A 71,872-nucleotide genomic window follows, 5' to 3' on the forward strand; every position below is an offset into this window, starting at 1 on the left:
GAGTCAGTGGCTGACCTGTTCTACTGATCTGGTCTGGCTCCCATCCCCTCTCCAAGGGTTGCAGCTGTCTGGGGGTGTTGCCTTCCACATTCACACCTCATTCATTCAAGAACATAATTGATTACAAAGTGGGGGGAAGATCTTATTCTACTTCTAGCAAAAAGAGAGTTTTCTTTTACCTTCATTATACTACCTTAGGGGCTTGCTATAAGTTATTACCAACATTCAATACTCCTGTTTTGGCGGGGTGGTGCTGGGGATGGAGGGTTTGTTTCACAGGGGACAGTGCTTGGGGTGTTTTGGGGGGCTGGGTGGCACTGGGGGGTTTCAGTGGAGCCAGTGGGGTTTTGGCCCTCAGCTGTTTTCTTTGGAGTACTATTGCCCTCGCCGCTTTACGAGTTGTGCAATCCTGGACTAAACCACAGACTCTGGACTCAGCATTCAAGTATCCTGCAGTCTGAACTTCGAATCCGATACATTCCCTCATTGGCTACCATTGTTTTCCCAGCATGGAAGTGCTTTTTGTCCAACAAGGCAGCCAGATTGGGATCTATAGGCATGGAATGGCTCTGAAGGAATCAGCTGTTTCTCTCTGCGCTTCATGAAACTTTGGATTGAAATGGTAAAGGACAGTTGTTCCCAATTTAATCATGGTGTCCTTTAGGAGTGTGACCAAGGCCACTTAACTAGGGAGCAGGGGTCTAAAAAGAATTTACCTGGGCCACAGGTCACCATAGCTTCCATCTCGGGGGTGAAAATCAACCACCAGTACCTGCAATTTCTACCCGAGTTCTTGTCAAATCTGTGACCTTACTTGAAGTAATTTTCTACTTCTCTGGCGTAGAATTCTTCACCAACTGCACAACAGATCAGTAGTGATAGTGAGGTACAACTCCCCCAACTATGCCCTTTTATTTCTTTAATCTGGAGGCACAGATTTAAATTAGGGACTAAATTCAGGTGCAGTTTAGAATCCCTGTAAGACACCAAATGTCAGGTCTCTATTAAAAACAGGCATCTTTCTGCAGCTATATCACATTCAACACAGATTCCATTTTCTACACATTTGCAGCACCTCCAGGGGTGAGCTGAAGACAAATGTCATTTCCATTTTTCCCATCCCTACCTCAATATGGATTGTATTTCCCAAATAATAGGCAAGAAGCAGCTGATTAGGAAGGAGATATCTTCAGGAGCGACTCCTGCAGGGCCTGGGCCACAACGACTTTGGTAGTGAAATCCATGGGTATTTTGCTTTGTTCCAAGTCATTTACTAGGGAATCCTCTTCTCAGCCCTTTAGAAAAAATAGTGACCTAACCAATTGAACAAATGGGGGATTGGAATGGTGATCGGGAATAAGGGAATCCCTCTGACTTACACTAACTTCTTCTGTTGTTACAAAGGGTGAAATGACATTTTCCCCTATCCCTGCCCTGTTCCTGCTCTTTGTTATAGTTCAATATATTTTAAGTGAGGAAAATGAGAATAAAAATATCTGCTCTCCAGCACAACCTGAAGCAACATCAGAGCAACTGGGAATGAAACAACTGGTTTCCAAAGGGGGAACTCGATGACTAACACTTGGTTTGAAATGGGGGAACAGTATAACCGTGATGCTCAGGGTTTGTTTAGACTAGGAAAAGTGATGGAGTTTAGGTCAGGACAAGGGGAAAGCTAATGGCAACCACTGCACCTGGGCTGCATCTGCACTACAACTATAATTGTCTTTTTACACCAAGATCACTAACTTGAGCAGCCAATGCCATGTACAGCCCTAGTGGATGGAAGGCACAGGTAGTTTTTGCCTCAGTGTAGCTTGTTGGGATCAAACCTCTCTCCCACCTGGAGCTGATGAACATTCCTGGCTGGAGGGACACACACTCCTACGACTCAAAAGGAAAGGAGTTGATAGAAAAGATCACAGGACTGACCCCAAAGAAGGGTGAGCTGCAAAATGCAGAAGCAGGTAACTCATGTGTGGGAGCTGAGAGACCACAGTGAAGATGGAGCAAAGACCACAATGCAGGAATGAGCAAATGCGATAAAAACAACAAAAAAACTCCCCCCCCCCAACCTTTGGCCAGCCCTAATCAAGGCATTTATTACAGTTCTCTCCCATGTGGATTTTCTGATGTTTAATAAGTTTTGTGCTCTGACTGAAGCTTTTCCTACACTCAGCTCATCTGTAGGGTCTCTCTCCACAGTGGATTCTCTGAGGTGCGATCAGGGGAGAGTTCTGAGTGAAGCTTTTCCCGCACGCAGAGCACATGTACGGCATCTCTCCTGTGTGGATTCTATGATGTGTGATAAGGTTTGAACGCTGACTGAAGTGTTTCCCACACTCAGAGCATGTGTAGGGCGTCTCTCCTGTGTGGTTTCTCTGATGTCTGATAAGGTGTGAGCTCTGATTGAAGCTTTTTCCACACTCAAAGCATGTGTAGGGCTTCTCCCCTGTGTGGATTCTCTGATGTGAGATGAGGGTTGAACTATGAGTGAAGCATTTCCCACACTCAGAGCATCCATAAGGTTTCTCTCCTGTGTGGATTCTACGATGTGTGATAAGGTGTGAGCTCCAATTGAAGTGTTTCCCACACTCATGGCATGTATAATGTGTGTCTTCCAAGTTGATTCTCTCACTTGTAATAAGGTCTGTGTGGCTACTGAAGTTTTCCTCTGGCCTCTGCTGAGTCTCACAGGCTTTTGCTTTTGCTTTTTCTGGGAGTGCACAACTCCAGGAAACATTCCCTTTCGATCTTCCTGATAATGTCCCATGTGGTTCTATTGGCTCAGCATCTTCCTGCTGGGGTTTCTCCTCCTTGTTATCACTCACCATCCCGTCACCTGATGGGAGACAGAGAGAATGAGACATAGGTCACTCTCTGTGCCTGAGAGAAAGGAAATCTCAGAGATAGGAATGGAAAAAGGGATGAACCAACCAAAATATATGTTGGAGATTTTCCCCAAACCCCTCCCCAGAGGAGAATGGAAGGGATCAGTTTTGGTCTGCATCTCACCAGAACTCTCAGGGGAAAGCGAGATTGGGGAGGGACCTGCTGCCAGTTGTCAGTCAGGATAGGTGGGATGCTGTAAGTGACAACTATCTAATGAGGCCACATCTGCAGGGAACAATCCTGAACTTGGAGAGCTCACAAGGTCTTTGTAGGGCATCCCAAATGTTTCCTGGACAGTTTTTGAGTTGGTTCAACCAATTGCCCACCTGTGCAGGCAGCTCTCAGGGGCACTTCTTTCTCAGAGCCCTGGAGACCTGGGACCCACGGCTCTTCCCCTCGTTCCAGCTGCGAGATCACATCAGGTTTGGAAACTGGAAACTCTACTCAAGGCAAAGAAATCAAGGGAGGTCAGTGGAATTTGTGGGATACTTTTCACAAATAATATTCCATGGTTTTAAGCCACTCTCCTTTTTAAGCAGTAACATCCCAGGGCCAGCTTCCTTGGCTCAATGTGGCAGGAGAGTTGGGAGCTTCTTGTATTTTCTCCTCATCTCTCACTACCTCCTACCTCCCTGCTGCTTCTTAGCTCTAACCCTGCACACACTCTCCCCATGTCCTGGCACCCCAGAATTATCTACTCCCCCCCTTCTCCGCCCCTCCCATGGCTCTCTTATCCCTTCACCCATGGGATCCTGAATGGCAACATTACACGCTCTCCTAAAAGAGCTCATCTCACTGTCACACAAACCATGCATGAGCCATACACATATTTATTCAATTTAGAATTCTACAGGAGGCATATTTTCCTCTTAAAATGAGGAAAAGGCATGAAAGCTACAGTGATTAATATAGCCAATAAGGATATATTAAATCCAATTTTAAAATGACTGACGGCACCAAAAAGGCACATGTCCAAAAATGATACTAGTGTGTGGGAGATAAGGCAAAAAAAGGCGGGCAAGAAAACCTGCAAAACTTGTATGATGAATAAAGGTATACAGTTATTACTACTCAGGTTCTTTAGAGATCCCACAGCTTCTAATAACCCAGGCAACAGGACTCCTTACCCAGCAAGACCACCGTCTCATAGTTCTCCTGCATGACATCTGTCATAGGTCTCACCCCCACTTAGAGCTGTTGGGTTCCAATGTGGGGACCTGCCCTGGTTTCCCTCTAAACTAAAATCCTAGTTTAGATCTAGTAAAAGCTGCCACCACCCAATCAGGAAACGTGGATTGGGACACAGTCCTTCCCCAAAATCCTAGGGGATTCCAAGAGCCCCAAATCCATGGAGTTCTTACACCCAGGAGAAATACACCATTCCCCCCTGCTTCCTCCCCCCTCCCTTTTCCTAGGAGAGACACCGGGATTTAACTACAGAGGGATACCTCCCCCTCCCCTTTCCCTGAGAATCCACCCAAAGAAAGATCAACCAAGTCCTTAATAGAAAAGAATTTAATAAAGAATAAAAGAAAAGTCACTGTCTCTGTAACCAAGATGGAACAATACAGGGTCTAAACTTATCAATCTCTGGAGAGAATTCCCCCTCCTTTCTTTCTCGGTAAAAGCAATCACAGTACAGACTTAAAGAAATTCTATAGCAAAACACAGAATTGCAAATACAGAAATAAAAGTATAAGAATACTAGTTCCTTGCTAATACTCACTAGCTTGAATAGAAGAATTTATTGCAGAAACCTGGGAGGACTTGATTAAGATGTCTGGACTCTCTTAATACCCAAGAGAGACTCTCTAAGAAAACAAAGAACAGGGGAAAAACTTCCTCCACACGGATTTGAAAATAATCTTGTCCCTCATTGGTCCTCTGGTCAGGTGTCCACAGGTACTGCTTGTTAACCCTTTACAGGTAGACAAAAACCTTAACCCTTAACTAACTGTTTATGACAACATCCCTGTAGAGGGCTCTCTGAGTGGGGTCCAGCAGAACCCACTCTTCCCTGGTGAAATACACAGCCACCTCCTCAAAGGTCACTGGCCCTGAAAGAGCAAGAGTCCAACACTCAGTACCTGCTGCCCCAGTCACAACCCCACTATTCACGGAACAGCAGCACCAGGTAAATGGAAGCTCCAGGAGGCACATGTTAACAGAGTCCCATCCCACCTTGCTTAGAGCAGCCAGGAGGCATCAGAGAGTGGAAAGAGAGAACCTTTGTGTCTCCCAGCTGACAGACAGAGGCAGAGTCATCACATTTATCACATAGCTACTAGCCAGGGCTTGATATAGGAGATGGGGCTGTCTCTGGACCCTGCTGGTGGCTCCCTGGTAGGAATCTCCAAATAAAATATATGGAAGAAAGGGGAAGTCAACAGTAAAGAATATAAGTTAGAAAGTCAGAATTGTAGAAAATTGGTAAGGGAAGCTATCAGAAATCAATGACCACTTAATGAAAATAAGAAGGAAGTTTTAAAAAAGTATAGTAAGTACAAAATTAATCCTAAAAATGGTAGTGGTAAATTACTAGATGGAAATGGCAGAATTATCAAAAATAATACAGAAGAGGTAAAAGTGTTCAATAAATATTTCACTCCTGGAGTTGGAGAAAAACAGATGATGTAATCATATAAGATGTTGACAACGACAGTCTTTCCATCCCAACAATAACTCACGAGGATGTTAAACAGCAGCTATTACAGTTAGACATGTTTAAATAAGCAGGTCCAGATAACTTGTATTAAGAGTTTTGAAAGACCTGGTGGAGGACTGTTAATGTTGATTTTAATTAGGACTTGGAACAATGGGGAAATTCCAGAAGACTGGAATAAAGCTAATGCTGTGCCAATATTTAAAAAGTGTAAAAGAGATGACCCAGCTAATTACAAGAGTGTTAGTCCAATACTGGGCAAGCTAATAGAGCAGCGAATATGGATTTAATTAATAAAGAGGTAAAGGAGGGTAATATAATTAGTACCAATTAACAAAGGTGCAGAGACAACAGATCCAATCAAACTAACTGGATATCCTTATTGGGTGAGATCAAAAGTTTGGTTGCAGCTAACAGTATTGATGAGCTAAGAGGTGAAAACATTACCTAGACTTCTGTAAGGCATATGACTTGGTTCAGCACAATATTTTGACTAGAAAACTAGAAAGATACAAAATAAACACAGCATACATTAAACAGATTAAAAACTATGATTGTAAATGGGGAACCATGCTTGAGTAGATTTCTTTCTAGGGGGTTCCCACAAGGATTGGTTCTTGGCATGTATGATTACCTGCCCTGTGGGCAGGTGGCGTATGTGTGCAGTCGGTGCAAGGAGCTCCTGGCCCTCAGAGACCATGTACGGACTTTGGAGGCCATGGTGGCGGAACTGGAGGAGCTGAGAGAGGCAGAGAGGTATGTTGATGAGGCTTTCCGGGACACTGTAGAATTGTCCCACCTCTGCTTAGACAGCTCCTGTGCTGTTGAGGAGGAAGAAGGGCCCAGGGAAGTAGAGCAGTCAATGGGAGCAGAGGGAAACCTTCCCGTAGTTGGGACCCTCCTTCCAGATGGTGCTGGGGTTGCCTCTCGCACTGAGGTTACCTCTCCGGGGGAGGGAACTCCAGTTTCTAGGAAAAGGCAGGTGTTAGTAATGGGAGATTCGATTATTAGAAATGTAGATAGCTGGGTCTGTGATGACCGGGAGAATCGTATGGTGACTTGCCTGCCTGGTGCGAAGGGTGCGGATCTCTCGAGGCATCTAGATAGACTTATGTGTAGTGCTGGGGAGGAGCAGGTGGTCGTGGTACATGTAGGTACCAATGACATAGGGAAGGGTAGGAGAGATGTCCTGGAAGCCAAATTTAGGCTGCTAGGGAAGAGACTGAAATCCAGGACCTCTATGGTGGCATTTTCAGAAATGCTCCCAGTTCCACGCGCAGGGCCAGGTAGGCAGGCAGAGCTTCAGAGTCTCAATGCGTGGATGAGACGATGGTGTAGAGAGGAGGGGTTCACGTTCATTAGGAACTGGGGAAACTTCTGGGATGGGAGGAGCCTATACAGGAGAGATGGGCTCCACCTAAACCAAAGTGGAACCAGACTGCTGGCACTAAACATTAAAAAGGTTGTAGAGCAGTTTTTAAACTAGGAGATGGGGGAAAGCCGACTGCTGCAGAGGAGCGTGTGGATCGGACACAGACTTCTCTTAGGGGAGAGTCTGATGATAGAGAATCTCCAGGTTATAGTCAGGAGCAGAGGAATGAGAAGTATAATGTAAGGGCCGGATCAGATGATAAACAGTCACATAAAAAAGAATCTGGCACATCAGAAAAAGGCAGGCTAATAAACAGGGACAAGTTTTTAAAGTGCTTGTACACAAATGCCAGAAGTCTAAATATTAAGATGGGTGAACTAGAGTGCCTTGTGATAAAGGAGGATATAGATATAATAGGCATCACAGAAACCTGGTGGACTGAGACCAATCAATGGGACACAATCATTCCGGGGTACAAAATATATCGGAAGGACAGAACAGGCCGTGCAGGGGGAGGAGTGGCACTATATGTTAAAGAAAGTGTAGATTCAAATGAAGTAAAAATCTTAAGCGAATCCACAGGTTCCATAGAGTCTCTCTGGATAGAAATTTCATGCTCTAGTAAAAATATAACAGTAGGGATCTATTATCGACCACCTGACCAGGACAGTAATAGTGATGATGAAATGCTAAGGGAAATTAGAGAGGCTATCAAAATTAAGAACCCAATAGTAGTGGGGGATTTCAATTATCCCCATATTGACTGGGAACATTTCACTTCAGGACGAAATGCAGAGATAAAATTTCTCGATACTTTAAATGACTGCTTCATGGAGCAGCTGGTACGGGAACCCACAAGGAGAGGCGACTCTAGATTTAATCCTGAGTGGAGCGCAGGAGCTGGTCCAAGAGGTAACTATAGCAGGACCGCTTGGAAATAGTGACCATAATACAATAGCATTCAACATCCCTGTGGTGGGAAGAACATCTCAACTGCCCAACACTGTGGCCTTTAATTTCAAAAGGGGGAACTATACAAAAATGAGGGGGTTATTTAGACAAAAGTTAAAAGGTACAGTGACTAAAGTGAAATCCCTGCAAGTTGCGTGGGCCCTTTTTAAAGACACCATAATAGAGGCCCAACTTCAATGTATACCCCAAATTAAGAAAAACAGTAAAAGAACTAAAAAAGAGCCACCGTGGCTTAACAACCATGTAAAAGAAGCAGTGAGAGATAAAAAGACTTCCTTTAAAAAGTGGAAGTCAAATCCCAGTGAGGCAAATAGAAAGGAGCACAAACACTGCCAACTTAAGTGCAAGAGTGTAATAAGAAAAGCCAAAGAGCAGTTTGAAGAACGGCTAGCCATAAACTCCAAAGGTAATAACAAAATGTTTTTTAAGTACATCAGAAGCAGGAAGCCTGCTAAACAACCAGTGGGGCCCCTTGACGATGAAAATACAAAAGGAGCGCTTAAAGATGATAAAGTCATTGCGGAGAAACTAAATGGATTCTTTGCTTCAGTCTTCACAGCTGAGGATGTTAGGGAGATTCCCAGACCTGAGCTGGCTTTTGTAGGTGACAAATCTTAGGAACTGTCACAGATTGAAGTGTCACTAGAGGAGGTTTTGGAATTAATTGATAAACTCAACATTAACAAGTCACCGGGACCAGATGGCATTCACCCAAGAGTTCTGAAAGAACTCAAATGTGAAGTTGCGGAACTATTAACTAAGGTTTGTAACCTGTCCTTTAAATCGGCTTCGGTACCCAATGACTGGAAGTTAGCTAATGTAACGCCAATATTTAAAAAGGGCTCTAGGGGTGATCCTGGCAATTACAGACCGGTAAGTCTAACGTCGGTACCGGCAAATTAGTTGAAACAATAGTAAAGAATAAAATTGTCAGACACATAGAAAAACATAAACTCTTGAGCAATAGTCAACATGGTTTCTGTAAAGGGAAATCGTGTCTTACTAATCTATTAGAGTTCTTTGAAGGGGTCAACAAACATGTGGACAAGGGGGATCCGGTGGACATAGTGTACTTAGATTTCCAGAAAGCCTTTGACAAGGTCCCTCACCAAAGGCTCTTACGTAAATTAAGCTGTCATGGGATAAAAGGAAAGGTCCTTTCATGGATTGAGAACTGGTTAAAGGACAGGGAACAAAGGGTAGGAATTAATGGTAAATTCTCAGAATGGAGAGGGGTAACTAGTGGTGTTCCCCAAGGGTCAGTCCTAGGACCAATCCTATTCAATTTATTCATAAATGATCTGGAGAAAGGGGTAAACAGTGAGGTGGCAAAGTTTGCAGATGACACCAAACTACTCAAGATAGTTAAGACCAAAGCAGATTGTGAAGAACTTCAAAAAGATCTCACAAAACTAAGTGATTGGGCAACAAAATGGCAAATGAAATTTAATGTGGATAAATGTAAAGTAATGCACATTGGAAAAATAACCCCAACTATACATACAACATGATGGGGGCTAATTTAGCTACAACGAGTCAGGAAAAAGATCTTGGCGTTATCGTGGATAGTTCTCTGAAGATGTCCACGCAGTGTGCAGAGGCGGTCAAAAAAGCAAACAGGATGTTGGGAATCATTAAAAAGGGGATAGAGAATAAGACTGAGAATATATTATTGCCCTTATATAAATCCATGGTACGCCCACATCTGGAATACTGTGTACAGATGTGGTCTCCTCACCTCAAAAAAGATATTCTAGCACTAGAAAAGGTTCAGAAAAGAGCAACTAAAATGATTAGGGGTTTAGAGAGGGTCCCATATGAGGAAAGATTAAAGAGGCTAGGACTCTTCAGTTTGGAAAAGAGGAGACTAAGGGGGGACATGATAGAGGTATAGAAAATCATGAGTGATGTTGAGAAAGTGGATAAGGAGAAGTTATTTACTTATTCCCATAATACAAGAACTAGGGGTCAGCAAATGAAATTAATAGGCAGCAGGTTTAAACCAAATAAAAGGAAGTTCTTCTTCACGCAGCGCACAGTCAACTTGTGGAACTCCTTACCTGAGGAGGTTGTGAAGGCTAGGACTATAACAATGTTTAAAAGGGGACTGGATAAATTCATGGTGGCTAAGTCCATAAATGGCTATTAGCCAGGATGGGTAAGAATGGTGTCCCCATCCTCTGTTCGTCAGAGGATGGAGATGGATGGCAGGAGAGAGATCACTTGATCATTGCCTGTTAGGTTCACTCCCTCAGGGGCACCTGGCATTGGCCACTGTCGGTAGACAGATACTGGGCTAGATGGACCTTTGGTCTGACCCGGTACGGCCTTTCTTATGTTCTTATGTTCTTATGTTGGCCCTGTGCTATTTAACATTCTTATCAATGACCTGGAAGAGAATATAAAATCATCATTGATAAAGTTTGCAGTTGCCACAAAGATTGGGGTTCGTGGTAACTAATGAAGTGTCAGAAGATTCAGGCTCCAGCACTGGGAGTCCGGGAAGTTTTCCCAGCCCTGGCTGGTGGGTTATTTCCTGTTCCACAAAGAGTGGAAGTTCCATTCCCAACTCCTGTGCCTTGAAATTAGGCCCTGACACTACACCACACATTCAGCATAGTGGTATGATTATAAAATGATTAGGACATTATTATGTCGCATTTTGTGCAAGATGCGTCATGTTCAGTGTCATTGGAAAAGTTATGATTTGCTGAATATGACTGTCCTATTTGTGTGCATGTATCCTGTTCGTAACTGAAGTTATGGATATTGACTCTGTATCTGTATTTCAAATGTGTTTACTCTGGGTAACACTGACAACAAGCCTTTCAGGTACAACAAAGAAGCCAGACAGTGTTCATGGCTCATCAACAAAGACAATGGACCGTGGAAGAGCTTAGCCCTCTTGTGAATTTTTCAGCTAGCCTATGAGTCATGACTACTATGACTCAGCAGGGCATGCTAGGGCATGTGACCAGACCACATGACAACGAACTCCATTTTGATACCTGTATTTTTCCACAAACTGGACTGGGAAACAAGTTTGGAACAAATGGTTCCCGCAATATGGAAAAGCTACGTAAGGTGGAGTGTGACATCATTTCTTGGCCTCATTCCCCACACAAGAGAACTCCTGGAAACACCTGAGGAAGAAAGACTGAAATGGGGGAACTGCTGGTCCCAGGGTAAAGGGATTTTTAGCTTGTGTATGGAAACTTGGTGGACTGCTTGTATCATCAGTCAGGGTGAGAAACTGCTAATTCAAATTCTATCCAGATAGTATGCTAAGCTTAGTTTGAGTTTTTGGTTATTTGTTAAGTAATCTGCTTTGATCTGTTTGCTACCACTTATGGCTGGGAAATTGGCTTTTGTCTTCTATCTGTCTTTGAGTGGCTTAGGTAAAGCACTCAGGTAGCTTAGTTGGATGCGTGGTGCCACCTGCTGTCCTGTTGGGTAATAACAGGGCCTGGAGAGGCTGGCAGTGTGAGAAGGGCCAACCCAGTTTGAGGGTTAGAGGGACAGTGTTTCCCAGAAGCCCCCCAGACTGCATCCCGGGGTGACAGCCCATCACACCCTAGAGTACACAAGTCTCAGCAGGTTTGTCACATCCTTTCCTCCCATTCCACACCCTAGACAGTTCCTGCCTCCCACTACCTCTAGCAGCTCCCACCCTCCTATACATTTACTTCTCCTCTCCCTCCAAGCAGAACCCACCACCAGCTCCCTGATAATCCCTTACCTGAGCCAGCTCCATTGCAGCCGTTTCCTTCCTGCTGGGAGGAGGGGATGATTTAGGGCGAAAGGTGGACATTATTCTGTAGCCTGCCAGGGCAAGAAGGGCAATGTGAGAAAATTCAGACAGGGTTTCTGTCCTTTCCACATGTCAATTCCCCCCAGCATTTTTCCCTGGTAATGGACATTCTAGGTTCTGCCACTCTGTGTAGCACACAATGACCTTATTCCAGTACAGGCCTAGCCCCTCCCACCAGGGTGTAACCCTCCTAGACATAGTGAAACCCTCCCAGTAGCAGAGTCTCTCTGTTACACTTATACAGTTTGTAGATGATACCAAGCTGGGAGGGGCTGCAAGTGCTTTGGAGGCTAGAATTACAATTCAAAATGATCTGGACAAACTGGAGAATATAGGATGAAATTCAATGAGGACAAATCCAAAGTACTCCACTTAGGAAGGAACAATCAGTTGCACACATACAAGACAGGAAATGACTGCCTAGGAAGGAGCACAGCAGAAATGGATCTGGGAGTCACAGTGGATCACAAGCTAAATATGAGTCAACAGTGTTACACTGTTGCAAAAAACCCAAGTATAATCCTGAGATGGATTAGCAGGAGTATTGTAAGCAAGACATGAGAAGTAATTCTTCCGCTCTACTCTGCACTGATTAGGCCTCAACTGGAGTAATGTGTCCAGTTCTGGGTGCCACATTTCAGGAAAGATGTGGAAAAATTGGAGAAAGTCCAGAGAAGAGCAATAAAAATGATTAAAGGTCTAGAAAACATCACCTATGAGGGAAGACTGAAAAAATTGTGTTTGTTTAGTCAGGAGAAGATATGATCAGCTTTCAAGTACATAAAAGTTCATTTCAAGGAGGAAGGAGAAACATTGTTCTTAACCTCTGAGGACAGGACAAGAAGCAATGGGCTTAAATTGCAGCAAGGAAGGTTTAGGTTGGACATTAGGGAAAACTCCATAACTGTCAGGGTGGTTAAGCACTGGAATAAATTGCCTAGGGAGGTTGTGGAATCTCCATCACTGGGGATTTTTAAGAGCAGCTGGACAAACACCTCTCAGGGATGGTCTAGATCAGGGGTGGCCAACATGTGGCTCTTTAGAATTTAATACGCGGCTCCTTGAACAGGCACCAACTCCGGGGCTGGTGCTACAGGCACCAACTTTCCAATGTGCTGGGTGTGCTCACTACTCAGCTACAGGCCCTGCCCCCACTCCACCCCTTCCCACCCCCTTCCCTGAGCCTGCAGGGCCCACGCTCCATCCCCCCGACCCCCCCGCCCCGAGTGTCTTGCATAGCATGAACAGCTGATCGGGAGTGCGAGGAGGGGGGTGTGCTGATTGTGTGGCTTCCCATGGGTGGGAGGCACTGGGAGCAGGGGGTGGGAGCTGATGATTCTTTAGCAATGTATATTGGTAAATTCTGGCTCTTTCTCAGGCTCAGGTTGGCCATTCCTGGTCTAGATAATACTTCATCCTGCCTTGAGTGCAGGGGACTGGACTAGCTACCTCTCAAGGTCCCTTCCAGTTCTCAGAGTAGCAGCCGTGTTAGTCTGTATCCGCAAAAAAAGACAAGAGTACTTGTGACACCTTAAAGACTAACAAATTTATTTTAGCATGAGCTTTCGTGAGCTAAAGCTCACTTCTTCAGATGCATAGAATGGAACACACAGACAGGAGATATTTATACATACAGAGAACATGAAAAGGTGGAAGTATGCATACCAACAGGCAGAGTCTAATCAATTGAGATGAGCTATCGTTAGCAGGAGGAAAAAAAACTTTTTGAAGTGATAATTAAGATGGCCCATAGAAGGTGTTAGGAGAACTTAACATAGGGAAATAGATTCAATTGGTGTAATGACCCAACCATTCCCAGTCTTTGTTTAGACCACAGTTAATAGTATCTAGTTTGCATATTAATTCAAGTTCAGCAGTTTCTCTTTGGAGTCTGTTTTTGAAGTTTTTTTGTTGCAAAATTGCCACCTTCAAGTCTGTCACTGAGTGGTTAGAGAGGTTGAAGTGTTCTCCCACTGGTTTTTGAATGTTATGATTCCTGATGTCAGATTTGTGTCCATTTATTCTTTTGCGTAGAGACTGTCCGGTTTGGCCAATGTACATGGCAGAGGGGCATTGCTGGCACATGATGGCATATATCACGTTGGTAGATGTGCAGGTGTACGAGCCCCTGATGGTGTGTCTGATGTGATTAGGTCCTGTGATGGTGTGACTTGAATGGATATGTGGACAGAGCTGGCATCAGGCTTTATTGCAAGGATAGGTTCCTGGGTTAGTGTTTATGTTGTATGGTGTGCGGTTGCTGGTGAGTATTTGCTTCAGGTTGGGAGGCTGTCTATAAGCGAGGACTGGCCTGTCTCCCAAGATCTGTGAGAGTGAGGGATCACCAGTTCTGTGATTCTATGAACCAAAGGCCAGAGATGAGCAGAATCAAAGAAGTCACTCTGGGGATTCTCCCTGTCATTGTCCCTGTGGGAACTTGGCAGATGGGTATGTGGGAAGCTGAAATGTTTAGGCTTCAAGGACGGGCTAATTAGGCTGTGAGCTGTGTGGTGAGATGCTGGCCTTGGGCTGGTTCTCATCTGCCAGTAGGCAGTAAACAGGATAATAAATCAGAAAGTTGTACAGGATAATAATTACCCTATGAAGTTACAGCTGTGCCTGTGTGTATCTTATTAACCAATTAGCAATTCCTTGATTGCTTGCCATAATTGTATATAAGAGCATGCTGGAGAGAAATAAATGACTTTGCTACCAATCACATTGATTGTTGGGCTCTGTCCGTGCCCGCCTGAGAGGCACCGAGACGCAACAAATGGTGACCCCGACGTGATTCGAATCGAATGATGATAGTGTCGGTGGCCTAGTGTCGGTGGCCTGTTCCAGGCGGAGGAGCTGCGGTGGGGAGTGCTGGAGAAGCCCCCGGGCGTCCGAAAAGAGAGGCGCACCTGAGCCCAGAGGAGAGCGGCTATAAGTCGCGGAGGAGAAGGGCGGCTATAAGTCGCGGAGAAAAGCGGCGGCTATAAGTCGCGGAGGAGAAGGGCGGCTATAAGTCGCGGAGAAAAGCGGCGGCTATAAGTCGCGGAGGAGAAGGGCGGCTATAAGTCGCGGAGAAAAGCGGCGGCTATAAGTCGCGGAGGAGAAGGGCGGCTATAAGTCGCGGCGGAGAAGGGCAGAGCGGCTAAGTTATGAGTACCGCTGTATCAGCTGAAGAAAAGATAACACAGAAGCCTTTATTGCACATTATGAACCGACAGGGGGAAAGAATCTCCCCTGCTGCACTACCTCACTTATTAAGGAAAGAGGGGGAGCTGGAGAGGCTCCTCCTAACCACCCTTCGGGCACAGGACGAGGAGGTGCTCCGCTGGAAGCGAGCCCTGGACGGGAAGACGTTGGAGTGCACGGCGCAGGCAGAGGCTCGTACCGTGGCCCCGGAGGTCGGTCGGACCTACAAGCAAGTAAGTTGTTTTGGCAGGAGCCTGGAGAAGGCGTCCTATGCTGGCTGGTCTAAGCCTGGGACAATGCTGAGAAAACCGTTATGCTTCTCTGGTATGAGCAGCAACAGCTGGGTGTTCTGACACAGGATTCACAGATTAAAAGAAGCCAAGGAGGGAAGGAAAAGGAACAGAATGAGTTAACCGAAGACAGCTCATTCTTTTCTGGCCCCAGTCAAGGACACATTGCTCACAGCTAAGACTTGGCGGACAGCCTAGACAAAGGGGGGCTTGACTGGGCCCAAAAAAGCTAATAAGAGCTGCAAAACCCTGCCAGGCACTAACGGAATGTGTTAGCTGTCTCTTCTTACAGGTATGGAAGAGCTGCCCAAAGATCCTAGCAGCCCTGGAACCAGGAGTCCTGGAGCCAGGAGACTGACTGGTTGGACCCATGATTCTTACTGCAAAAAGACCCCTCCACATTAGAAGAATTTGCTTACTGATGATTGGCCTATTTCCCTTTTTAGCTTTATTGTGCTTTTTGGATAGCAGGAAAAAAGGACAAGGTGACGTGCTGGTTAACCTCTCCCTTGTCCCTGGGCAGCCCCCATTGTGTCATTGAATTTTTTTTTTTGAAAGAAGCAAAACCACTACAGGGTGATGTGCTGGTGACCTTTCCCCCGTAGGAGCTGAACCACGACTGCTTCGGGAAAGAAGAAAAAACACTCACATCACTGACATTGCCAAAGTCCAGAAATTCCTGACTAAAAGGACATTGAGAACTGATCCTGGTGAAGAAACAAAGAATTGTACACTGGCAGGAAGAAATTTGGGACTCCTGCTGAGAAATGTGATATTAATTGGATTTTGGGGTTTATTTTACAGGCTGCGCCCTGTGTTCTGGAGAAAATTTTTGTTTAGCATGTATTGCCCTCCCTAATTGGATTGTAAATGATATTACTCCCCCCCATTACTAACCCCAGTTTTCTAGAGCTTAATAGTTTTTTGTTTTCAGAGTTTGAGAAAACTCAGCCAAAAGGTTTGTTGAGTATTCTCAAAGGGGGAGAGTTGATGGTGTTATTAGGCATAAATCTAGGTAATTTAGGAGGATGGCTTTGGGCCTATGTGACCCAAAGTATCTTTTGTAAAGTGCTTTTGTTAGCCTTATTAGATTTTTGTAAATTTTGTGTTATGTGCTGATATTGGCAGCTGTAAAACTGCTTGATATTTGATGTAGCCTATATTAAAATAGATAGGCTGAAAGTAGTTGTTGTAATTAAAGTTATATCTATGAGAATGTAGCCCCCACGGTGGGAAAGTACAGATGACTGTTCACAGAATAGAGAAGGGTAGGGGCTAGTTAAGAAGTATACCCTCCTAGCTGAATTGATAGTGAAATAAGTTGGTATCCATGAAAGGAACGGTTTAGCAAGAGGAAAAAAGGATCGGGCCCAGATGGGCAGGCAATAAATAAAGAGATTAGAAAGCAGGTTGGAAACCTTTGAGGGTGTAGTGGAGAGAAAAGGTAATTAAGCACAAGCTTGAGAATTTCAAATATTCTAGAGGATATTTAGAATGGTGATTTAGTTGAGAAAGGTGGTTGTTGGAGTACAAGCGAGTAATTTAAGGCAGAGTAAAAAGTTAACTCTGGTTGCTAGAGGGAATAGCAGTTGAATTTTGTAAAAATGCTAAAGAGAAAAGTTTTTGGTGTTTTTGAAATGTTTGTAAATAATTTAGGCAAAGAGATTAGTTTGTAATTGTTTGGCTATGTATAATTTTGTTAAATTAATTAAAGAATATATACAGTGCTATGTAAAGTTAAAAGTAAGAGTAAGCCAAAAAGCATTTGTATTAATGTTCCCCTGTTTTGCTTACAATTAACTAGAGTATTTGTATATTTTAAGTACCGATTGATTGCCCAGTAGGGGTAAATTTGTTTTTGTTTTTTAGATATTAACGAAAATTAATGTTAGCTGCACAGTATTTGATATACCATGCATTTATTAATAGAGTTAAAATTTATGTTTTGTGTTCTATGTTTTGTCTTGTGGTGTTTGTTTTCTGGCCAGAATTGTTGTTGTGTTGTTTTAGGGAAGATTTTTATGTGGTTTATGGTGTGTTTTCTCTAGGACCCCCCCCCCTCAGTGTCAGTTTGATCACCTGACATATGAGGGATGAATTGGTAATAGAAATTTGTCACACTTTGGTGAGCTATAGAGTATGGGGGAACCCTGCAGAATTTACACCATTTATTTATTTTACCCTTGTTAATTTATGTTTGTTTTGTTTGATGTTGTTGGTGTTGTATGTTATGAATTGCATGGTTATAGATGAGCCCTATAGATTAAGGAAGCATTATTTGGTTTTGGTTTTGTTTTGTTTAATTGGTTATTGGTATTATTTTTTTTTTTTTTGCTTTGTTTTGCATGCCCCTTTTTGTGTGTTTCGGAATAGAGGGGGAGATGTGGATGTGGGGTTGCATTTTCCCTATGCTGCTTTGGTGGAAAGTTACAGTAGTGTGGTCACAAGAACAGAGGGATGAGATAAAGTTGTTATGAGAAAGTAGGGAACTGCCAGAGCGAGGCAAATGCCAGGTGGCCTAACTGGGATCAGATAAGTTGCATGGGAAATGGGAAATCAGTAAGCAAGGTGGATTCCGGCGAAGTGGGTCCGGCCTTGGCTGCGTCCTCGGGCGCGACAGCAGGCAGATACGGAAGAGCCACACGAGACGCAGTGGAACCAGAGCCCCTGGAGAACAACTGCTCGGTGGCTGCGCCAGGATCTTTGGCTGCTTTGTTTGATTTTGTGTGATTGCATATTAAGTGTGTTGCCCCCCCCTTTTTGTTACCCATAGGTTTGGAGACGCGCGCTTCGGGCAGTGCAGCATGGCCAGTTCCCCAATGCGCTCCACAAGCCTCCATGACTTTGGGCTGGGCTCCTAGTCCGTTGGACACGGAGATTCATCCTTGCCTGGTTTTGCCTTTTTGCTTGCTGTGGCGCTCCTTGTGAGGGGAGGCGCCACGTATGATCTTATACCCCCAGTAAATGCTTGGCTGACTTTGGCGCAGAGTGCCATAAATACTACGGCCTTTTGCTTGCCCCATGTTACTGCAGTGGGAGCCCTTATGGAAACCTGCTTTGTGGGTGTTTGTACCGAATTGGAGGTGTTGCAGCGGCACACCTGGCTGTTTCGTATTTCCAAGGATATACCTTATGAAGAGTTGTATGCTTTGGGGCCTGGAGCCTTTTCATATAAGCTAGATGCCAATGCGGGTGCGGCTATTGAAGCTGATTTGGACCGTTTGCACCACCTAGCGGAGGGCATCCGTCAGCAACAGGGAGATTTCTGGCTGTGGTCATGGATGTCGTCGCTACGTGGCTGGGCTGCACATTTACTGCAAGGTTTTATGCTAGGGATGCTGTGTATTTTTGCTGCTTGCCTTTTGTATTTTTGCTATTTGCGTGGCCACCGTTGTTGTTGTGTGGCACGCACATTGGCAGGACCCTCCTGGCCCCTTGGGCCACTTGCGTTACCTGGAGGAGGGATGTAATAGGTAAAAGTAGGGCACTGCGGAAGATATTGTTATGGCTTAGTTAGGCAGCTGGTGTTTTTATTTGCCTTTTAATTTTGGTTTGTGATAGATTGTAGTGTTATGATGTTATGAGTTGGAAATGTTTTGCTAATGCCTTCTCTCCTTTTCTTTTTGATTTTGAGAAAAGGGGGGAGATGTGGGAACTTGGCAGATGGGTATGTGGGAAGCTGAAATGTTTAGGCTTCAAGGATGGGCTAATTAGGCTGTGAGCTGTGTGGTGAGATGCTGGTCTTGGGCTGGTTCTCATCTGCCAGTAGGCAGTAAACAGGATAATAAATCAGAAAGTTGTACAGGATAATAATTACCCTATGAAGTTACAGCTGTGCCTGTGTGTATCTTATTAACCAATTAGCAATTGCTTGATTGCTTGCCATAATTGTATATAAGAGCATGCTGGAGAGAAATAAATGACTTTGCTACCAATCACATTGATTGTTGGGCTCTGTCCGTGCCCGCCTGAGAGGCACCGAGACGCAACATGTCCCCAAGGCAGCTCTCTCAGATTAACTAAGTTATTTGATGCTCCAGCCTTTATACAGTCTCTCCTGGGAGTGCTGGGCCTAGTGTTAGCTTTTGGGAAGCGTGACCCTGGGGGCTCTGAGACTGGGCCTTCTTGCCTCAGCACACCTTGTTTCTCTCTGTGGCTCCCCAGTGAGTCCAAATGAGTAGATACTCCTCATACAGACTGTGAACATAAGAATGTGTTTTGTGTTTAGACTTTATTGAATGCTTGTAAGTTGCTGCCTGAGTTAACATCTGACTAGTTGCATTGTGAGCCTCTGTGGCTCTGTAAATCACCAGACAGGAGAGAGACTTTACCTATGTGAAGTGCTGATTGGCAACAGAATGCATTACACCCTGCCTGGCAGGAAAGGTCCATCAACCCCAGAGAGACTATTATGGGATGTTAACAAAGACACAAGACTGTTGTTGTGTTCTTCACTTCCCATTAGCTGAGTTTCCTGCTCAGAGCACATGGTAGGAAGGGGATGAAAAACCCCATAGAGAAGGAACTGATTGTCTGTATGCTGCCTGGACTCGGGGGGGGGGGGGAGGGCAAAGTTTCTAGGCATAATTAAGAGATCCCCAGCTGCTTAGCCTGGGTTAGTCCTAAAGAATATGTAGAGCTTGCTTATTACAGAAGCTTCTATTACCTTTGAAATTTAAGACTGTAACTCATCTGCATCTATAGGATTACCTGCTTTAACTTTGTTAACAACTCTCGTTTCCTTTTAAATAAGTCTTAATACAGGTTATGACAGGACTGGCTACAAGTGTCTTTGTTGGAAGATCTAAGATTGAATTGACCTAAGGAAGTGACGGGTCCTTTGGGACTGGCAGTAACTTGAACATTGCTGTGATTCGTGCTGTAAGGCAGTGGTTCTCAACCAGGGCCCCCCTGGGGGGCCGTGAGCAGCTTTCAGGGGGCTGCCAAGCAAAGCCGGCATTAGACTCACTGAGTCCCAGGGCAGAAAGCTGAAGTCCCAGCGCATGGGGCTGAAGTCCAGGCCCCTGAGCCCCATCACCATGGCTGAAGCCAAAGCCTAAGCAATGTAGCTTTGCGGGGGCCCCTGTGGCATGGGGCCGGAGGCAGTTGCCCTGCTTGCTACCCCTAACGCCAGCCCTGGATTTTATATGCAGAAAACCAGTTATTGTGGCCCTTAGAATCACTGAGGACATTAGGGTTTGTCCTTTTTGTTTCACCTTTTCCTCCATCCATGCCTCCTTTCTCTTCCTCTCCTGCTTCTTTTCTCCTTTCTCCTGTTCCCCTCCTAACACCAGGAGAGGGTGTGTGTGTGTTGCGGGGGAGTGCTCGGCAGCTCTCACTGTGGGAGGTCCACCAAAACTGTGGAGCTGCAGTAGTGCTGGGGCAGTGATCCCCGCCAGTGACCTGGGCCATCCTTTGAGCTCTCTGGTGAGACCCCTCAGCCTCCCATCCTCAGTCTCTACCCTGATTTTCTGAGCAGGGGCTTAATGACAGGGAGGAGACTCAAGGCCTTTTTGTTCTCTTTTAAGACCAAGTAAATAAGTCATAACCACTTACATGTTTGATGGATTTTGCTGCTTCTCTGCATTAATTTTCTCTGAGCAGTTCATGATTCTCTCTAACATTGCAGTTCTCCTAAAATACTGGCTGAATAATTACTGTGCATACTTGTGGGTCTGGAGCTCATCTGAGAGAACTTTATTGAGGTCATTCAATGTATGAAATTCAAGATCTGATGGTTAATATGAAAATCAGGGCTCTGTGGTCCTATTCCCAATTCTGCCATTGACTGGCTGTGTGACCTAAGACAAGTCAATTTTCCTTTCTCAGCCTGAGCGTCTCCCTCTTTCAAGTAGGGATAATAATGATCCGCTCCTACCTACCTCAACACACTCACTCTTCCCCAACACACACACACACACTGTCTCTCCCCACACACAAACAGTCTCCACACTGCAGCTGAAAAGCAGCTGGCAATCTAGGTTGACCCTGGAACAATGGGATAGAGAAACCTGCATCACTGAAAGTGCAGCCACAAAGACACCACACACCAGCTTCCCCTAGCTGGCAAGAATCAAACCTCCACAGAAAGATCCCTATGGTATTGTAGGCCAGCTTCCTAAAGCCTCAGCCTCAACCACTTAACACTGGGGCCTGTCTACACTCTGGTTCTGTTCTCACTGAAGGATCATTTCCAATTGTTCGCTCAGACCAGCTTGCCCAGCAGCCTCACTGCTGTGTAGCTCTGGATGTGTGGCCATGTCTGAACAGCAAGAATTCCTGCCCATTTCCCTTCTGGCTGGAGCATGGTTTGTGGTTAATGATGTTGCTGTAGATTGTTTGCTTCCTGCCTTGGCAATTCAGACACTCCCTTTTCCCAACATATCTCCAGCACATCAGTCCCTGGCTGGGTCTCCTGGGCAGTGGAAAACATCCCTTGTTTGGTGCTGCCAAGGGGATCGTGCATAGCTGAGATGTCTCTCGGCTTGGATCAAAGAGGAATGTTGGATGGAATTTATCACACAACCCTCCCTGCTCCCCAGAGCTCCATGGGGAGAATGTAGAGAAGGGGGAGTCATTCCTCCCCTGCACTCCCAGAAGAGTTGCTAGGACTCCTTCCTGCCAGCTACTCACCCCTGGATTCATCCTTAGCTCCTAGGATCTTTCTGCTCCAAAGGCTCCATAGTGCTGGGGTGGGGAGGGTGTCACTGCACAATCTGAAACACAAGGGAGGTTTCTGGAATTGAAGGAAGGAGCAGAAAATGGAGAGGAATGCCTTCCTCTCTTGCTTCTTTTGTCCTTTCTCCTGTTCCCCTCCTAACACCAGGAGAGGGTGTGTGCGTGTGTGTGTGTGTGTGTGTGTGTGTGTGTGTTGCGGGGGAGTGCTACAAACTGAAGCTCTGTACAAAGGACTGAATGGCCCATCCCAGTTGTGGATGTACTCCAGGGACTTGATTTGAACCTGCAGTTTATTCCATCACTGCTACAAGCCTGAACCAACAACTTTGCCAAAGTACAAGTTTTGCCCAGGGCACCGTTTCCCCTAACGCTGGTCCTTGGTAACATTTCTTGATGGGGGGCGGGGGGAGGGGAGAGAGACGAGGCGTTTTCTCTCTGTTTCTTTCCTCTCCATTTTCTGCTCCTTCCTTCAATTCCAGAAAGCTCCCTTGTGTTTCAGACTGTGCAGTGACACCCTCCCCACCCCAGGACTATGGAGTCTTTGGAGCAGAAAGATCCTAGGAGCTAAGGATGAATCCAGGGGTGAGTAGCTGGCAGGAAGGAGTCCTAGCAACTCTACAAGTCTGAACCAAGAACTTTGCCATTACTGGATAGAACTGATTCCTTTAATAATTTTAACCTCATCTATATTTCTTTCTTTTTATGAATAAACCTTTAGATTTTAGATGCTACAGGATTTGCAACAGCGTGATTTGTGGGTAAGATCTGACTTGTCTATTGACCAGGGTCTGGGGCTGGGTCCTTTGTGGTCCTTTGAGAGAACCTTTTTTCTTTTACTCGGGTATTGGTTTTCTCAACTATTCATCCCTAAAAGGAGTGGTGCTGGTGGTGATACAAGGGAACTGGAATAGCTGAGATAATTGCTTGTATGACTTCTGGTTAGTGTAGCCTGATTTGCGGTGTATTAGTAAAGTTGATTTAATTTATCCACTTAATTTAATTGTATTTAATTAATTTTAACTAATTAACAGTTTTAATAATAATATTATGAATATTCATTAGTGTGGGTTTCGGCTTGCCAATTTGTTTGATGAGAAGATAAAGTTTGTCCTGAATCAGGCTTCACAGAGTTTATAAAAGGCCCTTTGGGGGTATGACAGGAAGCTCACACTGAGACAGATATAATAATAAAGACCTTTTATTAAAACCATTGGAATACTAAGCAAATGGTAAAACAGTTAGAATTACAGAGTTACAATTATATTACCGTTATTCAAGAGATACATATGATAATACAATATTATGTGCTGCAAACTTTGGTTAATACTCACACTCTGTTTTAATAGCCTGGTGTTGGAAGAGAAGGGACCGCGCCTGTGGCAACTCCGTTTTCACACCTCTAGCAGAGGAAGCTAAATGCAGAGCTGTTAAAACTGTTTACTCTTTAACTTAACTCAATAAGCAATAAAACTGAAATAAAGCGTCGGGAAACCAAGCTTAGCCTAGTTACCTTAAAACTTAAAGTTTGAAGAGAAATAAAGTGTGGCCTATTAATAGTCAATAGCAGTCGTAGATGGGTAGCATCAATACGTTGTTGAAGGTGGAGGCAAATGAAGAGTAGACAGGAGTAGATAGGTGGGTAGATTGCCTGCCTAATGGCGAGACGCATCGCCTTTTTATAGGGCATTGGACGGAAATCCTTCCTCTTATACCCAAATTTCATCCTTCCCCCATGTTAGGGTACACGTACCCCATAGGCTAGTATGTATGTGCATATGGATGACAGGTATGTACGCACTTGTGGGGTACTGGTTAAGTCTGTGGGTACAACTTTGAAAAATCCCCTTTGCCATCTTCATGCTTTATTGGTTTAGGCAAAAGGTCTCTAGACATCTGCATGGGTGTTTTTTCTATTTTTACTTTTCTGGATAAGGGTTCCAAAGGTGCTAACTTTGCCTTAGCTTCACATACAGGGTTTTGGCCTGTAGGTCTCTTGCATTACAGCCAAACTTATTTTTAATATAAATCTATGAGCCTATTACATCAAATACTCAAATTTATAAGAAAAGATATATTTATACAAATAAGCAGATTAATCCTTAGGGCTAAAAGCCTCTCAGTCAGAGCTGTACTCCACTCCCTTTATTGGGAAGGGGGTATTTTGGGGAGTAGGCAGTGAAATTTCCATAAAGGGCCATTGTGTTCTGGTGACTGGTTCTGACCAGGGTCACACATCTGCTGACACAGGATCATGCACAGAACATGGAAACTCGGCTTTTCCTATAAGCTGTAGAGTGTGAGTTCCTGGGAAAGGGCAGGGGGAGAGGGAGCAAGAGGAGAAATGCAGAGACATTGGAGGAGAGAAATGGCGGGGGGGAGAGAGACAGAGACAATAAATGATTGAGGCAGAACAGGTGTCCTCAACTCAATCTTGATCATCACAGGTGTCCAGAGACAAGTAGTAGCAGGTTTTCTACAGTGCCAAGTCTGAATTTTGATTCTAGCAATCTGAGTTCAAATATCGAGGCACTCTCCACCTACCTGATCTCCCTTCCCTCCCACACCCTTAGTATTATTTTTTTTATTTTGAAGTGTTTGGCTTAACCATGATCTTCTCTTTCCCTAACTGTATTGCAATTTTGGGTTTATTTTTATTTTTATTTTATTTTATTTTTATTTTGCCTCCTTTTGTCATTATAAGTGGCACAGCAAAGGAATCTGACCCAAAACTTTCCTCATCATGCAGGAACATCACGCAAACATCACATGCAGCTGGAAGCATAACACGGAAGGCCAGGGAATGGGAGATGCAGGTTTCCAAGGGATCTGTTTTTCTCAGATGACACAATGATGTGTGCTGCAGCTCCCTGTATATTCCAGCCCCTTGTGTGCCTCCGTCCTCTATGACCTGCTGGGCTTTGAGACATTTATTGTCTCATTCTATTGATAATGTGATTACAACACAACGTGACTGAAATGAAACCACTTCCAGACAAGGAAACAATAAAAGAGAAAAGCCAATGTTGAATTGGCTGGGAATCAAGCCCAGAGCAACTGCTTGGAAAGCAGCGATGTGCTTCACTATACCACCAATGCATCTGGCAGGGTGAACTTTCTTGCATACTATGGGTGCTAGAAAAGTTGGTGATCTATGACCATGAACTTAGTAACCAGAGTGCCTGGGCTGGAGGCTGCCTGACAGCTGGGAGCAGAGTTACCATCCCAGGTGAATGAAAGGGGACAAAGGAGAAAAACAGATCTCAGTGAGAGATCTGTTGGCCCCACACCCACCCTACCCCATGGAGCAGGGAACTGAAGCTCAACTTCAATCATAGCAAAATCTTCCCTGAGAAGGAAGGGCACAGCTTGTTTTAAAGACAGGGTTTGTGTTTGTTCCTGCTACATACAGAGGGGCTGTGTAGTGCTGTGTCCAGCGCCCAGGCTCTGAGAGGATAAGGAATAAATTCAAACTGCCAGTGACCTGCAGGAGGGAGATGATCTTTTGACAGTGACGGATGCCTCGTCCTAAAGGCCTTTGTCTGCCTCCTTCTAGTGACTGTTTGGTACAGGAATGCAGCCCCCACTTCTGTGTCTCTCCTGAGGAAATAATGTTTCTGTGCAAAATACCACAGGATGGGACCAGGACATAAGGAATGAAACACAAGATGCTTCTTCCATGTGCATTGACTTTGACCTTTGCTATTTGTGGAGTTATTGTATCAATGTTGGTTCCAGGACATGAGAGATGGGGGCGGGGGCTCACATAATATCTTTCAAAGGACCAAGGAAGGGAGTATTTACTCCTTCTTATAGCACAAGAAGTAGGAAGGTCACCAAATGAAATTAATAGGCTGCAGGTTTGAAAAGAATGAAAGGAAGTATTTCTACACACAACGCACAGTTAACCTTGCAGAGGATGTTGTAAAGGCCAAGATTATAACAGGGCTCAAAAAGGGACTAGATAAGTTCATGGAGGATAGGTTCATCAGTGGCTATTAGCCAGGATGGGGCGGGATGGTGTCCCTAGCTTTGCCAGAAGCTGGGAATGGGTGACAGGGGATGGATCACTTGATGATTACCTGTTCTGTTGATTCCCTCTGTGGCGCCTGGCATTGGCCTGTCGGAAAACAGGATAATGGGCTAGATGAACTGGTCTGACTCAGTATGACTGTTCTTACCTTCTAACTGCTTTTTATTGAAGAGACGACCTTTCAGGCTACACAGAACTGAAGAAGAGTTCTGGGTTAACTCCAAAGCTTGTCTCTTTCACCAACAGAGGTTGGTCCTCTGCAAGCTCTTACCCTCACCCGCCTTGTCTCTCTTGGATGCTGAAAAGTGTTTTCTCTCCACTCCCCTTGGAGAGAATTTAGGTTTTCCCTTTGGGAAACTATCAGGCTGAAGCAATTGTATTGATTGTGACACTGGAATTGAAGGACTATTTAATATTATAAATAAATGAGTCTAAATCTGAGCTTCCTGTTTTCAAATTGGTTTTGCTAACTCAGTTCTCAATTATCTTCTAGAAAGGCCTCCAGGATGCCTGGTCATGCCAGCAGAAGTGGCAAGAAGAAAGCCCCCCAGTGCTGCCCTTAGTCCCAGGTGGATTGTTCAGTGGCAGGAGTTGATTTGTTTGGTGCCATGAAAGGTGTCTGGGCACCAGATCTCCCTGCTTCTTCCAGCACAACCCTGGCTCTATCCCTGCCCCAGTCACTGGTGTAGAAGGTTCCTTCATGCACTTAGCCAAACGCCTTACACAGCCTTCTTAGTGTGGTTGGGAGCATGTCAATCTCATAAGATGAAGCTCCTGAGTTTGAGCGTCAGAAAGGGCAAATGGTTTGCTCCCTGCTTCAGCTTTTTCTAAAGGAAATCCTAGAAAAAAGACACTGGAGCAAACTGATTTCTGGAAACCCTCCCACCCATCTTACACACACAGAGACGTCTCTTTCTAAGACATTAACTCTTCCTTCTCTTGTATGACTCTTTAATGAAGCTGCAAATACCAGTTCCTGGAGACCCTTTCCACAGAGAACACAGCCACAGTGCAATGACAAAGCAGGGGGCTGCCAGATTGTCATGGGCGAGTAGTTACGGGGATGCATTAAAAATCGAGCAGTCACCCCCCTCCTCTCCACCCCAAGCAGCTTTGAATCTTGATGATACTGTGATACTGATGATTCCACTGCCTCAACATCCTCGACCCCTACTGGAGGCCGGTGTAGAATCCTTAGATCCCTGTTCATATTTCAGAACTCAGCGGTGCAGCATTCCTGCCCAGCAACTCCCCATCTGCCCCAGGAGAACCAGCTGGGGGCTGCATCCCCAAGCAGACAGCTTATACCTCTCCCCTCAGAACAGCAGCTGTTGGCAGCTAATCCCCACCTGAGGCTTGGGGGAAGGAGCTGGGGATCACTTGTTATTTCTTCCGTACATCGAGTTTCACTGTGTTTGAACACATTTCTCTCTAAAACTGATTTAAATTTTGAGCCCCTCCCCCCATTTCTGCTTTGTAAGAGCCTCATTCCTGTACATAAAACATAAGAACAGCCAGACTGGGTCAGACCAATGGTCCATCTAGCCCAGTGTCCTGTCTTGCAACAGTGGTCAATGCCAGGTGCTTCAGAGGGAATGAACAGAACAGGTAATCATCAAGTGATCCATCCCGTTGCCCATTCCCAGATGTGTCTGTACAGATGTGAATGCAAAGAAACATTTTTGTGACCACTTGCAGCTGCTTAGAATCATAGAAGATTAGAGTCAGAAGAGACCTCAGGAGGTCATCTAGTCCAACCCCCTGCTCAAAGCAAGACCAATTCCCAACTAAATCATCCTAGCCAGGGCTTTTGTCAAGCTGGGTCTTAAAAAACGCTAAGGATGAAGATTCTACTACCAACCTAGGTAACCCATTCCAGTGCTTCACCACCCTCCTAGTGAAATAGTTTTTCCTAATATCCAACCTAGACTTCCTCCACTACAACTTGAGACCATTGCTCCTTGTTCTGTCATACGCCACCACTGAGAATAGCCGAGCTCCATCGCCTTTGGAACTCCCTTTCAGGTAACTGAAGGCTGCTATCAAATCCCCCCACCCACTCTTCTCTTCTACAGATTAAGTCCAGTACCCTCAGCCTCTTCACTTAAGGCATGTGCCCCAGACCACTGATCATTTTTGTTGCCCTGTGCTGGACTCTCTCTATTTTGTCCACATCCTTTCTGTAGTGGGATGCTCAAAACTGGACACAATACTCCAGATGTGGCCTCACCAGTACCAAATAGAGGGGAATAATCACTTCCCTCCATCTGCGGGCAACACTCCTACTAATGCAGCCCAATATGCCATTAACCTTCCTGGCAACAAGGGCACACTGCGAGCTCATATCCAGTGTCTCATCAACTGTAATCCCCAGGTCCTTTTCTGCAGAACTGCCACTTAGTCAGTGGATCCGCAACCTGTTGCAGTGCATGGGATTCTTCCCTTCTCAGTGCAGGACTCTGCACTTGTCCTTGTTGAACCTCAGCAGACTTCTTTTGGCCCAATCCTCTAATTTGTCTAGGTCTCACTGCACCCAATCCCTACCCTCCAGTGCTTGGATTCTTTACATGCTTTCAAACGCAGAGAGCACATGTTCAATTATTTCATAGGGCAGAGTTTTAGGGCAATTTTATTCAGGGAACTATGCTATAGGGTGCTTCCCCTGTGTGGATCTGACAGGTGGATCAACATAGATGCACATAGTGACCCTTCTCAGGGTGCTGAGGGTTGTGAGTCTCCTTGTTGCCACCTGCCACTTGGAAGAGGAACTTTTGCATTTGGCAGCTGGATGTTTGCAACCAAACTCACCCAGCCTGTCAGGCACTCAAGCACCCTCCTCTGAGCCACAGCAGCCCAGCCAGTTGACAACAGAGGCCCCCTAACACCTGAGTTCCTTCAGTGTGTCCCCCTCTGTGGTCCAGCCCTGATCCTTAAATACTCAGAAATCCCAGATCCTCTCTTCCCAAAGCAATGGTATATCCCAGGTTACCAGTTTTACTATTGACCACTGCTACTGTATAACACACAGCACTTGAGTACAGTTATTAAACAAATGGAAATTTATTTAACAACGGAGAGTGATTTAAACAGAAACAAAATGTGACTGATGGAAACCAACTGTTACCAATGAAACAAAATCACAAAATGCAACCTACACTTTTTAATAGTTACCTTTCCTATCTAAGTAGATTCTCACCTCACACTTCAGTCTATTGCAGTGATTGGCAGTCCCTAGGAGCCACGGTCCAGCCTTTCATGAAGAACCACTTGTTGTTAGTGTTAGCCAGAATTGAAATAGTTAAATCAAAAAGGGGAAAGATAAAAGCCTTACTAGATAATTATTATGGCTTTGAAGGGCTATACCTTTCTTGAATGTTTTATTATGTTTTTATTTGTTTTCCTATCTTTATGCTAATTGATTTAGTGAAAGTGTTAGAAGATGGATTTAAAGGGAGGATGGTGATTAAAGGGGAAAGTAGGAAGTAGATGTAAAGGCAGAAGAAATAGAGAATAAGAGTGTTTGTGTGAATGTATGCATGGGAAAATAGAAGATGAAAGAGGTACCAGTGCCAGCCTGAGCATTATAGCGTCTCGCATTGTTGGGCCGAAGAATGTGCAAGGCCAAGGTGACCGGATGACCCTGAAGGGCAAGCCGTAACCCCTGCTGTTATCACCGGACAAGACGGCCAAATGGCTGAAGAACAAAGTTACTCAAGGTAACTCCCCCAGGCGTCATGGAGGTGCTACATGCTGATTGATTATCTCATTAAAGGTTACAGCTGTGTGACAAAGCATCCTCCATAGGCCTGCATGGGAGAAAATCTCTATAAGAACTGAGTAAAAGTAACAAGATGTTAAGTCTGGCTCTGCTGCCACCCTCCAGGAGCATCTGATGTGCATCGGACAAAGGCACCAATGAGCTTTTGTCACACATGCACTGAGCTATACAGTCACACCCTGATAGGCCAGCACAAAAAACAGAGAGAGGAACAATAAGATACTAAAATGACAATGGTTGGAACTCTCCATTTCTCTCTGTCTTTGGACTGATGGGCACTAAGAGCTGTAGCTACAGTTGAGGAACCAGGTGATCGGACAGCTGGCTCAGCCCTCTATACTAGCAGCTTTCTCACATACAAGGAGATGGGTCAAAATTGGAATTGATGTCATGACTTGATTCCCATCGGGGATCAATCTGTCTAAGGCTATGTCTACACTTCAAACACTGGAAATATTCTTCTGACAACCTAACACTGTCTATACCAGGGCTCAAATCATATTAACTCAGTGGAGTGGATTTTTCACACTTCTGTGAGTTGTGGCTATGTTAATATAGCTTTTCAGTATAGACCAGCCTTTAGATGGCTTTTTGATATGAAAGGCAATGGACTTCAGCCTCTTCCTTGATATTGATGGTTGATGACTGCAGCTTTCCTACCTGCTGGACACATCCTGTGACAGATGTCAGGCCTTTCCTTTGCAAATTAGAGAGGTGGGGAAGTCAGTGACTCTTACAGGCTAAGCGGGCAAAACGTTTTACAACTTCTCTCCTTGAGTAGTTTTCCTTTTAATAGAAATTGACTTTGAGCTAAGCAAACAAAATTCTATTTGAAACACAAAAAATTAAAATATATCCTCGGTCAATATTCTCTTTATACTCTTTCTCACACACATTCTCTGACCCCAACCTTTGGAGAAAGGTTTTCTACCAGAACTTCTTACACTACAGGCGGTAAATTAAATCAAATTAAATTTTCAAGATTAACCATCATTTCCTGTATGACTAACAAAACAATAAACAAGTCAGCTTTCAGTTTTCCAAAATAATTCAGATTATCACACAATTAGTCTCTTACTCTTTAACCAGTAACTTCAACTATAACTTCATTTTCGTTGGTAACAAGAACATATTCAAATATTACAAATTCCTGTAATATATATCCCCATTGCCAACAACTGAAGCTTGGCTCAAATTATGGTTTGTTACAATGTAGGCCCCAACCACTTCTGTGAGTTCATATATCTCTGGTTCATCTGCCATGTCTGTTTGTGGAAGTGATCTCTAATGTGGGCGTGTTTGCATCATGAGGAAAAATACCTCTCTTTTCACATTTTTTAATCTTTCAAAGAAGGAGGAGATAGAGCAGAAGTGCTGTAAATCCATAAAACACAAGAGAAAACTGTCTGGTCTACACTAAAGACATTTATCAGTATAACTATATTGCTCAGGGGTGTGAAAAATCCACACCGCTGAGCTACATAGTTACAAAGCCCTAACCCCCTGTGTAGATAGCGCTACATCAGCAGGAGAGCTTCTCCTGCCAATATAACCACTGCCGCTTGTGGAGGATACTAATAAAGTCAACAGGAGAGATCACTCCCATTGGCTTAGAGCGTCTGTAATAGCATTGATGCAGCTGCGCTAACATCAGCTTTATTGTGTAGCCATAGCTACACCACAGAACATGTGTGTATCCTGAAGTCTAAAATTGTAGCCTGACACATTCGTTATCTCATTAGTTACCATCATTTCTATAGCCTGAAAGTCCTTTTACCCAATCAGGCAGCCAGTTTCAGATCCACGGGGAAGGAATGTCCTATGAAGCACTCTCTCTTTGGATCCAAATGGTGAAGGATGATTGTTCTCAATCGAACCCTGGTATCTTTTGGAAGTGTAATCAGTGACACTGAACTAGGAAGTGGAGTAGTACAAACAATTTTCCTTGGGTCATTGGTCACCATAGCTTCCTTTACTGGAGTGGAAAGCAAGAATTGGGTGTGTACTCTTTAAAGCCCAGTTCTTTTTAAATCTTTGACCTTGGTTAAGATACATTTACAGTTGTCTGAAGTAGAATCCTTTACAAAACCACTCAAAATCTTAGCAGTGGCTTAACAAAACATGCCCAGCTTTTCTTTAATTTGGTGGCACAGTTCCAGTCATGGGACTGGATACAGGCCTGGATCAGAATCTCTGTTAGTTACCAGAGTTGGAGTTTCTAGTCAAGAAGAGCTATTTTTCTGCAGCTATTAGATTTCCAACACTGATTTAATTATATACGTATTTTAAGCAACTACAAAGGATAAATTAAACAAAACCCACACTTCTATTTCCTCAACATCTGTGCCATGAAGGACAGCATCTCCCATACCATAGGATTAGCTAGTAGAGACCTTTATGGGGGCTGGGTTACAAATGCTTTGGGAACCAAATACATTGACATTTTGCCTAATTCAAAATCACTTACCATGGAATACTTTCCCCAGATCATCCGAGACAATACTGACTTAAACAACTGAACTGCACTCTGATCTTATGCACTTCCTCCATGTAGTTGGGTTTCTGCTGTTATTCACCATTTCTGAGTGGAGATTTTAAATCACCACTGTTTCTTTGTTAGCATGTCCAGTAAATTGGAGAGGTCTCTCCTCTTGACAGAGCTGCACCTGAACTTTCTCCATGTCATCATGGAGGGATGGGGAAAATCAAAACTGAAGTGAAAAATGATGACTTTAGCAAATGGTCATTTATCTTAAAGTCTCCAAAAAAATCTGAGCTACATCCTATCAAACTGATCTAATATCCAACTAGGTGACCAAGGAGCCTCTAGGAAAGATAGAAATCCACATCTCAGAGAGATAGAATACATGACAATGAAAGTGTCAAGTGAAACTCCAGAGCAGGTTACATCTGATTATTCAGAATCAGGACAAGAGATTCTCCCATCACATTCTCCTCTGATCCATTCAAACCTGCTTCACTCAGCACTGTCTCAATAGTCAGTTATGTTATTTACAACATTTTTAGTATCCTAGCATCATCATAATGGGGGACAAAACAACCACCTTGTTAGGCTTTACCAATAGATGGGATTTAAACTCAAAATGATCACATTGTGTTTGGAATCCATTTGAATTTCCCTTCCAGGTCCTTGACACTTTCATCTCCAGTCACAGCGACTCTAGTATAGGATTAAAGAAGTCAAAGTATAATCTGTAAGCAACTAAGAACACTTCATCACATGACACTTTGAGAAGTGGATGGATAGAATGTGATGAAGATAGACTCTGGATAGCTCAGAAAAAAGGTAACAGTTCTGCTGTTATGGGGAAGGAAGGAATCTCTGAGTCACCCCATCTCCTTCCAGTATCACTAGGCTGAAATGACACTTTTTCCTGCCCCTGCTCCTCTTCATTTAAATAATTTGAAAAGGTCCCAATATATCTGCTCTTCAGCACAACCTAGAGCAACGTGAGAAAAACTGGCAATGATGCGATCTGTATCACTGGTGACTCTAACAATAACGTTGCAACAGGAGGAATGGTATAAACATGATGCTCCCTGGCTCCTGATAGGAAGGGCACACTCAAATTACTTATGGGACAATGGAGCTGTTAGAAAGGACAAATGGGTCCACCTCACAACAGGGCAAACTGAAAAAATGCCAAAACGGGCCCCTCATCTGGACAAGCTGAGGGATAACGGTGCTGCAAACTGTTCAAACAGCTTTAAAAGTTACTATGTGGTAATCAGCCAAGTATTACAGAAAAAAAATATTGATAGCCCTAAAGGTTATCATCATCTTGATCTCCCTTGCAGATTCTCTGAGGGCTAACATGGGCTGAGTGCCAAGAGAAGGTTTTCCTGCACTCACTGCATTCGTAGGGCCTCTCCCCTCTGTGGATTCTCTGATGCCGAATAAGGTGCGAGCTTTGATTAAAGGTTTTCCCACACTCGCGGCATTCATAGGGCCGCTCCCCTGTGTGGATTCTCTGATGGTTAGAAAGGGCTGAGCTGTTAGTGAAGGTTTTCCCACACTCATTGCATTCATAGGGCCTCTGCCCTGTGTGGATTCTCTGATGGTTAGAAAGGGCTGAGCTGTTAGTGAAGGTCTTCCCACACTCACTGCATTGATAGGGCCTCTCCCCTGTGTGGATTCTCTGATGTTTAGAAAGGTCTGAGCTGCTAGTGAAACTTTTCCCACAATCACTGCATTGATAGGGCCTCTCCCCTGTGTGGATTCTCTGATGCATAATAAGATGAGATCTGTGAATGAAGTTTTTCCCACAATCACTGCATTCATAGGGCCTCTCCCCTGTGTGGATTCTCTGATGCCCAATAAGGTGTGAGCTGTAATTGAAGCTTTTCCCACAGTCACTGCATTCATAGGGCCTCTCCCCTCTATGGATTCTCTGATGTTTAGAAAGGGCTGATCTGTGAGTGAAGTTTTTCCCACACTCACTGCATTCATAGGCCCTCTCCCCAGTGTGGATTCTGTGATGCTCAGAAAGTCCTGATCTACAAGTGAACCTTTTCCCACACTCACAGCATTCATAGGCCCTCTTCCCGGTGTGGATTCTCTTATGCCTACTAAGGTTTGAGCTGTTAGTGAAGTTTTTCCCACATTCACTACATTCATAGGGCCTTTCCTCTGTGTGGATTCTCTGATGACTATTAAGGTGCGAGCTGCGATTGAAAGTTTTCCCACACTCACTGCATTCATAAGGCCTCTCCCCTGTGTGGATTCTTTGATGAGTAATAAAGTGCGAGCTGTGATTGAAGGTTTTCCCACACTCACTGCATTCATAAGGCCTCTCCCCTGTGTGGATTCTATGATGATTAATAAGGTGCGAGCTGCGATTGAAGGTTTTCCCACACTCACTGCATTCATAGGGCTTCTCCTCTATGTGGATTCTCTGATGCTTTATAAGGGCTGAGTAGTCACATAAGTTTTTTCCACACACAGTGCATGTATTTTTTCTTTTTCCCCTGAGGATTTCCTGCTCTGTTGTGGTTTCTTTGAAATCCTTCTGAGTTCCTCGACAGGAAATACATTTACCCACTTTCTCCCCTGGCTGGTTTCCCTGCTCTCTTTCTTGTCTGTGCTGAATCTCACAGGATTTTTCGTGCTCATGACTCCTGGACACTTTCCTTTCCGATCTTTGCGATAATTCTCTGTGTTTATCCACTTGCTCAACATTTTCCTGCTGAGAATTCTGGTCCTCTTTCTCACATACCATTGCATCACCTGCCGTGATAGAGACAGAAACCTCAAACAGGGATAGAATGTTGAAGACCAAACCAAAACAAGTGCTGGGGAGACGTCAAATAAAAATTAGGAACTGAACTCCCCCAAACAGGAAAGAGGAGGGGATCAATTCGGCCTTCACATCCCAAATTCACATGGGAAAGGGAGGAAGCTACTGCCTAGTGTCTGCTAGAATCTACAGGAAGGCATGAGCTATAGTTACCCTGAGGATATGACCTCTGGTAGCGACAATAATGAATTGAGAGATCTTCCAAGGGATTTGTAGTGGATCCCAGATGTTTCCTTCAGGCACTTACAGATTCTGAGTTGGTTTAATGTTTCCTCACCTATGCAGGGAGCTCTCAGGATCTCTCTTTCCTCTGAACCCTGGAGGTCTGGGACCCATGGCTCTTCTCCTTGTTCCAGCTGGGTGATCACATCAGGTTTGGAAACTGGAAACCCTGCTCAGATGAAAGAAAACAAAGGAGTTCAGTTGATTTCATAAGATTTGGTCATAAAAAAAAACATTCTAGTAATTTATCTTCAGTACTTAGTGTGACCTGGTGTGCCTGGGCAGTCCTCACTGAAAATGCCAACGTCAGGGCAGGCTGAAAAAGGGAGAGCAGATGCTCCAAAAGCTAGTGGTTAACACTGAAGTTAAACTCAATGACCAGACACAAACTGTGCTACTGATCCCCCACGCTGGTTATTGAGAAGCTGAAAAAAGAAATCACACAGCCCCCTTTATTGCATTCCAGTTCTCTGACTCCCAATCAGCACCTAGGTCCAGTACAGTGAGAGGTTATTTAAAAACGCTGCACGCATAGACAAAATGTTCTTCTGACCCCAAAGGTCAGCCACATCACCAGGTCAGTATAGGTTTGACTATTACCCAAAATTCCATCCTTCCAGCCAATGCTTTAGCATCTAAATTAAAAGTTTATTGAAAAAGAAAGAAAGAAAGAAAGAAGTTGTTAAATGGGAAAGCAGTCAGATACATTCAGAAATCTATGTATCTGGTTCTTAGCAGTATTGGTGAGTTGCTGGCTTGAAAGTCCATCTGGAACACACCCACATCATTCAGTTCTTTGGTCAAGGCTTCAGTTTGTAGAGAAGTTGCTTCAGACGTAGGAAGAGGGATAAAGACAAAATCCAGATGACACAGGTGTCCTTTATACTCCTTTTGCCATGTGGCTTGTACTTCCTGTGTCCCAAATACAAGCTTCACAGCACATGGCATGGAAAAGCCTTGGCGTTCTCCTTATACAGGCATACCCCTGCATGTCTTGTGGACTTAATAGGTGTATCCGCTTGGTCCTTTCCATGTGCTCATAGTACAGCTGATGACCCTGGATGGGCCATCAAACAGGCTAGGCAGCAGTGATACCAATATATCTGGGGCTGTCACCCAGAAAGACTGCACAAGTCTGGAAATACAGATATACCCTACATATCTATAACTCAAAATACAAAGGTAATACAAAGATAGAAACAAAATTATCATACTTGGAAAATCATGATATTTTCATTGACACCTTACATGGCACATCTAGCATGATTCATTGCAATTTTATATTGGTATTAATAATAACATAATAATAAAAATATAAAGAGTCTCACAATTCCAGACAGTGTCACACTTACACCAGTGAATTCCCAGGACCAGCTCCCCACGTCTTGAAGATGCTGAACACTCTGCTTATAATGGATTGAAATACCCACATATCTGCTAGGAACACACATAGACAGATGCTGTGTCAGTTTGTATCCCTATGTTCACTCTTCTAAAAAATTGTGATCAATTTTGTATGTACTATGTGTCAAGTCTGAATCCCCAGTCTGTCACTCCGCATGCAGAAAGTGGGGCCTGCAAGTATTCTAAAAAATAATACGTGCCATTCTAGGCTTGTATTAAACTCCGAAGGTTACAGCTTTCCTCTGACCCTGGCTTGGTAAATGCTGCCAGCACCCAAATGAAAAAAAAAACCCAAACCTTGGACCCAGGAAGGAGCACTTGGGATTTCCTCCCTTTGAGGTGCCCTCAAGCCCTTTCACCTCCCCTCTGGGAAAGAGCTGAGAAAGAAAACAAAGGAAATTAGCTGTGGCTACCAGCTAATCAAACAACATGCACAAACCTCTTAAGACACCAAAAATCCAATCCTGTTCTTAAAAGAGGTAAATTTGATTAAAATCAGAAAGGAAAACAATACATCTGGAACTTAGGCTTTTTGCGAGATCTTAAAAGAAACAATTAATTTTTGTGAGCACCCGAAATAGCTTTCTTGGGGGTTCAGCTAAAGGTTACAAGCAAAGAAAAGCATCTGGGATAGCACAGAGGAGATCCAAAAGTCAACATAAAAAATAAACCTGATCTGTCTAAACATTCCCTATCCAAATAATGTCTTCTAGGTATGCAAGATGAATTTTCATACCTGCTTCAAGCCATACACAGCATTGCTACTCTGTGTCACCTTCTCTGGAGAATGACAAAGTGAAAGTTACTTTCCCACTTCAAAAAATTCTAGCCTTTCCATTGGCTCCTTGGTCAGGTGTCCACACCTTTTCTTTTTTTTTTTTAAACCTGTGAGCTTGTTAACCCTTTACAGGTAAAGCAAGCAGAGAACAGACACCAATAGGGATTTTACAGCTAAGTGGCTGGCTGGGTGTTTAATAAAAGGGAGCTCCCTCCCCTCTCCTTCATTTATCACAGTATGGCTTGTGAGGTATCATTTGAAAAGACAATCTACTGAATATTATCCTTCTGTTAAAATGTGTAGCAACACCGTATGTAAAGTTATCAGATTTTAATGTATATTACTGAAAATTTGCAACCCTAAGTTCCTCAGCAAACAGCAAGGCAAACAGCTGGTCAAATAGACATTTTCCGGCAGGGGGAAGGTGTGATAAGGACATTTACATTTCATCACAGGCACTACTTGAAGCTCCTATCTCCAACAGACAGCCTGGCACCATGACTCACCTGAGAACTGAAGTTGTTTCTAGTACAAAGGACAATTATAAAAAGAGGTGAGGAACATGCTTGAGTCTCTTTCTCTCCCCTTTCCCTCTGCTCATGAAAATTGCTGAAGAACTGACCTTGGGTGGCAGGGGTGGGTTAGGGGGAGTCCTGGATGAAAGGAAAGCCAGCCCGTCTCAGCATATGTGACAGAAACATTTGCTTTGAATCCATTTTAGCTTGTTAACTTAGACGTTAGTTTGTGTTTTATCTAGCATTTATTTTGTAAACAATTCTGACTTCTATGCCTCATTACCTGTATTCACTGAAAATCTTTTTTTCCCCAGTAGTTAACAATGTTGTTTTATTGTTTTATCAAATCAGTGTTTTTGGATTAAAGTGTGTTGGAAACTCCATTTGGGATAAAAAGGCTGGTGCCTGTCATGTTCCACTGATAAAATGACAGACTTCACATGAAATTGCGTTGTTCAGTAGTATTCTGGACAGGGCAAGATGCACATTTCTGGGGGAAAGTCTGGGACCAGAGAATTTTCTGTGGTTCTCCAGTGGGGTACTGTAATTCGTGAGTGGCTAACTAGCAGCACACAGTACTGTGTTGCTGGGAGCGAGGTACATGCCGGATACTGTGTGTTATCTGCCCAGGAGTGGGTGCTCTCACAGTAAAGCAGTGTAAAAGGTACCCCAGCATAGACGTGCACACAGGTGTGCCCAGACACACCCTAATGCAGGGCAGAGCTCTGGGGCAGTGTGTCTGGCTCCACACTGAGGCAAATGCTTGCAGATGCAGACCTGCCTGGCTGTGCCTCCACAGCATGGGGAGAGGGAGCCACAGGTGAGTAAACCCCGGTCATCATCATTACAGGCACAGCAATTCTCTGGATATTTAATTGCACAGAGGCAAGTAATTTAATCTACTCTTCCTTTCCAGGCAGTTTGTGGCTTTTCCTGTAAGAAAACTTACAATTTCTTTGCAAAAATGTCCAGTTATAGTTTTTCACTTGAAAAGTATATTTTCTGGTTGTTCATAAGCTCATTTGTTTTGCTAACTCAGTTTCTTAGGGAATTTTAAAAGTCACTTGAATTGTACCTGTTTTTTTCCATTGGTCCAAAAACCCCTGGAAGATGTGCAGATTTTTATTTCTGTGGGCCAAACCACCCTGTGTAGAAATGTAAATGTCAGAGCTAGAGAAGCTTTGCAAGGGTATGGGTCCCTCAGGAAATTGTCCTCAAGTCATTCATTCTTCTGGGCATTCCATTCTATTATTCCGTTGTTAAGATAAGAAAAGGAGCAGACAAACTGAATTATAATGAATGTGCTGATAGCAGTGCAAATACCTCAGACTCCTCGGTAAGAACTTACATGAAGAAGATAATGCTGCCACCAGTTCCAGTGTGTGCAATAAACTGAGTAATGACCAACACAAACAGACTTTGTCTCTTAGTTCAGGTCAGTATAGTTCCTATTCAAAGCCATCAAACATCCCCTCTGATGACCTGGTCTGTGATATTCCAAAAAATAGATAAGGACCTCTAGATAATCGAGACTGGCGTTCTAATCAGCCTACATTAAGCATGTTTTCTAAAAGTGAAATAGGGAATAAACAAAAGTTTTCAGGCCGATTGGTATAAAAAGTATAGGTGGTTAGAATATAGCCAATCAAAGGACGCAGCATTTTGCTTTTACTGCCGTTTCTTCTCCTCTAATAATGCAGCAAACAAAGGTCACGCTGATCCAGCATTTATTGATAAGGGATTCAGAAACTGGCATAGGGCTAACGCATGTTTTAAAAACCAGCAACTGCCAAAATCTCATGTGTTGAGCTGTTCTTCATGGTCAAGTTTTAATGAAGGGACACCTACTGATGTATTGTTGGATGAGGGCAAGCAGGCTTATTTGTCTAAACAAGAAGAACGGTGCCATAACCGAAGTGTAATGGAACGACTGATGGACATTGTTCTGTGTTTGGCGAAAGGTGGGAGACCATTCAGGGGTCACAATGAAAAAGCTGACACTTTTGAGAAAGGTTTATTTCTATATCTTGTCAATATGATCCCGTAATGGCAAAGCATGTGCAACAATCTCCTCAAAATGCCACCTCTGAGTAATTGCATCCAAAATGCTTTATGACACAAAATGACACAATGTTGTGCAACAAAAGATTGTGTCTTCACTAAGTGGAAAAATGGTCTCAATAATTGCCGATGACACTACTGACTATGAACACCATGAACAGATGTCATTGTGGTGTGGTATTTTGACAATGAAAAACATAGTCCAGTTGAACATTTTGTGTCTGTTCAAAGACTATTAACAGCTGATGCTCAGTCTATTTTTGACCAGTTAAATGATGTCTTTGGCATTCTTAAAATTGACTGGTCTTCAGTGATATCTGTCTGTTTCAATGGCGCATCTACTATTCTGGATGCACTGCGGGAGTTCAAATGAAATGTAAAGAAAGAAACAGTGAAATACTCTAGGTACACTGCTATGTGCATTGCTTGAACCTCATCCTAGTAGATGCATGCACTTCAAGTAAACAAAACAGAACTGTCTGATTTTTTTGGTGTTATTCAGACTCTTTATGCCTTCATGGAAGGGAGTCCTGTATAACATGACGTAATGGAGAAGATTTCACAAGAAGTAGGATCCCAGTTGAAGACTTTGAAGTCCCTGTCAAACACAAGATGGACATGCAGAGCAGAAGTAGTGGCTGCTGTAAAACAAAACTACTCCATCATTTTACAAGCTTTACAAGAGATTATTGAAACAACTCACCTTGCTGACATTAAAATAAAAGCCAGGGGCCTTATCCATGAACTAAATTCATTCAAGTTCATCTTTGCCCTTCACATGATGCACCCTATTCTCCAGATGGTGGTAAAAGTGAGCAAGGCTCTTCAGGCTCCAGATGTCAACTTACTTACTGCAATGATAGGGGTGAAAATCTTGTGTAACTCTTTGGCTGTGATGAGAAGTGGCCCAGAATATTTTCAATCTATTTTCAATGACAGTGTGAAAATGTGCATAGAGAATGATGTATCGATTCCTCCAGTTAAGAAGAGAAAAACGTCCACTCGTATTGATGACACATTTGAGTCCCAGCATCACTTTCATACAAAAGAGGAGCAGGAGAGAATAACTTCATTTTACCCTCTCCTAGATTCAATGATTACCAGCATTGACCAGCAATTTGAACAGGACACTTGTAAAATTGTGACTGCAACGGGAAAACTGCTGAGCTTAGACACTGGCAGGGACGATATGAGAATCATTGCCAACAAATGTAAAGTGTCCTTGGATGAGTTGGAAGCTGAAGTCGGATTGCTTCAGGGTTATGACGGATCTGTTCCTAAAGGTAGCACTATGAACACCACCAGAGAGTGCCTTGATTGGCTAAAGGAATCGGATCGGTCTTCCATGTTCCAGGCCTTTTACAAAACTATTCAATACTTTGCAGTCTTACCTGTTACAAGCTGTTCATGTGAAAGAGCCTTTTCGAAACTAGCACATGTAAAAAGCAAACAAAGTAGTATAATGTTCCAACAGCACCTCGACTCACTCATGATTTTGTACATTGAACAAGAATTGGCTTCACAGTTAATTACAATTATGTGATTGAGGAATTTAAGTCCATAACACCTGGTGAGTGATATCTCATTCTCTAGGACAGGAAGATGAAGAAACCTTAATTTGTTTTGGTCAATTTGGGTTAGCTCAGGGGTCGGCAACCTTTCAGCAGTGGTGTGCCGAGTCTTCATTTATTCACTCTGATTTAAGGTTTTGTGTGCCAGTAATACATTTTAATGTTTTTAGAAGGTCTCTTTCTATAAGTCTATAATATATCACTAAACTATTGTTGTATGTAAAGTAAATAAGGTTTTTAAAATGTTTAAGAAGTTTCATTTAAAATTAAATTAAAATGCAGAGCCCCCCCGGACCGGTGGCCAGGACCCAGGCAGTGTGAGTGCCAATGAAAATCAGCTCGTGTGCCGCCTTCAGCACATGTGCCATAGGTTGCCTACCCCTGGGTTAGCTCATTATCTGGTTAAAGATACAGTCAATTTTCATTATCTTTATCTTTGTATATGCCTGGTTATCACTACAGCAAAAATTTGGTATTTTGTGTCTCATTTTTTAAGTTTGTATTTTTTAAGTAAAGTTTAGTTGTTAATTTAAAAAAATAAGTTTAGTTCAGTTTTAGTTTCTTTAGTTTGTTTGATGAATAAAAATAATGTCCCTTATGACTGAGTATTCAATAAAAGTTTGCCTTAAAAAAAACAGAATTGCCTGGGTGCACACCCTAATGAAATGTGCTGTGCATGCCTATGCACCCCAGTCTCGGGAACTGCAGGGACACAGCTGTTCAACAGTCCAGATTGCATTGTGATTAATGTCACAGACACTCAATTTCAAAGAGGCTCCTAAAACACAGAGAAAGTAAATCTATGTCCCAGAAATCGAAGACTCCAGAGGGCAAGTCTCCCTGGCACTGCTTCTTGCTGACAGAGGTACAGAGACAAAGAGATTCCTGGGGAAGCTGGGAACAGGAAGCATGGGCTGGTGGGGTTCAGTGGAGAAAGGGAACAGGAAGGGCAGGGATATTACAGAATGCAGGATCTCAGCAGTACTAGATGTCAGGATAGCACATAGTGTAGCCCATTGGAAAACATAATCCCAACTACACATACAAAATGTTGGGGTCTAAATTAATTGTTTCCACTGAAGAGAAGGATCTTGGAGTCACTGTGGACAGTTCTCTGAAAATGTCCACTCAATGTGCAGTGGCAGGCAAAAAGCAAACAGAATGTTGGGAATCATTAAGAGACAGATAGATAATAAGACAGAAAATATATTGCCTCAATATAAATCCATGGTGTCATAAACAGATAGTTAAGGGTTAAAGTCTCTTTTACCTGTAAAGGGTTAACAAGCTCAGAAACCTGATGAACACCTGACCAGAGGACCAATCAAGGGACAGGATAATTTAAAATCTCTGTGGAGGGAAGTCTTTGTCTGTGTCCTTTGTTTTGGATTGAGTCTCTTTTTGGATTTAAGAGAGACCAGTCATATCCTTCAAGTTCTCCAAGTTTCCTGAAATAGCCTCTTCTATTCAATATAGTGAGTATTAGTTAAAAAGGCGGATTAGTCTTTTGAGTTGCTTTCTGTATTTGCAATTGTGTGTTTGCTGGATAAATTCTTTATTCCTGTTTGCTGTTACTTTGATTATTCTGAGGAGGAGGGAGGGGGGAAGTCTCTCCAGGTTTATAAGTCAGACCCTGTGATATTTTCCATCCTGGTATTACAGAGATAGTGTACTTTCTTTCTTTCTTTAATAAAATCTTTTCTTTTTTAGAACTTGATTGATTTCTTTCCTTGTTTGGATTTTCAGGGGAAGGGGAGGGGGGAAAAGTAAATCCCTCTGTTTTATTCAAGGAGTTTGAATCAAGGTATCTTTCCCAAGGACTAAGGGAAGGGGGAAATGGATTATTTCCCTTTGTGCTGAGATTCAAAGTGTTTGGATCTGTGTTCCCCAGGAAAAGTTTTTGGGGGAACAGGGAGTGTGTCAGACACTTAAAACTTGACTGGTGGCAGCGAGAACCAGATCTAAACTAGGATTTTAGTTTAGAGGAGTCCATGCAGGTCCCCATCTTGTGAACGCTAAAGTTCAAAGTGGGGAATAAACCTATGACACATGGTATGCCCACATCTTGAATACTGCATGCAGATGTCATCACCCCATCTCAAAAAAAAATATTGGAATTGGAAACAGTCCAGAAAAGGGCAAAAAAATTATTAGGGGTATGGAACAGCTTCTATATGAGGAGAGATTAAAAAGCCTGGGACTTTTCAGTTTGGAAAAGAGACGAAGGGGGTATGAGAGAGGTCTATAAAATCATGACTGGCATGGAGAAAGTAATAAGGAAGTGTTATTTACTCCTTTTCATAACACAAGGAGTAGGAATCACCCAATGAAATTAAAAGGCAGCAGGTTTAAAACAAACAAAAGGAAGTATTTCTTCACACAATGCACAGTCAACCTGTGGAATGGGTGATGGGATGGATCACTTGATGATTACCTGTTCTTTTCATTCCCTCTGGGGCACCTGGCATTTGTACCCCACTCTAGCTCCCTAGCTGCCTCCATCACTGAGCTATGTAAGAAGGGGAAGCCAGGTGTGGTGGTCTGGACCGAGCAGTGCCAGAGGGCTCTCTGTGCGCTGAAGGAGGCTCTTATCCAGGGCTTGGTAAATCTGGTAAACCCGGACATTGTCAAGCCCTTTACAGTGTTCACTGACGCCTCAGATGCAGGGCTGGGTGCAGTGCTGATGCAGGCCGATGCTAAGGGGGAGAGACACCCCATCGGGTACCTGAGCAAGCTGCTGCCCCGGGAGCAGAACTGTCTGGCCATAGAGAAGAAATGCCTGGCCATGGAGCAGGCCCTTAAAAAGCTGCAGCCATATCTATTTGGGCAGCACTTTGCTGTGTATACTGACCGCTCTGCCCTGACATGGCTGCATCAGATGAAAGGGGCTGATGCCAAGCTGTCACCTGGTCAGAGGGTGGCCAATGTCAAGATGGGGGCACTTAACCAGGAAAGCCCGAATCACAGCCCTCCAGACTGGAGCGCTGGGAGAAGACCCGATCCTAGTTTGAACCCCAGGGGTTGTGGGGTGGCAAAAGGGCACAGGCCACATAAACCTTCCCACCTGCGGCCTACAAGTGCCATCAAGCACAACTGACGTGGGCATGAAACTAGAAGGGCCTGGTGTAACTCTCACCAAGGAATGGGAGAGATGCTGGGGCATCCATGGGAATGTTGGTGGGTTCCAACTTCCCCAGGTCACCGGCTAAAGTGACCCTGCTCAGTTCGGTCTCAAATGGGGGGGGAAGAGATGTGAGAAGTGGGAATGCTCTTAATGGTTTCTCTGAATACTGTGTGGGTGCCTCAGTTTCCCCTATGCATTTCTAAAGTGTCTAGGTGGTGGGATAACGGCATGTGATTGTTGCAGAGCCCTGGAGGGACGGGGTCTGTACAAAGAATGGCCGACACCCTGTCTCCTCGCAGCTGATGGCCTGGGCCCCTCCACCACAAGGTGCTAACTAAAGGTGTTGGAGAACAAAGAGAGCAGGTGGTCTCCTGGCCCAGGAAAGAGAGAAAGGCAAGAGGAGGGGCTGGAGGGAGTTTCAGTTTGGAGCTGGCTGGGTAAATGAAGGGAGGCCAGAACTTGGTCTGGCTCCCTGCCCCCCAAGATGGACCTGACTATGGGGTCCTGGTCTCTGTACCTACAAATTCTGTTTTAGACCATGTTCCTGTCACCTAATAAACCTTCTGTTTTACTGGCTGGCTGGGACTCACGGTGAATCGCAGGAAGTGGGGGTGCAGGGCCTTGACTCCCCCACACCCTCACCCCTCACACCAAATAGGACCTCCTATACCCCCCCAACATTCCCACCTGTACCCCTCGCACCAAATGGGAGCTGCCCCAGATAAGCGCTCCACACCCCAACCATCTGCCCAAACCCTGAGCCCCCTCCTGCATCCTAACACCTGGCCAGACCCTGCATCCAACCTCCAGCCTGCTCCTGCACCCTAACTCCTTCCCAGACTCTGCACCCTCCAGCCCTGAGCCCCCTCCCACACCATAAATCCTGGCCAGACCCCGCACCAATGTTTTTTACATTTTTTTTTTTTATAAAGGGCTCTTATCCAAAGCGCTTTACAATAGTTAGCTAACAGTACAAACAATATTTGGAAAGATCATTAAGTGGTGTATCAAGACCCTCAGTGATTTTCAAGTGCTCTGTGGAAAAATAAATTAGACTACAGAAACAACCAAGGTACCTCACTTTATTTTCATTTACTTCCTATTACTTATAGGGGAGGATGAAGGAAAAAAGAATGAAAAATGGAGGGGCGGGGGGGGAGATAAGAAAGAACGTTATTTTTCTTGGTTGGGTCCCAAGGAGGGGCCCTAAAAATGAAGTTGAGCACAGGGCCCCACTAATGCTAAATCCGCACTGAGCTTCCTTCTCTGGATACCCCCAGCCAGCATTCAAGGACACACAGAGTGTCTCTGTGATAAGTAAGCCTGGACCAGCAGCTCTGACTCCAGTAGCCTGCTGGTTACACCTCAAGCATAATTGTGGTCTGGTGGAGTAGGGTCACTGAGAGAAGGGACGGGGTAGGAAGCTTCTGTTAGTTATGCTGCACATAACCCTCAGTTTTACTTGAGCAAACAGGAGATATTTGACACTGTGCAATACGGCTTCTGTGCTCTGTCTCCAAAGTGTTCTGCAGCAGGGGAGGGTCCCTGGCAATGCGTGTGTCACTGGCATATTGGGGTGATGCTTAAACATGGCAGAGTAGAGGTGGCATTGTGGAGCTGGAATAAATATGATCTTTTTTCTCCCCTTCCAAGAACCAAGGGGACAGGAACCCTTACCCAGTGAGGTCACATTCTCATAGTTCTCCTGCATGACGTCTCTGTAGAGGGCTCTCTGAGTGGGGTCCAGCAGAGCCCACTCTTCCCTGGTGAAATACACAGCCACCTCCTCGAAGGTCACCGGCCCCTGAAAGAGCAAGAGTCCAACACTCGGTACCTGCTGCCCCAGTCACAGCCCCACTATTCGTGGGGGAGAGGAGCCAATCAAAGGGAAGCTCTGGGTGGATCCCACTCAACAGAGTCCCAACCTCACCCTGCTCAGAGCATCCAGGAAACAGCAGAGTGAAGGGACGACGAGAGAGCCCCTCCACTCTCCCAGCAGATCTATCACACACCTACTAGCCACAGACTGATACAGGAGAGGGAGGCCCTAACAATGTCCAGGGAGAGATCCCTGGTAGGAAGCCCAACACCCTCCTCATTGTGAGGAGCTGGAGATGAAGGGAACGGAATCTCCCCTAAACCTGACTAGTGGGTGCCCCCTTCATATCTCACAGCAGCTGCTGGTTAGTCGGGTCAGGCTCCAGCACTATGAGTCTGGTCAGTTAACCCAGCCCCATGTAGCTGGGTTATTTTCTGCTCCACAAACTAGAGCATTTCCTCCGCCGAACCTCATGGGTCTGTTCCTAGAATCTAGGCCCCTTATTAAACAACTCCCAGCAGGTTTGTCACACCCTGTCCTCCTCCCTTTCTCCATCCTGTGAATTTCCTGCAAACCAGACTACAACCTCCAAACCAGACTGTGCAAACCTTCCCATCTCTGGTGTATTTGCTGTCCCTTTCCCCCCCCAACAGGAACCCACCAACCCCCCCTCAAAAAAATAATCCCTACCTGAGCCGGCTCCACTGCAGCCATTTCTCTTCCCTGTGTCATGGGAGGATCAGATGAGTTGAAGCAAAACATGGATGTCATTCTCCAGCCCTGGTAGGGTGAAACGGGCACTTTGTGGGAGTTTCAGAACAGGCTTTAGTTAATTTCACGGCAGAATTCCCCCAGGCTCTTTCCCTGCAGAAACACATCCTAGATTCTGCCATGCTGGGAAAATGCTTGATCTCTTTATTACAGTGTAGACCTGGCCCCTCCTGCCAGGTTAAGCCCACAGAGAGATTTTTCACCTCCCTTCTCCCTCCCCTCACCCCATAACAAAGTCTCTGAACACAAGGCTAGAAAAGAGCAGAACCAAAGGAGCCACTGTGGGGGATTCCCTCGGACACTGACCCCACAGTAGCCACACCCCAGCAGGAGGGATATGGAGTCAGGAACTGGGTTTTCCTCTGTCTGATCCTTTGCTTGTTCATTGGAAAGTGATTCTGCCCAGGGATGCAGCAATACATGTGTCTGGGTGGATTAGAGAGCTGGAAATCTCTCCCCCCACTCATTTCTCCTACTGCCCCTTTCAGTCTCTCCTTCCCCTTTCCTCTCTCCTTGCCCCTCTGGCTGGGAAAGTCCCATTCCTGGGGGCTTTGCTCTCCCATGGCTGGATTTTCTCCTGGCAATTGCTAATGGGAGGAGAAATGAGGGGGGGCTGTTTATGCAGAGTCACTTTCTTGCCAGTCCCCAGCACTTTGTCTGAGGTCTTTCAGTTACCTGGAGACTCTGGCTCAGAATTTAGTATTAACAAGGCCCAGGGCTGCCCTAGGGGGCTAGTACCAGCTGGAGAAAGTCATCCCCTGGGCCAGGCAGAGAAGAAGCTTTAATTAAGGTCACTGCCCAGCACAGAGCCCCCGCTGGGGGAGCAGCAGCAGCTAAGCCTGGTCTCCCAGATCACAATGGAGGCTGCAATATCTGACCCAGGAAGCTGAACCCCAATATCCTGAGCAGAGAGGGACAGAGCATTTGAGCAGCTTCCCTCCTTTAGCTCTCTGGGGAGAGCAGCTAATGAGAGTCCCTCCTCACAGGGAGAATTGCTGATCTCATTTGGCCCACTGTCCTTCTGAAGTCACTCCTTGTCTTTCCATACAGTGACTCTGGATTAACAATGGTCTCAATGAAACCAGATTTCAGAAAGAATGAGTCCAGAATGCTGTGGAAGAGACCATTGTGTAGCAGTGCTAAATCCCTTCCCACCTCCCTCACCCCCAGACCTAGGAGAAGGACTCGGGACACAAATTTTCCCAATGAAACTGGAAGGTCCTGGAGTTTTCAAGATGTTTGTGGATTTAAGTGGATAGAAAGTTATCATAGTGACAGGGCATGTGTCTGGGGAATGCCAGGCAGTGTTTGGGAGCGAAGATTCTGGCACAAGCTGATCAGAGAGAAGGAGCATGGTTAGTAGCAGCCCCCAGAGCCCCCATCCACAGGCCCCCCAGACCCCTCCAGTACCCAGACCCCGAAGCCAGGGTCCCACCAGATATTCCCTGGCACCCAAACCCCAGAGTCCCTGAACAGGAACTCCAGACACTGCAGCCCTGGGGAGAGGGGGCCCAGAGAGCTCCGTGAGCTGCTGTTGCCTGTGGTTGTAGCCCTGAGGATTAATCTGTTGGTTTGTATAAAATGTGTTTTTGATAAAAGTGTGTAGGCTTCATAGATTACAGAATTATTTGCAATAGAAATGTAAAATGCCTATAGATATCCAGGCCAGACATCATGGCCAACATCCTGCATGACGCTGAAGCAACCTTTAGGACCCTTACTCAGAAAAGTAATAATAGAATACAGACCTTTGAATGTCTGAAGACCTTTCACCTAGTAAAGGTGGAAAGTGGGGATTTCTGCCCACAAATTTAACAAGTACAACACAAACTGCGTACATATCTGTCATTCATACGCATATCTATGTTGGCCTATGAGGGATGGTACCATAACCTTTCCATGGGGGAAAGACAAATTTGGGCATAGGATTTCCAAATAAGCCCTGTAAGAAGGGTGTTGATACACCATATGGGAGGCGATACATCCATCTTTCTATCTTCCATCGTCTCACCCTGTCTCACCTACGAAAGCTGTCAACTACTGATGGTATTTCTTTTCACGGCTGTAAGTATAAAGAAATCTAATGTTTGCTTTATCTTTTGAAAGCATCTAGTTTATAGACTTATACTCAGTCTTTTTATTATTTCCTTTTAAAATAGGTGTTAATAACACCTAAGTTCAGAGTGAATTAGAACTGTGTATTATCATAGATTTATATCTCTTATAGAACTGTGATATTTGTAAATTTGTAATCTCAAACGGCTTTTAACATTTTACATTTACTTATTGTTTCATTGATTTTAAATAAAAGGTCTTGATTGACTAATTTTGTCTCAGTGTAAGTTCCTGTCATATACCCCAATCTCCTTGTATAAATTCTGTGAAGCCTGATTTAGGACGAACTCTTATCTTCTGATCACACATATTGGCAAACCATACCCATATTATTAATATCTATTAATTATGACTAACATTACTAATTAATTAGAAAATTAATTATTAAATAAAACTAAATTAAGTGGATAAATTCCACTGACCCTACTAACCCACCCCAAATCAGGCTACATGGTTACCTCCCCTGAAGCTCCCATTAGCTGGGAACGGGGAACCGCGGCCAATGGGAGCTTCGGGAAAAGTACCCATAGGAAAGAGCAGCGCAGGGAGCTCTCTGCTCCCCCTCCCTTCGGGGCTGCAGGGCTGCGGCGCCCACCTCTTCCTGGAGTGGAGCAGCACAGGGCCGGGGCCGGCAGGGAGCCTAACCTGGCCCCGATGCATGCTCCTGCCACCCCGGAGCCATTCCAGGTAACCAGCACCGGGCAGGAACCCAAACTCCTCCTGCACCCTAACTCTATGCCCTGAGCCTCCTGCCTGCACCCCAACCCCCTGCCACACTCCGCTCTCCCTCCTGCACCCCAATGCCCTGCCCTGAGCCCCCTGCCGCACCCGACGGTCAGGGATGGAGTGGGGGGAGGGGGGCAGGGCCGGGGACAGCAGGAGGCGGGTGATGCGGCCCTTGGGCCAATGTATGCCCTCCTGGTGTTTTGAGTTTGAGACCCCTGCTCTAACCCCCTGTCCCACCTCCCCAAGAGATGCCCACCCCCGCTGTTCTGCAGCCAATAGGCCCTCAGCAATACGCACCTCCAGGACTCAGCCTCAGGGCCGGGCACATCAGAACCACCTCCCCAAAACCCCAAACCTCCAGAACCCACCAACCTGACTAGGGTACCCCCTGCCCAGTCACTCAGAGGCCTCCCTCTACCACAATCTCCCTTCAGCTCCAGCTCAATCTCCCAACACAGGCATGCGTCTCCCCCACCAGCAACAATGTTACCTCACAGCATCTGCTAAGTGGATAGAAAGTTATCACTGCCCCCTGCTGGCCAGTCACACAGGCAGATGGAGCCCTGGGGGATGCTTCTTTAACAGGAGAATGGAAGGCAGGGACAGCCAAAAATAGGTAAGAAATGTCCATGCCTTGTCACTAGCAAATAATGGCATCCCAGAGGTGGCTGCACCTTAGGACTGCAGGAAGCAGCCACTCACAGAGACCATTTGTCATGGGATTTGGGATAATTCTGGACCCACGCTGCTCTCAGAGTGACCTCCTCATCTCGTGCCAGCTGGAGAAAAGAAGAGGGTCCAGCCAACTCTTCTGTTAAGAGCTGGGGAGGCCTCTGGTTTTGATGTGTATTAAATATGTATAGAGAGGAAAGTGGAAAATCAGAGGGATTTTATATCAGTTGTTGATATGAGGTAAAATCTGAGTGTTTCACATCGATATTTGATAACTGAACAGAGAGAAAATGGGCAACCTTTGCAAACATTTTATATCCATGTTCAGGAATCTGAGAAAAGGTGTAAATCTGAGATTTTTTTAAGTATTTTATCATTAGAGAGACAGGGGAAAATCTCATGCCATATTCAATTAGAAATAGACAATTAGAGAAAAAGTGGGGCTTAGGATATTTTATATCAATCTTTGACATTTGCAGAGAATACATGTCACAAGCTAAGCAACTGATTATATGAGAGAAATACACCAAGATCTGAGGGGGTTTTATATTGCTATTAAATAACTAGAGGGAAAAGGGGACTGTTGGACTGGATTTTATACGATTGTCCAATACATAAACAGAAAGTGATGAGTCCCCCCTCTGCCACCATTCCCATGAGGAGCTGATTTAAGAGGGCAAGGGAGGGGGAGCTGGAAGGCTTCCTGGGTGAGGGAAGGGGCAGCAGTGAGGGGATAGGCTGGTGACTGGTAACTGTGTTGGTAGTTAGGGGGCAGCAAGTGGGATTGGGAACCGGGGTCTGGGCAGTCCTCATGGGGGTAGTGATCAACAGCTCCATGTCTAGTTGGCAGCCAGTTTCAAGTGGAGTGCCCCAAGGGTCGGTCCTGGGGCCGGTTTTGTTCAATATCTTCATTAATGATCTGGAAGATGGTGTGGACTGCACTCTCAGCAAGTTTGCAGATAACACTAAACTTGGAGGAGTGGTAGATACGCTGGAGGGGAGGGATAGGATACAGAGGGACCTAGACAAATTAGAGAATTGGGCCAAAAGAAACCTGATCAGGTTCAACAAGGACAAGTGCAGAGTCCTGCACTTAGGACGGAAGAATCCCATTCACTGTTACAGACTAGGGACCGAATGGTGAGGAAGCAGTTCTGCAGAAAAGGACCTAGGGGTTACAGTGGACGAGAAGCTGGATACGAGTCAGCAGTGTGCCCTTGTTGCCAAGAAGGCTAATGGCATTTTGGGCTGTATAAGTAGGGGCATTGCCAGCAGATCGAGGGATGTGATCATTCCCCTCTATTCGACATTGGTGAGGCCTCATCTGGAGTACTGTGTCCAGCTTTGGCCCCACACTACACGAAGGATGTGGAAAAATTGGAAAGAATCCAGCAGAGGGCAACAAAAATGATTAGGGGGCTGGAGCACATGACTTCTGAGGAGAGGCTGAGGGAACTGGGATTGTATAGTCTGCAGAAGAAAAGAACTCTGATGAGGGGGAGGGATAGCTCAGTGATTTGAGCATTGGCCTGCTAAACCCTGGGTTGTGAGCTCAATCCTTGAGAAGGCCACTTAGGAATCTGGGGCAAAAAAATTGGTCCTGCTAGTGAAAGCAGGAGGCTGGACTCGATGACCTTTCAAGGTCGCTTCCAGTTCTAGGAGATTGGTATATCTCCAATTATTACCTTTTAAGAATGAGGGGGGATTTGATAGCTGCTTTCAACTACCTGAAAGGGGGTTCCAAAGAGGATGGATCTAGACTGTTCTCAGTGGTACCCGATGACAGAACAAGGAGTAGTGGTCTCAAGTTGCAGTGGGGGAGGTTTAGGTTGGATATTAGGAAAAACTTTTTCACTCAGAGAGTGGTGAAACACTGGAATGGGTTACCTAGGGAGGTGGTGGAAGCTCCTTCCTTAGAGGTTTTTAAGGTCAGGCTTGTCAAAGCCCTGGCTGGGATGATTTAGTTGGGAATTGGTCCTGCTTTGAGCAGAGGGCTGGACAAGATGACTTCCTGAGGTCCCTTCCAACCCTGATATTCTATGATTCCCTGCCCTGGCAGAGAACGGGCATCTCATCCCATTCCCCACTCCAGGGCAGCCATGTTCTGGAGAATGACTCAGGGGAACAATTTCCCACCTTAACAAGCAGGGACGGCTCTAGGAATTTGTCTGCCCCAAGCAGTCATGCCTGCGGGAGATGCTGGTCCCGCGGCTCGGGTAGACCTCCCACAGGCATGACTGCGGAGTGTCCGCTGGTCCCATGGCTCCAGTGGACCTCCCATAGCTGCGGAGGGTTCGCTGGTCCCGTGGCTCCGGTGGAGCATCCGCAGGCATGCCTGCGGGAGGTCCACCCGAGCCACGGGACCAGCGGACCCTCCGCAGTCATGCCTGCGGAAGGTCCACCCAAGCCGCGGGACCAGCAGACCCTCCGCAGTCATGCCTGCGGGAGGTCCGCTGGACCTGCAGCTCCGTTGGACCTCCCACAGGCATGACTGCGGAAGGTCCACCAGACCCGCCTGCCGCCCTGCTGGCAAAAGGCCGCCCCAAGCGCGTGCTTGGCACGCTGGGGTCTGGAGCCGGCCCTGTTAACAAGGACAAATCACTGCGGATAAAAAGGGTGGGAAAATCCCCCACATTGGAGAGATTTGAAATTGACATTTGAGAATTATGGAAAGACCAGGGGGAAATCAGGGGAGCCTTTGAGGGAGAAAGGAGGGGGAATCTCCCCGGATTTTATAGCCTCGTGTGAGATGCTGAGCGAGAAAAGCGGCCGAACTAGAGAGAATTTGTATCGGGGCCGAGAGGCAAGTGGCACAAATAGGGACAGGATCCAATTAACTCCCCTTCCTCCGCCCACCACTTCCCCCCTCCCCAAATTTCCTGGCTGCACAGAGACAGTTCAACCCCCCGCGTCCCACTCACCTTCCCGCCCCGCAACTCCGGCTTCTCCCCTCCCTGCCCGACACCCCCTCCCCCCCCACGGACCCACAACCCCCCGGGGCCCAGAATCTGCCCCCCCCATCCCAGCGGGGCCGGGGCAGATCCTGCTGCAGCTCCGAGGCTTCTCCCGGGTTCCCCAGGGCAGAGTCACTTTCCCGCCCGGCCCCGGGGTCTCTCACTCACCGGGGGCTCCGGGCCGGGGCTGGCAGAGCCCGGGGCTGCCTAGGGGTCGGGGCCCAGCTGGAGAAAGCCCCCCCCCCGGCCGGGCACGGAGGGGTTAATGCCGCCCCCCCGCACAGACTTGGAGAGCAGCAGCTGCTCTGCCCGGGCCCGGCTCACACGGAGGCGGCAGCATCTGGTCTGGCGCATGCGCAGTAACAGCTGCTGAAACCCTCCCTTACCAGGACTGGAAACGGTGGAAGCAGCCCCCGGGCAGGCTGGGAGATGTAGTTCCTGACTCTCCCGGGAGCGGAAGTGACGTTGGGCACGGGGGAGGATCAGCCGGGCTCGTGCGGTTCCGTTGCAGCCTCTCCCGGGCCGGAGAAAAGTTTGTGCCCTTGGAGCTCTGGGCATGCGCAGATCGCGGCGGGAGAAAGACCTCAGTTAGCCCCCCCCCCGTGCCCAGCCCGGGCCCTGCTCCCGCTGGAGCCGCCCTGGGGCCGCCCCGGGCTCTGCCCGCCTTGCTGGAGCTGCAGCCTCCAGGTGCCAGAGCCGGGCGGTGACTCTGCCCCAGTGTCCGTGGCGGGGACCCGGCATCTCGCAGCGCCGGGATCTGCTCCCTGCGGGGCTCGAAGCTGCTGCCCCCGCGGGAGCCCAGCGCCCCCCGGTCCCGGCCCGGCTCGGCCCGGGGGCCCCCCGGGGAGGTCCCGAGGGGTGGGGCCGGGCGGGGGCTGCTCGGTGCGGGGGGGGGGGGGGTGAGACCGGACTTTGGGGGAGACCTGGGAAAGGGGCGGGTGAGAAATGTCTGTGCGGCCCGGACACGGCCGGGGGAGGAGAAGAACAGGTGACCCCGAGGAGCGGGGAGAGACGGGGGGGGTTGAGATCCCCTCGGATTTACCGCTGCCCCCTCCCGTGGGGACCCCCCATCCTCTCCCATCCTGACCCCTTTCTCGCTAGAGAGCAACGAGCAACATCCAGGTGTGTTACTGAGATCAGGACTCTTATACTGAGCGTGGTGCAGGCCTTGCCTGAGATCAGGTCCCCCAGTGCCGGGCACTGCACAAACCCTGACCGAGTTTGGGGCACTGGTTGTGCCAGGAACTGCACAGACCCCTGCAGAGAGCAGGGACCTTGTTCTGCCGGGTGCTACAGTGACCCTGACTGAGCTCCGGGCCCCTGTTGTGCCAGGCCCTGCATCAACACCAAGCGAAATCAGGCTCCCACTGTTCCAGGTGCTGCAGAGACAGCAAACAAAATCAGGGACCTTGTTCCTGGAGCTGCAGAGACCCCAAGTGAGATCTGCACCCTGTTCTGCCAGGTGCTGCAAAGACCCCAACAGAGGTCAGACCCCACTGTTGTGACAGGTGCTGTGGAGACCCCAAGTGAGATCTGTGCCCTTGTTGTGCTGGGCACTGTAGAGACCTCATCTGACATCAGCCCCCCACATTGTGCCAGGTAAAACTGAGACCTGGACTGAGATCACGGCCCCCCTTGTGCCAGACAGCACACGACTGTGGCCCAGATTTCTGCCTCCATTGTGTGGGCACTTCAGAGGCCTCGACTGAGATCTGTGTCCCCGTTGGGCCTCGCACTACATTGACCCTGACCCGGATCATGCCCCACCACTGTAATGGGCACTGCACAGACCCTGACAGAAATCCTGCCTCCATATTTTGCCAGATGCTGCAGGGACCCCAAACAAAATCAGGGATCCTGTAATGCCGGGAGTTGCAGAGCCCTCAACTGAGGTCAGACCCCCTGTTGTGCAGGAGCCCTGCACAGACACTGACCAAGATCAGGGTCCCCATTGTGACAGGTGCTGAACAGACACCAAGGGTATCTCTACCCTGCCATTAAAACCCCCCAGCTGGCCCATGCCAGGTGACTCAGGCTCATGGGCTCAGGCGAAGGGGCTGTTTAATTGCAGTGTAGATGTCTGGGTTTGGGCTGGAGCCAGGCTGTAGGACCCTGCGAGGTGGGAGGGTGCCAGACCTTGGGCTGCAGCCCAAGCTGGAACTTCTACACCACAACTAAACAGCCCCACAGCCTGAGCCGTGTGAGCCCAAGTCAGTGGTACGGGCCAGCCACCGGTGTGTAACAAGTTTACATGGAGAATTTGGGGCAAAAGTGGGAACTGAACCCAGATAGTTTCAATTCTTGCCTCCCCCCTTAACCGCAAGCCCAGCGTGTGTGTGTACAGTGTTGTTTTGGTCTGTGTTTGCTTTGCATTGGCTTCCAAGGGAGGCTGTGGAATTTCCTTCATTGGAGGTTTTTAAGACCAGGTTAGAGATACGCCAGTCTGGGAATGTCTAGGGATACTTGGTCCTGCCTCAGCACAGAAGACTGGAGTAGACGACCTCTCAAGATCCCTTCCAGGCCTCCATTGAAATAATTCTCTTTTGTGCTGTGTCCTGTTTTGTGCTGAGCTGTTTTGCATGGTGCCATTTGGAACTGTGATCGCACCCTGTTGTGTAGCAGTTTTATGGTGAATTGTTTTGCCTGTGCTGTGTTGGTTTGAGTTGAGCTATTTTCCATTGTGTACTTTTGTCCTAGGATGTCATAGTTTGCATCGTGTTGCTTTCTTTTCCTTTGTATTGTCATTTTGTGCTGTGGAGTGTAGGTTGTGGTTTTTTTCCCCCTGAATTGCCTGACATTCTGTTGTGGTGGGTTGTATTCTGTATGTTGTGTTTTTATATGTATATATTGCATTGCATCCTAGAAATGTAGGGCTAGATAGGACCTCAAGATGTCATCAAGTCCAGCTTTCTCTGCTGAGGCAGGACCAAGTATATGTAGATGATCTCTGACAGAGCTTTGTCCTACTTGTTCTTAAAAACGTCCAGGGACAGAGACTCCCCAGCCCCCCTTGTAAGACTGTTCCAGAGCTGAACTGCCTTAGATCTGGGGATACCCATACAGATTTTAGTGGTGAGCAGCTCTGGAGAGAGAGGAAACCCCAGTGAGTGGGCAGCTGGGTAAAGAGACTAAAGTTGGGAGGAGAAACATTGACGTGTCCAAGGTCACCCAGGCTGTCTGTGACCGAGCTAGAAATAGGTTCTAATGCCACCGTACTGCTGTTTCTGAAGGTCTCTGCCACACTGGTGTTTTAGGCAATGGTGCAAACCCTTAGTGTAGACAGAATTTACAGTAGTGTACTCTGATTGGTACTGGTGCACCATGTCCCTGTTTGAAGGTTTGAGGTGGTGGGGGTGGGGGGAAGTGACCTCACAGAGGCTTGGGCTGGCTGAACAGTGCAGCTGGTAAGGGAGGGGCAGCAGTGAGTCCTGGAGGTATGAGCCAGGAGCAGAGCCCCACAGGACTGGACACTGACTTCTCCTGACCCAGGGGACACCCCCCCCCCCCCCCAGCGAGGTGGTTTGTCCATGGATGCGCAGGCTGTCTTGGCAGAGCAGCTCATTTGCAATCCCTGCACACCTCTTCCTACAGTGTGCAGGGATTGGGGACCTTTCCAAGCTGCGGGCTTGGGAGTTAACAGGGTCTGTTCCTGGCTCTGTCATGGACCTGTTTAGTGACTCTCTCTGTAACACTGTCTTCAGTGACTCGAGAGCACAAGCACCAGCCTCAGGCAGACTGGTGAGAAGCAGGGAACAAACTCCAAATTGAGTGTGAGGTCTCTATGGAGATTTCACTAACCAAGAATCCAGTGTAAAGGCTTCAGGCATTGTAACAGCATTAACATGGAATCACAGACAGTCCTCTTGGGTGATCCCATAGATTTTACCATGCAGGTGAGCTCACCTTTGTGACAGATGGTCCCTTACTCCAGAAGTTCCCAACCTTTTTCTTTCTGAGCCCCTCCCCCCCCCCAAACACGCTATAAAAACTCCACTGCCCATGTGGGCCACAATAACTGGTTTTCTGCATATAAAATCCAGGGCTGGCGTTAGGGGTAGCAAGCAGGGCAACTACCTGCGGCCCCATGCCACAGGGGCCCCCACAAAGCTACATTGCTTAGGCTTTGGCTTCAGCCCTGGTGGTGGGGCTCAGGGCCCTGGACTTCAGCCCCATGCGCTGGGCCTCAGTGAGTCTAATGCCAGCCTTGCTTGGCAGCCCCCTGAAAGCTGCTCACGGCCCCCCAGGGGTCCCCTGGTTGAGAACCACTGCCTTAAACCACGAATCACAGCAATGTTCAGGTTACTGCCAGTCCCAAAGGACCAGTCACTTCCTTAGGTCAATTAAATCTTAGATCTTCCAACAAAGACACTTGTAGCCAGTCCTGTCATAACCTGTATTAAGATTTATTTAAAAGGAAACAAGAGTTGTTAACAAAGTTAAAGCAGGTAATCCTATAGATGAAGATGAGTTGCAGTCTTAAATTTCAAAGGTAACAGAAGCGTCTATAATAAGCAAGCTCTACATATTCTTTAGGACTAACCCAGGCTAAGAAGCTCTGGATCTCTTGCTTATGCCTAGAAACTTTGCCCCCCAGAGTCCAAGCAGCATTTGTAGCCAAAACTGATCCCTTCCTTTCTCCTCTGGGGAGGGGTTTGGGGAAAATCTGCAACATATATTTTGGTTGGTTCATCTCTTTTTCCATTCCTGTCTCTGAGATTTCCTTTCTCTCAGGCACAGAGAGTGACCTATGTCTCATTCTCTCTGTCTCCCATCAGGTGATGGGATGGTGAGTGATAACAAGGAGGAGAAACCCCAGGAGGAAGATGCTGAGCAAGTAGAACCACATGGGACATTATCAGGAAGATCCAAAGGGAATGTTTCTGCGAGTTGTGCACTCCCAGCAAAAGCAAAAACCTGTGAGACTCAGCAGAGGCCAGAGGAAAACTTCAGTAGTTTCTCAGACCTTATTGCAAGTGAGAGAATCAACTTGGAAGACACACGTTACACATGCCATGAGTGCGGGAAACGCTTCAATTGGAGCTCACACCTTATCACACATGGTAGAATCCACACAGGAGAAAAACCTTATGGATGCTCTGAGTGTGGGAAATGCTTCACTCATAGTTCAACCCTCATTTCACATCAGAGAATCCACACAGGAGAGATGCCCTACACATGCTCTGAGTGTGGAAAAAGCTTCAGTCGGGGCACAAACCTTATTAAACATCAGAAAATCCACTTGGGAGAGAACTAATAAATGCCTTGATTAGGGCTGGCCAAAGGTTGGGGGAGAGTTTTTTTTGTTGTTTTTATCGCATTTGCTCATTCCTGCATTGTGATCTTTGCTCCATCTTCACTGTGGTCTCTCAGCTCCCACCGATGAGTTACCTACTTCTGCATTTTGCAGCCCACCCTTCTTTGGGGTCAGTCCTGTGATCTTTTCTATCAACTCCTTTCCTTTTGAGTCGTAGGAGTGTGTCCCTCCAGCCAGGAATGTTCATCAGCTCCAGGTGGGAGAGAGGTTTGATCCCAACAAGCTACACTGAGGCAAAAACTACCTGTGCCTTCCATCCACTAGGGCTGTACATGGCATTGGCTGCTCAAGTTAGTGATCTTGGTGTAAAAAGACAATTACAGTTGTAGAGCAGATGCAGCCCAGGTGCAGTGGTTGGCATTAGCTTTCCCCTTGACCTGACCTAAACTCCATCACTTTTCCTAGTCTAAACAAACCCTGAGCATCATGGTTATACTGTTCCCCCATTTCAAACCAAGTGTTAGTCATCGAGTTCCCCCTTTGGAAACCAATTGTTTCATTCCCAGTTGCTCTGATGTTGCTTCAGGTTGTGCTGGAGAGCAGATATTTTTATTATCATTTTCCTCACTTAAAATATATTGAACTATAACAAAGAGCAGGAACAGGGCAGGGATAGGGGAAAATGTCATTTCACCCTTTGTAACAACAGAAGAAGTTAGTGTAAGTCAGAGGGATTCCCTTATTCCTGATCACCATTCCAATCCCCGTTCAATTGGTTAGGTCACTATTTTTTCTAAAGGGCTGAGAAGAGGATTCCCTAGTAAATGACTTGGAACTAAGCAAAATACCCATGGAATTTACTACCAAAGCAGTTGTGGCCCAGGCCCTACAGGAGTCGCTCCTGAAGATATCTCCTTCCTAATCAGCTGCGTATTGCCTATTATTTGGGAAATACAATCCCTATTGAGGTAGGGATGGGAAAAATGGAAATGACATTTGTCTTCAGCTCACCCCTGGAGGTGCTGCAAATGTGTAGAAAATGGAATCTGTGTTGAATGTGATATAGCTGCAGAAAGATACCTATTTTTAATAGAGACCTGACATTTGGTGTTTTACAGGGATTCTAAACTGCACCTGAATTTAGTCCCTAATTTAAATCTGTGCCTCCAGATTAAAGAAATAAAAGGGCATAGTTGGGGGAGTTGTACCTCACTATCGCTACTGATCTGTTGTGCAGTTGGTGAAGAATTCTACGCCAGAGAAGTGTAAAATTACTCCAAGTAAGGTCACAGATTTGACAAGAACTCAGGTAGAAATTGCAGGTACTGGTGGTTGATTTTCACCCCCGCAATGGAAGCTATGGTGACCTGTGGCCCAGGTAAACTCTTTTTAGACCCCTGCTCCCTAGTTAAGTGGCCTTGGTCACACTCCTAAAGGACACCATGATTAAATTGGGAACAACTGTCCTTTACCATTTCAATCCAAAGTTTCATGAAGTGCAGGGAGAAACAGCTGATTCCTTCAGAGCCATTCCATGCCTATGGGTTCCAGTCTGGCTGCCTTGTTGGACAAAAAACACTTCCATGATGGGAAAACAATTGTAGCCAATGAGGGAATGTATCAGATTCAAAGTTCAGACTGCAGAATACTTGAATGCTGAGTCCAGAGTCTGTGGTTTAGTCCAGGCCTGCACAACTTGTAAAGCAGCGAGAGCAATATTACGCCAAAGAAAACAGCTGAGGGCCAATACCCCCCCGGCCCCACTGAACCCCCCCCATGCCACCCAACTCCCCAAAACACCCCCCCCAAGCGCGGTCTGCCCCATGGAAACAAACCCTTCTTCCCCAGCACCACCCCGCCAAAACAGCAGTATTGAACCTTGGCAATAAGTTATAGCGGGCCCCTAAGGTAGTATAATTATGGTAAAAGAAAATTCTCTTTTTGCTAGAAGTAGAATAAGAACTACCCCCCCCCCCTCTTTGTAATCAATTGGCCTGTTGAATGAATGGGGTGTGAATGTGGAAGGCAACACCCCCAGACAGCTGCAACCCTTGGAGAGGGGATGGGAGCCAGACCAGATCAGTAGAACAGGTCAGCCACTGACTCACTACTTGCCTCCTCAGCCTCCCACCCCCGCTCACCTTCTCAACCCCTTCCCCACCACCAGCTCACCTGCCCCCGCCAATGCCTGCCCGCTCACCTCCTCAGTCCCCCAGCTCACCTCAGCGCTCCCCTCCCCGGCTCGCATACTTATCCCCTGCCACTGCCTGCCTGCTCTCCTCCTCAGCCTCCTACCCCCCTGGCCAGGGTTGAGCTGCCAAAATCTTAACAACCAGTTCCTGCCTTACCCCACACAGGGGTTGTGTACCCCCGGGACACCTGCCCCCATCCAACCCCCTGCATTCCTTTTACGCCCCCCTGGGACCCCACCCACTGCCCTTCCCTGTCCCCTGACTGCCCCCTGTCACCCCATCCAACCCCTCCTCATTCCTGATGACCCCCCTGGGACCCTTGCCCCATCCAACCACCCCTTCTCCCTGTCCCCTGACCACCTCTGGAGCCCCTGCCCCTGATGGTTTGCGTGGGAAGCCTGGGAGGACTGAGAAGCAAATGGTGCCTTCACACTCAGGCCCAGGGAGGTGGAGGGGAGGTAGGTGAGCTGGGGTGGGGAGCGGTTCCCCTGTGCACCCCCCAGGTTACCTGCTGCAGTGCGGGTGGCCCCCCTGCCCCAGGTCACCTTCTGTCTCCGCCTTGCTGGGCTGGAGCGTGAAGCCGCCACACCGCTTCTCTTCCCTCCAAGGCTTCCTGTGCAAACAGCTAATTTGCGGGAAACATGGTGGGGCATTCAGGGGAGGAGGTGGAGCGGAGGTGAGCTGGGGTCAGCCACTGGCTCACCTGCCCCCTCCCACCACTGCTGCCTGCTCGCTTCCTCAGGCCCCCTACCCTGTTGCCAGCTCACCTATCCCCCCGCCACTGCCCACCTCCTCAGCCCCCCTCCCTCACCTGCTATTGTGCCATACAGGAGGCCTGTGATATGCAGAGGGTCAGATTAGATGCTCTAATGGTCTCTTCTGGTCATAAAGTCGACTAATTTCTGAAAAACTGAGTGTAGCACTGGGAGCAGCATCTGATGTTTTACTGTCTAGCCGGCTTGCTTCCTAGAATGAATGCTCCTTGAGTGGGGTGATCCACAGGGAGTAGCTCAAACCTCCAAAGTGCCTGGCCAGGGGCAGGACATTAGCACAGCAAGGGAGGGGGGTGGCAGTGACATCACAAAGGCCTTTTGCAGGACCTCAGACTATTGGTCAAAGGTGGTGGGGAGGTGGTGACCTCACAGAGAGGTCCTGCCTGTCTGATGTCAGCATAAGGGCGAGGGGCCAGGGAAACCTCAGAGACCCCTGTGGCTTTGCTTCAGCAAGTCTCCTTCTCCAGGTCTCTCTTTGAGGACTGAGATAGGGTTCATGTACGTGAGCGCCAGGAGGAACCTTTTTCAAATTTTCTCTTTCCCTGTTAGTGATTTTACTAGAAAAGAGATGTCCCTGTTTAGAAGGTAAGAGCCTGCTCGAGGTTTGAAACCTGTTCAGTCTGAGTCATCTGGTGAGAGTTGAATTCTAGGCATAGAAAACACGAGCTTAAGGAGGCAGAATTTTATTGCGCACCTGGGATTTTGTCCCTTAGAATCACTGGGGACATTGGGGTTTGTCCTTTGTTTCACCTTTTCGTCCATCCATCCCTCCCTCCTTTCTCTTAGTCTCTTGCTTCGTTTGTCCTTTCTCCTGTTCCCCTCCCAAAACCAGGAGAGGTGTGTGTGTGTGTTGTGTTGCATGTGTGTTGTGGGGTAGTGATCCCCACCAGTGACCTGGGCCATCCTTTGGGCTCTCTGGTGAGAACCCTCAGCCTCCCATCCTCAGTTTCTACCCTGATTGGCTGAGCAGGGGGTTATTGCCAGGGAGGAGACTCAGGTCTTGTTGTTTTTTTTTAAGACCAAGTAAATAAGTCATAAGCAGTTGTATGTTTGATGGATTTTGCTGCTTCTCTGCATTAATTGTCTCTGAGCAGTTCATGATTCTCTCTAACATTGCAGTTCTCCTAAAATACTGGCTGAATAATTACTGTGCACTGTTGCTGGTCTGGAGCTCATCTGAGAGCACTTTACTCAGGTCATTCAATGTATGAAATTTAAGATCCGATGCTTAGTTTGAAAATCAGGGCTCTTGGGTCCTATTCCCAACTGTGCCACTGGCTGGTTGTGTGACCTAAGACAAGTCAATTCTCCTTTCTCAGCCTTAGCTTCTCCCTCTTTCAAGTAGGGATAATAATGATCCGCTCCTAGCTACCTCACGGTGGGTGGAGGTATGGCCAACTCTAGGTTTTTCTGTCCCAAGCAAAAAAAAAATTGGCTGCCCCCATCCCAGCCCTGGGCTCCTCCCTGAACCTCCCTGCTGCCCAATCCCTGAGCTCTGCCCCCTCCACCCACACCCCCTGCCGCCCCAGCTCTGGGTTTTGTCCATTCTACATGTCAATTCTCCCCTTGATTTTTCCCTTTTTAATGGACACTCTAGGTTCTGCCACACTGTGAAACACAGAGTGACCTTATTCCAGTACAGGCCTAGCCCCCTCCCACCAGGGTGTAACCCTCTGAGACATGGTGAAACCCTCCCAGTAACAGTCTCTGTTACACTTACCAAGTTTGCAGACAATACCAAGCTGGGAGGGGTTGCAAATGCTTTAGAGGACAGGCTAAGGAGGGAGAGCTCAGTGGTTTGAGCACTGGCCTACTAAACCCAGGGCTGTGAGTTCAATCCTTGAGGTGCCCAGTTAGGGATCTGGGGTGAAAATCTGTCTGGGGATCGGTCTTTCTTTGAGCAGGGGGTTGGACTAGATGACCTCCTGTGGTCCCTTCTAACCTTGATATTCCAGGATTAAAAATCAAAATGATCTGACGAAAAGGCCTGAAGTAAATAGGACAAAATTCAATTAGGACAAATGCAAAGTACTCCACTTAGGAAGGAACAATCAGTTGCACACATACAAAATGGGAAATGACTGTCTAGGAAGGAGCACTGGGGAAAGGGATCTGGGGGCCATAGTGGATCACAAGCTAAGTATAAGTCAACAGTGCAAAAGGGCAAACATCATTCTGGGATGTATTTGAGGCAGTATTGTAAGCAAGACACAAGAAGTAATTCTTCCACTCCACTCTGTGCAGATTAGACCAAAACTGGAGTACTGTGTCCATTTGTGGGTGCCACATATCAGGAAAGATGTGGACAAATTGGAGACAGTCCAGAGAAGAGCAAGAAAAATGATTAAAGATCTAGAAAACCTGACCTATGAGGGAAGATTGAAAACATTGGGTAAAACATTGTTCTTTCTGGAGTAGAGAAGACTGAGAAGGGCTATAATAGTTTTCAAGTACATAAAAGGTTGTTACAAGGATGTGGAAGAAAAATTGTTCTTAACTTCTGAGGATAGGGACAAGAAACAATGGCCTTAAATTGCAGCAAGGGCAATTTAGGATGGAGATTAGGGAAAAAACGTCCTGTCAGAGTGGTTAAATTCCAGAACAAATAGCGTAGGGAATCTCCATCATTGGGGATTTTTAAGAGTAGGCTGGACAAACACCTGTCAGGGATGGTCTAGATAGAGTACTTAATCCTGCTTTGAGGGCAGGGGACTGGACTAGATGACCTCTCGAGGTCCCTTCCAGTTCTATGATTCTATGAACGAAAGGCCAGTGAAGAGCAGAATCAAAGGAGTCACTTTAGGGGATTCTCCCTGTTATTGTCCCCAAGGCAGCTGTCTCAGGTTAACTAAGTTGTTTGATGCTCCAGTCTTTATACAGTCTCTCCTGGGAGTGCCCCTTTCATGGGTTGGGCCTAGTTTTAGCTTTGGACAAGCATGAACCCCAGAGGCTCTGAGACTGGACCTTCCTGCCTCAGCACACCTTGTTTCTTTCTGTGGCTCCCCAGTGAGTCCAAATGAGTAGATACTCCTGACAGAGACTGCAAACCTAAAGAACGGTCCACTGTGTCAGAGCAATGGTCCATCTAGCTCAGTGGCTAATGCCAGGTGCATCAGAGGGAATGAACAGAACAGGTAACAATCAAGTGATCCATCCCCTGTCACCCATTCCCCCTGTCACCCATTCCCAGCTTCTGGCAAAGAGAGGCTAGAGACACCATCCCTGCCCATCCTGCCTGTGACACTGGCAGATGAGGTGTTAGCTCTTACACAAGCCTCTATGTCTTAATTGAACATGGACAAACACACAGTGGAATCAGTCTGACTCACCTGTGTTAGTATTGTTAAAACAGGTATTAAGATTATAAGAACATGTTTAGACTTCATTAAATGATTGGCAACAGAATGCATTACACCCTGCCTGGCAGGAAAGGTCCATCAAAACCAGATGGACTATTATGGGATGTTAAAGACAAAAGTCTGTTGTACTCTTGACTTTCCATTAGCTGAGTTTGCAGCTAAAGAGCACATGGCAGGAAGGGGATGAAAAACCCCATACAGAAGGAACTGATTATCTGTATGCTGCTTGGACTCTGGGGTGCAAAGTTTTTAGGCATAAGCAAGAGATCCCCAGCTGCTTTGCCTGGGTGAGTGCTAAAGAATATACAGAGCTTGCTTATTATAGAAGCTTCTATTACCTTTTGAAATTTAAGACTGTAACTCGTCTGCATCTATAGGATTACCTGCTTTAACTTTGTAAACAACTCTCATTTCCTTTTAAATAAATCTTAATACAGGTTATGACAGGACTGGCTACAAGTGTTGCCTTTGTTGGAAGAGCTAAGATTCAATGGACCTACGAAAGTGACTGGTCCTTTGGGACTGGCAGTAACCTGAACATTGCTGTGATTCATGGTGTAAGACAGTGGTTCTCAACCAGGGGTCTGGGGTCCCCTGGGGGCAGGGGTGAGCTGCAGACGGTTCGCAACGGTTCGCGCGAACCGTTTGCTAAAATTAGACGCCGGACAGTGAACCGGATGCTAAAGTTCTCTGTCCGGTGTCTAATTTTAGCAAACGGTTCGCCTTGAACGTCTGCAATCTGCCTCCACCTCCTGCCATGAAGCTCCTCCTTGCGTCTCCTCCCCCATGGCTTCCTGCGAATCAGCTGTTCGCGCGGGAAGCCTGGGAGGGCTGAGAAGCAAGCAGGCTTCCCCGGCCCAGGAAGAGGACGCTGAGGTAGGAAACTAGGGGAGGGGGAGGGGGCGTGTGCCCCGGCCGGTCCCTGGCCGCGGCCCGTCCCCGCCTCCCCGGCCGCGACCCTGCCTGGCCACCCGGCCCCCCCCCCCCGGCCCCGGGTCCCTGCCCGACCCTCCTGGCCGCGTCCCCCCACCGCGTTCCCGGCCGTGACCCTGCCCGGCCCCAGCCCCAGGTCCCTGCCCGACCCTCACCGGCTGCGGCACGGCCCCGCATCCCCCCCCCCGGCCCCGGCCGCGACCATCCCCGGCCCCTCGTCCCCGACTCCCCCCGAACCCCCCCCGGCCGTCCGGCTCCGGCCGCACCCTCCCGGGTCCCCGCCCGACCCTCCTGGATCGCCCCGCGTTCCCAGCCGCGACCCTGTCCGGCCCCCGGCCCGGTCCCGCCCGACCCCACCGGCTGCGGCACTGCCCGCGTCCCGACTCCCGAACCCCTCCCGGCCGCCCAGCTCTGGCCGCACCCTCCCGGGTCCCCGCCTGACCCTCCTGGCGCGCCCCACGTTCCCGGCCGCGACCCTGCCAGGCCCCCGCCCCGGGTCCCCGCCCCCCCCTCCCCGGCGGCGGCACGGCCCGTGTCCCGGCCCCCGAACTCCTCCCGGCCACCCGGCTCGGCGCACCCCGGCCCTGCCGGGCCCCCACCTACCGGGATGCTCGGCACTGGACACAGCCCCCCACCTCCAGCCCGGCCAGGCCCCAATGCTCCAGCCGCCCCAGCGGGTTTGCCAGGGGCCGGGCTCGGCAGCGGGTCTGGGCGTGGCGGCGGCCCCGGCTGCCCGGCTCCAGCTCTGGCCGCAGCCCTCCTGGCTCCACCCGGCCAGCCACCTGGCTCCAGCCGCTGGGCTCCCGCCGCATCCTCCGGCTCGGCGCGCGACTCCTGTCCCAGCCCAGCCACGTCCAGGCAGCGGTAAGGGGGCAGGGAGGGGTGTTGGAGAGAGGGTAGGGAGTTTGGAGGTGGGGTCAGAGGACAGGGAACAGGGGATTGAACGGGGGCCAGGGTCCTGGGGGCAGTCAGAAAGGCTCAGGGAGTGGAGGGGGTGGTGGGAGGCAGTCCGGGGCGAGGGTTCCAGGGGCAGTCAGGGGACAGAGAGAAGGGGTGGTTGGATGGGGCAGGGGTCCTGGGGTCCATCAGGAATGAGAGGAGGTTGGATGGGGCGGCGGAGGGTACTCAGGGTACAGGGAAGGGGGTGGATGGGGCAGGGGTCCCTGGGGCGGCTGGGCCCGGTGCCGGCCCGGGAGTCGGGCCGGCGGCTGCCGCCGAGCGGTGCCTGCTCTGGTCCGGCCGGGCTCGGGAGTTGGGCTCCGGGCGCCGTCGTGGTCCTGGCAGAGTGGACCCGGTCCCCAGGCAGTGTGGTAAGGGGGCAGGGAGGGTGGGTTGTGGGGGTGGATAGGGGTCAGGGCAGTCAGAGGGCAGGGAACAGGGGATTGAATGGGGCAAGGGTCCCGGGAGCAGTCAGGAAAGAGCAGGGTTGGATGAGGTGGTGGGGGCACTCAGGGACAGAGAGAAGGGGTAGTTGTATGGGGTAGGGGTTCTGGGGGGCCATTGAGAATGAGAGGAGGGGTTGGGTGGGGCGGCAAGGGGCAGTCAGGGGACAGGGAAGGGGGGGATGGGTCAGGGGTCTCGGAGTGTGTGTGTCAAGGAACATGAGGGGTTGGATGGGGCACGACCCCCCCCCCGGAGGGGGGGGGGAAGGAGGGAACCCGTTGTTAAAATTTTGGAGGGAGGAGGGAACCCGTTGTTAAAAATTTGGCAGCTCATCACTGCCTGGGGGCCACAAGAAAGTTTTAGGGGGGCCACCAAGCAAGGCCAGCATTGGACTTGCTGAGGCCCAGGGCAGAAAGCTGAACTCCCAGCACATGGGGGTGAAGTCAGGGCCCTGAGCCCCATCACCTAGGGCTGAAGCCAAAGCCTAAGCCAGGGGTCTCAAACTCAAATGACCACAAGGGCCACATGAGGACTAGTGCATTGAACCGAGGGCTGCATCACTGACACCTCCCCCTCGCTGTCTCTGGCCCCGCTCCCACTCCACCCCTTCCCTGCCCCAATCCAACCCCTTCCCCAAAGTTCCCACCCCAACGCTGCCCCCAGGGGGTGCAGAAAGGGTGCAGGGTGCAGCGGGGGCTCAGGGCAGGGAGTTGAGGTGCAGGTGGTGTGCAGGGTGAGGCAGGGAGCTCAGGGCAGGGCATTGGTGGGTGGGATGCAAGAGGGTGAGGGGTGGGGCAGGTGGCTCAGGGCAGGGAATGCAGAAGGGTTGCAGGATGCGGTAGGGGGCTCAGGGCAGGGAGTTGGGGTGCAGAAGGGGTGTGGAATGTAGCAGGGGGCTCAGGGCAGAGGCTTGGGGTGTGGAATGTGGCAAGGAGCTCAGGGCAGGGAGCTGGGGTGCAGGGTACGGGCTCCAGCCCGGCGCTGCTTACTGAGAGTGGCTCCGGGGTGGCAGCGGCGCGCACCAAGGCCAGGGAAGGCTCCCTGCCTGCCTGCCTTGGCCCCCGGCCCCGTGCTGCTCCATTCCAGGAAGCAGCTGGAACCGTGTCCCTGCAGCCCCTGGGGGAGTTGGGGGGCTCAGGGTTCTGTGCATGCGCTGCTCCTCTAGGTACCTCCCGCGATGCTCCCATTGGCCGCGGTTCCCTGTTCCTGGCCAATGGGAGCTGTGGGGGGCGGTGCCTGGAAGGAGGCAATGCACAAGCCCTCTGCCTCTTTCCCCCTCCCCCCCGGATGGAAGGGGCATGCTGCCAGCTGCTTCAGACAGCGGCACGGGGCTCGCAAAGCCACAGGGGGCAATCCCGCGGGTAGGCAGAGGGGCGGGGAGGGGGTGCAGGGAGCTTGGTGGGCCACCTGTAGCCCGCGTGTTTGAGACCCCTGGCCTAAGCAATGTAGCTTTGTGGGGGCCCCTGTGGCATCCCCCCTAACGCCAGCTCTGGCTTTTATAGGCAGAAAACTAGCTATTGTGGCCCACATGGGCCGTGAGTTTTTATAGCATGTTGCGGGGGAGGGCTCAGAAAGAAAAAGGTTGAGAACCTCTGGGTGCAAGGGACCATCTGTCACAAAGGTTGGCTCACCTGGGTGGTGAGATACATGGGCTGACCCAAAGGGACGGTCTGTGATTCCATGTTAATGCTGTTACAGAGCCTGAGGCGTTTACACTGGATACTTGGTTAGTGAAATCTCCATACAGACCTCACACCCAATTTGGGGTTTGTGCCCTGCTTCTCACCAGTCTGCCTGAGGCTGGTGCTCGTGCTCTCGAGTTACTGGAGACAGCGCTACAGAGACTTACGGGCGCAACGCCACCAGAGGCAATTCGCAGCAATACACAGCAGGCCAAATGGTCTGTGGTCTCCACCAAACCCCAGTTCTCCTCCACTGCACATCAGCATCCCAGCAACCTTCAAGGAGGGTCAAGGCTGCCACCCATCTCCAGCACAACATCACCCGCACCCCATCACCCGCCTTGTCTCCTCAGACAGAGGTGAGCGACAGACGGTGCACAATGGAGCCAGGTGGGGGAGGGAAAGGGATAACAAAACACACCTTCTGGGGTCACCCCTCAGGAAGTGAAGGTGACAGGCATTGTGGTGGCAGTAAAGGCGGAGGGGAGGGAGTGGGAGCAGCACCCTCAAAGGCAATGCTGCCTGTGGGTCATCCCACCACATCAGGCATGGGGCTGATAGGGGGTGACTCCCTGGGTGCCTATGAAGGGCTATATAAACCCCACACTGGCACAGAAGGTGTTAAACTGCTGCTTTTGTCTGGACTGGCCCAGCCCTTCCTGCAAACCATGCCAGGACTGGAGCAGGAGTTAACAGGAGAGATCTACTCTACTCAGAGGAGGGCCACCCTGGGGAGGGAACAGCCTGTGGAGCATCTCCAGCCCCAAAGAGAGGGCTGGCAGCATTCGGGGCTCTGGCCTTCACTGAGGGAGGGTGGGGATCTGCAAAGCTCAAAGGGGGAGCAGGCTGAAACTTGCGCTGGAGACCCAGTAAACTCTGAAGGGGACTGAGAGTCTCCCAGGGCCCCCAGAAGTAAGAGGAGCCCATATCCTGATGGGATCTGTCCAAAGTCCCCCCCCACCCCCATTTCTTTTCTTTCATTCCTTTATTTACCCTTGTTTACTGACAGTCAATTCTTTTGCTGTTTCATTTGGTGCCCCGAGAGAGGAAGAAAGTGCCCCGCGGCCTCAGGCAGAGTGGGTTGATGGCTTAGAGCAGGGGTCCCGAACATGGTGCCTGTGGATGCCACAGCGCCCGCCAGGGCATCTAAGTGCGCCCGCGTACTGGCCGGTGAACGGAAATTCAGCGGCATTTTGCTGGCAACACCTCTGGGTGTGTGTCACGGGTCAGGAGAAGTCAGTGCCCGGTCCTGTGGTGCTGTGCTCCTGGCTCATACCTCCAGCACTCACTACTGCCACTCCGTTACCAGCTATATTGTTCAATCACAGATAGCTCAGTGGTTTGAGCATTGGCCTGCTAAACCCAGAGTGGTGAATTCAATCCTCGAGGAGGCCACTTAGGGATCTGGGGCAAAAATTGGTCCTGCTAGTGAAGGCAGGGGGCTGGACTTGATGACCTTTTGAGGTCCCTTCCATCTCTATGAGATTGGTATATCTCCAATTATAACCTTTACCTATTAGCCTCAGGCCTCTCCCCACCCCAAACTTTGAAACTTGGACATGGTGGACCAGTGCCAATCAGAGTGCACTAGTGTCAATTCTGTCTACACTAAGGGTTTGCACCAGTGCCTAAAACACCAGTGTGGCAGAAACCTTCAGTGCCCAAAACCCTAAGCCCAGCGTGTGTGTGTACAGCGTTGTTTTGGTCTGTTTGCATTGCATTGGCTTCCAAGGGAGGTTCTGGAATTTTCTTCACCTGAGGTTTTTAAGACCGTGTTAGAGATACACCAGTCTGGGAATGTCTAGGGATACTTGGTCCTGCCTCAGCACAGGAGGCTGGAGTAGACGACCTCTCAAGATCCCTTCCAGGCCTACATTGAAATAATTCTCTTTTGTACTGTGTCATGTTCTACGCTGAGCTTTTTTGTATGGTGCCATTTGGAACTGTGATCGCACCATCTTGTGTTGCAGTTTTATGATGCATTGTTTTGCCTCAGAGTGTTTGGTGCCTGTGCTGTGTTGGTTTGAGATGAGCTCTTTTTCATTGTGTAATATTGTCCTGTGGTGTATGTAGTTAACATTGTGTTGTTTTCTTTTCCTTTATATTGTCATTTTATGCTGTGTTGATTTTTTTTAAATTTTTTTAATGGACTGACATTCTGTTGTGGTGGGTTGTATTCTGTATGTTGTGTTTTATACGTGTCATAGCATCATAGAAATGCAGTGCTGGGCAAGACCTCAAAATGTCATCAAGTCCAGCTCTCTCTGCGGAAGCAGGACCAAGTATATGTAGATCATCTCCGACAGAGGTTTGTGCCACCTGTTCTTAATAACTTCCAGGGAAAGAGACTCCACAGCCCCCCTTGTAAGACTATTCCAGAGCTGAACTGCCTTAGCTCTGGGGACACCCACACAGATTGTAGTGGTGAGCAGCTCTGGAGAGAGAGGAGACCCCAGTGAATGGGCAGCTGGATAAAGAGACTAAAGTTGGGAGAAGAAACATTGACGTGTCTAAGGTCACCCAGGCTGTCTGTGACAGAGCTAGAAATAGATCCCAGGTCTAGTGTCACCGTACTGCT

General features: G+C 47.5%; 1 protein-coding gene and 1 long non-coding RNA gene across 2 annotated transcripts; both read right to left on the reverse strand.

Moving 5' to 3' along the window:
• Window positions 1-2,228: 2,228 nt before the first annotated feature.
• Window positions 2,229-36,199, reverse strand: LOC120388842 (zinc finger protein OZF-like; the record flags this gene model as incomplete). The annotated part of the gene is made up of 3 exons (XM_039510935.1): window positions 36,192-36,199; window positions 33,548-34,828; window positions 2,229-2,604 (listed from the first exon to the last, which is right to left on the reverse strand). Coding segments are annotated over exons 1-3 (1,665 nt in total), but the record flags the coding sequence as incomplete, so codon positions are not given.
• A 10,228-nt stretch (window positions 36,200-46,427) lies between these two features.
• LOC120388917 lies at window positions 46,428-53,943 on the reverse strand. Its single transcript, XR_005590674.1, has 3 exons — window positions 53,887-53,943; window positions 47,171-47,260; window positions 46,428-46,465 (listed from the first exon to the last, which is right to left on the reverse strand). It is a non-coding gene; the product is annotated as an uncharacterized LOC120388917 (long non-coding RNA).
• Between the last annotated feature and the right edge of the window lie 17,929 nt (window positions 53,944-71,872).

This window comes from Mauremys reevesii, linkage group 22, assembly GCF_016161935.1.
Source record: "Mauremys reevesii isolate NIE-2019 linkage group 22, ASM1616193v1, whole genome shotgun sequence".
Lineage (NCBI taxonomy): Eukaryota > Metazoa > Chordata > Testudines > Geoemydidae > Mauremys > Mauremys reevesii.